This window comes from Cupressus sempervirens, chromosome 1, assembly GCF_028749045.1.
Source record: "Cupressus sempervirens isolate cs-2001-9-10 chromosome 1, ASM2874904v1, whole genome shotgun sequence".
In the NCBI taxonomy this organism is placed as follows: domain Eukaryota; kingdom Viridiplantae; phylum Streptophyta; class Pinopsida; order Cupressales; family Cupressaceae; genus Cupressus; species Cupressus sempervirens.
The window spans coordinates 887,568,302-887,640,390 of record NC_143118.1 but is presented as its reverse complement, the minus strand read 5'-3'; the positions used below and the strand labels follow the sequence as shown (position 1 = coordinate 887,640,390).

At 34.3% G+C, this 72,089-nt stretch overlaps 1 protein-coding gene across 4 annotated transcripts; it reads left to right on the top strand.

Moving 5' to 3' along the window:
* Window positions 1-24,462: 24,462 nt before the first annotated feature.
* Window positions 24,463-51,135, top strand: LOC149580683 (uncharacterized). 4 transcript variants are annotated; one of them, XM_089792832.1, is made up of 5 exons: window positions 24,463-24,880; window positions 46,699-46,796; window positions 47,216-47,515; window positions 50,266-50,296; window positions 50,407-51,135. In XM_089792832.1, the coding sequence occupies exons 1-5, from the start codon at window positions 24,585-24,587 to the stop codon at window positions 50,480-50,482; spliced, it is 801 nt and encodes a 266-aa protein (XP_089648958.1). In that variant the 5' UTR covers window positions 24,463-24,584; the 3' UTR covers window positions 50,483-51,135. The 4 variants fall into 4 exon arrangements, with proteins under 4 accessions (XP_089648958.1, XP_089648949.1, XP_089648942.1 ...); XM_089792823.1 differs by having other exon boundaries at window positions 50,404-51,135; XM_089792816.1 differs by having other exon boundaries at window positions 24,466-24,880; window positions 50,254-50,296.
* The last annotated feature ends 20,954 nt before the right edge of the window (window positions 51,136-72,089 follow it).

Below are 72,089 nucleotides of genomic sequence, written 5' to 3'. Positions count from 1 at the left end.
AAAATGAGATTACTGAAGTAGAGGCTACCTTTCAAAATGAGTTGAACTATGAGGTCTTGAATGTGAGAGCTATTTATGCAAAATACACCCTTATAAATTTTCAGCACCACTATATCTAGGGAGCCAGAACTAGAGAAAAACTCAACTAGTTCAATATAGGAGATAGGGGAACTAAGCACTTTTTTCAATATTATGAAGAAGAAAGAAGCTAGGACAATAATTGAGTATATTAGAGAAACTAATAAGGAACTAAAGGGTCAAGAGGATATCCTCTATGATTTCGCAAACTTTTTAAAAATTTGTTCACCTCATAAGACGCAGGGGACAACATGAAAAGTGGTAGGGCATGTATACCAAAACTCATTCCAAAAAAGCTAAAACATGAATATATATTAGACCTAGACAAAACCATCTCAAAGGTAGAAATTAATAAAGCTATTTAGAGCATCAATAATGATAAGGAACCTATCCCTAATTTCCTACCAATTGAGTTCTACAAACATAACATAAACTAGATGGGGAAGGACTGAAGGTGTACAATGAAGCATTTACAAAGAACTCTCTTGGGAAAAACATAAATGTTGTAGTCATAAAATTAATCCCTAAAGTGGGATATAAAATCATAAAATAAAAAATGGAGGCCATCTACCCTCCTTAATGTTCCTTTTAAAATATTGGCTAAGATCTTGGCAACTTGACAAAAAAATGTATTACCAAAAATGATCGATCAAACTAGTTTTGTAAAATGAAACTACATCCTAGAGAACCTAATAACTTGTTGGGAAGCATTAGAATGGGCTAAATAATACAAACAACATGCATGTATGGTTATATTAGGCTATGAAAAGGCTTACAACAGGATTTAATGGAGATTTATAACCATGATGATGAAACAATTGGGGTTTTTGGAATTCTATTGTTGCAGGGTGCAAACATTGTTCAAAGATGCTAATACTTATGTAGAGATTAACAGGTGTAGATATAAACCCTTCATGTTCACTAGATCTATTAGACAAGGCTACCCTCCAACACCTATCTTATTTGCAATAGTAACTAATGCTCTTGGATATATCCTCAAAGATAATAACATCTCACCTAGGGTGAAAGGTATTTGCTTTCCTAGTGGAGAAGAAGTCTCCAATATTCAATTTTCAGATGATACAACCATAAATATAATAATGGAAGAAAGGAATATTTAGAGCCTAATGATAAAATTGGACCTTTTCTATAGAGAATCTAGCAACAAAGTCTCTCTCCCCAAATCCATAATGTTGGGATGACAAGAATCTCCCCCTTCAATGTGTAAACAATTCAGTTTGGCCTGGGAGGATCCAATCACACTATCAAATATTTAGGAACCCCATTCTCTATATTATCTAACATAGGAGAGATGTGGAGTTGGGTGAAAAGTAAGCTCGATAAGAAATATAACAAATGGAACAAGAAGTTCCTTACATTAGTAGGAAGGGTTCAAATTTGTCAAAAGATTCTCTCCTCATACACTATATAGTATGCTTCAACCTATATGTTTAATCAAATATAGATCAAATATTTTTCAAAATATAGTTAGGGATATCCTATGGTTAGATGGAAAAGGTAATAAAAAGCCTCATGCGGTAAAATGATAGTAGTGTATGATGAGTGAATCCTTGGGAGAACTAAGACTCAAAGACATTATAATACAAAGTATATCCCTAACAGTGAAATAGATGGCAAGATCCACAAAGGGAAATGAGCCATGAATTTTTTTGATAAGGAATAACATCTTAAGGGTCCATATAGTTAAGGTCTATTACTGGAAAAGACTAAGTACTAGCAACCTTCTATTTGGAAAGTTTTCAATTAGAGTTAAAGGCTCCAATGTATTCAAGGCAATATGTAGATGTTTGGAAAATGTTAGAATTTATATCAATAATAATGGAGTATTTAACAATGATATGGAAATCTATTTAGAAATCTCGTGGAGTATTAGACATGGAGGGAAACCACTTGCACTCACCCAAGGGTGTTCTGCCAAAAAATGGGACTCTATGGGAATTAGTGCATTTAATGATATTTTGGAGGAAGGGTGCCTTACTAGTTGAGAATTCCTCAACTCTAAATTTAACTTGCCTCCCATTCAAAAGAGAACCTACAATCTTATTAAGAATCTACATGAGCCCTTGATTATTCCAAAACCTTTGTGATTAATACCAACATACCCTGAACTTATTCCTAGAATGATGATACCCTCTTCCTTGTACTAAGGCTAAACTTGTTTATAATATTCTCACTGCTAATGAGGACATTCTTTTCCATCTTAGCCTAAGTTGGAACCTATCATATAGTAACAAAAAGTGGGATTATATACTTGATAATCTTGACACAAACTTGTAGAACCTAAGAAGCTATCCTTCCTTTGGAACCTCCTTCTACATAAGTTGTCTATCTTCAAACCAGACAAAGACATTAACATTTGTTCATGTTGTAGCAATCCCAAAACCATCATTCATAATTTTTTTGAGTGTATATTTTCCAAAGAAGTATGGTTCATGTTTGGTTTTCATTTATATTAGAATTACAACCTAACCAATATAATAACTATAAAGATTCCAAATACCAAGAATAGTTATAATCTCTTTTGGTTTGTGATCGAAGTCAAAATCTTATGGGATTTGTGGAAAAAATAAATGATAACATCTTTGTTGGTATTGATAGGAATCTTACTGGGTCTCTTAGGAGACTCATATACTTTAACATCTCTATGCATGTTACTCTTGTTTTAAAGGTTTATGAAAGGAAATTCAAAGAATTATTGAGTGAGGGCACTGATACAATATTGAAAAGAGAAATTACATTTATATACATAACCAAGGAGAACCCAGATACCCCTCCTACCTTTGAACAAGCACTACAAAGAAATAAAGAACTAATGAAATAAAATAGGGGACCCCTAGCTATTGTATCTTCGATTGTTATTCTTCCACCAACCATGATCAATGTTACTAGTCTAGGCCCTTAAGGATGGCTAGTTGTAGTCTCTAGAGATGTTATTTAGATTAAATTCTAACTTTAGTACATATGTTAAACTTTAAGAGAAGTATATCAATTTTGTAAAATTTTGTATAATTGTTCCTGTATAGTAACTTAGATACTTTGACACCATTTGTCGTGGTGATCTTAAAACTATAAGGTTGCAAAAGTTGTAATTTTGTTGGTACTTTATACTAAATGGAAAAATAAATAAATTTGAAGAGTACATGTTAGTGAGATTAAACTAAGCAAAATCTAAGAAACTTTGATTTGACAAAAAATTGATCTATATATTTGGTTTTAGTCAAATGTGGATGAAGACAATATTGAAAGTAATGATAGTAAATAGGCACTAATAGATTTATGTGCAAACATTAGAGGTAAAAATGGTTGTCAAATCAACTTTAGGATTGAGATAAAGTGTAAGAAGTAATCAATATATTTTTAGTATTTATCCTATGGGAACCATTTATGACATTTATTCAATTATAGAAAATGATTACGAAGATAGTATGGGTATTTCATCGTTCTTGACAAAGCAATATAGTTTTAGATAAAAAAAATTGTTTAAATTTTTGGGAACATAGCCAATAACTCATTTTTTAAAAAAGAGGATTTTGAATGTAGATATAGTATATGAGAATATGTTGTTAATTTCTACAGATGCATAATGTTCTCATTTCAGAACTTAAATGTCATTTAATTGTAAGATAACCTAGTATTAGACATTAATATAAGACAAATTTTCTAGTAAAGATTTATATAATATGAATATAATCTATTTATAATGTAATCTAACTTTATCAAGTATAAAAAATGATCAAAATTTGATATAGAATTCTTAATATTTAATAGTATGGAATTATATCTAATAGTATTTAATAATAAATATAATTATTGATATTGTTGAGATCTATTTTCAGAATAGTATGGAATTATATTCTAAAAATGTTTATTCCTTAAATGAACTACTAAATATAATTATTATTATTTTTTTAAAGAGGGGTAAACGCTTTGACCTGGAGCTATGAACCAGTGAGGCCACAAACAGGGGACCTCATCCCCATGAGAATTGAACCTTGATGGCAAGGATAACAACACAACAACTTAACCATCACAACATGCCACTATTGGCAACTACTAAATATAATTATTATTATTAAAGGAAAAAAATGTTTTTCTATAGGGGCGGTCTAGGAAAATTAGGTAGTTTGGATTCAAATAATATAAATGTAGAGGTAGTTGTAAGAATTTTTAATAGTCATATTTTACCTTTTAAAAAGTTTACTCAATTAAATTTAAAAGGATAGTGAAGCTTGTTATCTTTGTACATAAAAACAAATGTGGTGAGAAAGGAAAACCAGAGGCCCTAGATTAGAAATGAAGGGAGGAGGAAAACACAAACATACTTCCTTAGAATTTGTTCTTAGCCATGTTCCTCATGGTGAATCAACTCACAAGGTGACTCTATCTTCTGAACACTCCTCTTTCGTATTCTTCCTTTCCTACCTTTGAATTCTACCATCCATTTTACTTATCTTTTAATCTTAACACCTTTGCATTTTCTTGTGGTGCAAACTACCATCTAATGACTTCTTATATGTTTATTGATAGTAATAAGCATGCACATTGAATGTCTCATCTCTCACTTTTTATGTTATTCATTGTGAATTATCTTAAGAATTACACGCTTAGTGGTTATTTTTTAAATCATAATCTATGATCTATATATTGACAAGTTAGAGACGAGAAAATGAATGAAATATATCATAGATTATAAAGTATAGTTAGAAACATTTGTAAAAAATGATAAACACAATTATCTAGTAACTTTCAAACACACACACACACACATTTTTTGGTTCGGATGGTAACTATTCATAGACTTTAAATGGAGGACAAATATGAGACAAAATTTAAAAATATTGATATGTACTCAATGAATATAAATAGGTTTATGTATCCAATTTTATGATTGTTAATATACTCAATAAATATATATTTATTTATGAATCCAGTATATTTCTAGGTCATACCTAACATCAGTGAAAGAGAGAGTAGGTGACCAACTGCCAAAGTTCTCTGCTCAAGAATCAAATTTGGTAAAAGGATCGTTGGATTTTATTTAAAATGGGGAAATTTATGACACCATTTTGTTAGGATGGAAAGAATTGTGTCTCAACTTGGCTCTTGAAACAAGTTCAATATTTTTTATATAACAAAATCTATTATTTTGGATTCAAATCGTTACTTATTTATATTGATAATATATTAATAATAATTAAAAGAAAATTAAATTAATTCATTTTATCGTGCAAAGTTTACAAAATTAGAATGCTAATTCTCAATTATGTTAAATCTAAATTTTGAACCCAAATGGAAACGATAGCTCAGTTAAGACAACACTAACAATGTTATTGAGGAAATCCCTATCATAAAATTAACTGCACATATCCTTTTCTCTAGTTCCCAGAAGTTAAACCCAACTTAAAAAATAGAGAAGTATTGCTTACCCATAACAACCAAACTTTCATTACAAAGAGAAATTAATCAACCAATTTAAATTCCTATGTAATACATACATTTGATGTTAGGATTAAACCACAAACAGAAATAACAATTACAAGCAAATATAAAGAATATCGGAAAATAATAGATGACATAGAAAAAGAACACAAGAGACCAAGATTTAATGTGGTTCACCCAATCTGTGGGCTACGTCCACCAAACAACAAGTTTGATATTATTACGATCTAGTGATTGCAACTTAATTACAATCTAATATCCCTTACAGCTCAATACCGCCACAAGAACCAATTTTCGCATCACAACACTGAAACAATCCCTAACCCTAAGCCCTTTTATACAAGTATTTTTACCGCTTTAGGGTTATAATTAATAATTACATGTCGGCCCAAAATCTTGATAAAATAGGGCCCAATTTTTTTTTCGGGGCCTCCACCCCCGAACCCCTAGCTATATTGGTGGGTTGCCACCCCCAAAGCCCCGCTTAGGGCCTAGCCCAACCCCAAACCCCACCGAGGAATTATGGAGTATGTACAGTACTTCCCTGATCAGTCACCACAATCTAATAATCTCCCACTTGGGGACTAATTAGGCTCCACACTAAACAACATTTGAATCACTGCACAAATTTATTATTAGTTCAAATTGATGATAAATATGACTTGTAATTGCAAAAGTAATAATACAACTATGAAATAAACTATATTAAACTACCTAGAGATCATAGAGAGTAGAAAATGAATGGAATAGATCATATATATTCTGATTTGGATGGTAATTATTCGTAGACTTTAAATGGATGACAAATATGAGACAAATGTTAAAAATATTGATATGTACTCAATGCATGTAAATAGGTTTATGTATCCAATCTTATAATTGATAATATACTCAATGAATATAGAGATTTAAAAAAAAAAAAAAAAATTCAATGAATATATACACATTTATGAACCCAATATATTTCTAGGTCATTAATGAGAGAGAGGGTCTGTGACCAACTTCCAAAGTTCTCTACTCAAGAATCGAGTATGGTAAAAGGATCATTGGATTTTAGTTATGATGGGGAAAATTTACAACATTGTTTTCTTAGGATGGTTGGAATTGTGTCAAAACTTGGCTCTTGAAACAAGTTCAATATTTTTAAAATAAAAAAACCATTATCTTGGGTTTAAATCCTTGCTAGTTTATATTGACAACATATTAATAATAATTAAAAGACAGCTAAATTAGTTGATTTTATTGTGCAAAGTTTACAAAATTGAAATGCTAATTCTAAAATATGTTAGTTCTAAAATTTTCAACCCAAATGAAAACAATAGGCAATTAACACAACACTAACAATGTTATTGAGGAAATTCATGCATTAAAATCAACTCCACATATCCTTTGCTCTAGTTCTTGGAAGTTAAACCCGACTTAAAAAATAATGAAGTATCACTTACTCATAACAACCAAGCTTTCATTACAAAGATAAATTAACCAACCAATTTAAATTCCTATGTAATATACATATTTGAATCACCGCACAAATTTATTGTAAGTTGAAACTAGCGATAAATATGTCTTGTAATTGTAAAATAATAATACAACTACAAAATAAACTATATGCAATTACCTAGATGTTCAGGGCTGAAAGAAAAATAAGATGTTCATTACCCTTATTACATGACTTAATACACACAATTCTAATGTTAATTCAAAACCCTGAACCATAAGCGAGAGGAATGTTTATGTAGTGCCAATAATATAATCTAAATGTATATGAGCAATGTTAGTATGCTAATAGAAACCAAATTTAAATAAAGCTTCTACAAACTAAACAAAATTCATAAACTTCAAGATAGACTAAGATGAGCTCTCAATTGAGAATATGAGCCATTAATGGACTCTCTCAATAAGAAGCTCTCTTGTTGAGTGGCTTTGTCTAAATGGATAGGATGTATGCTCAATATGCTTCCAAAGGCTTCAATGGATGATTATGGATTTTTGGTGTGGATAGATGGCTTTAGTATGGATTTGGCTCTCAAAATAGCATTATAACTTTACTTCATGGATTGTGTTATTTTGCAAAGGGGAAGGATCCAATTTATAGGCAAGAGGCTTGAGGGTTTGAGGGCTAAGATGCAAAGATGGGAAAAAGCTTATGGAGGGCTCAGATTGCATGAGAGGAGAGCACATGGATTGTGCTTCCTTATAGCCAATCAAAGAGTGACACATGTCACATGGTGAGAGGATGGAGGAAAGGGGAAGGATGAGTCAACAAAGGAGGCTCAAGGGATAAAATCTTCATAAAGACCCTCATAATGACTTGTAAGAGCAATAAAAGGGCTTGTAAGAGTCATTTATGACCTAGTGGACTTCATAAAGTTTTATGGTTGAGATATTTTGAGGGTGATGAGAGCAATTTCAACTTGGACTTGATTAGGAAGGTTTTAAGCTTGTTTAGGCTTGTGCAAATGATTAGAGGATGGATTAGGATGGTTTAGGATTAGCTTAGGGATAGGCAAGTGGATGGCATTTAATGAGGGTGGGTGAAGGAGGAGATATTTGTTAACTTTGGCTTGGGTTAGTAAGTTTTAACCCATGTTTAGGGAATGTGACAAGGTTAGGAGGGGATTAGGATTAGGTTTAAAGACATCTTCTAGAAGAGTCTAGATTTTGGATGAGGATAAAGACTTTCTAGAATAGTCTAGAATTTCCTAGGATGAGGATGAAGACTTTCTAGAAGAGTCTAGAACTTCTTAGGATGAGGATAAATTAGATTTTTAGGAAATAAATAAAGTTTTATTTATTTCAAGGGTTTGGGTTGAGGAGATATTTATTAAAACTTTTTTAATAAACATGAGGATTAATATTTAATTTTAATTAAATATTTTGAGTTGGGGTTAGGGGTAGGAAATGATGAGATTAGCCTTTAATCGAAATTAAAGAAGGATTAGAAGATTTTGGAAGAGGTTATTGGTCATAAGGAAATTGGCCAAGTTTTGGGCAAAAAATAAATTTTTTATTTATTTTAGGATTTTTGGTCAATTTATTAATTAAATAATTAATAAATAAGGAAATAATGTTTAAATAAGATTTAAACATTTTTGGGAGGGATTCCTTAATTAAATATTTTAAATTAAGATAAAGGGATTTAATGGCATAAAAATTAATTAATTAATTAATTAATTAATGATGATGTCATCAGGAATTTTTCATAAAATAAAAATACTTTATTTTTTAAAGGATTTTTAGGTGTCTACATTTTGCCCCTCTTTGATGTGATGCCGCAAGTGGCATGGCATCAAAGATAAGAAAATAAGATGCCCAAGGCTAGAGCAGAAGAGGAGAGAATGGACTGCAAGATGCCCCCTCAAGAAGGCGGCGGGGAGAGAAAGCAAGGCTCGACGACTTCTTGAAAAGTACAAGAATTCAAGATGAGCAAGAAGACTCAGATTGGCTTAAGAGAAGAGGCTGAATTAGCTCAAACTCTCACTATGGGAGAATGATAAAGGAGAATCAGATGCAGAAGAGGAAGCAAGCTTAAGACCTCAGGGATTGCAGAGGATGAAGGAGCAGAGCGCTATAAAAAGGAATCCAGGATAGGGAGATGGATGAGGGGATTATAAAGCTGATGCAACAGGATATCAAAGAGTCAGATTAGTGGAAGATGGGTTTCGGAGATCCCTAAGACTAGGATTGTGGATCTCAAAAGATGAGGCTTGGTGGATTGATTTGGATTGGTGGATCCCTAAGACTAGGATTGTGGATCCCTAAAGCTAAGAGTGATGAGTGATTCAAAGAGATACTGATGCATAAGCTGGGGTAGGAGAGATGGATGCTGGATATGGATGGGGGATAATGGAGATGAAGGAAAACCATTGAAGCTTTTTGAGCGGGGGGATACTTCAAAGAGAAGTACCGCCGTGTAGTTGAGCACTAGATTTGCTATAGGACTGTTGGTTAATTGCCAAGGTTACCAAGAACATCAAGGCCTTTTCACCAATCGTCCAAAGGATTGACAAACTAACTCAAAACAAACACGCAAGGATTGCCCCAACATCACACATGAATCCTAGAGGAAGCAGCGTGGAAATGACATTGGAGAACCCACAAGCAGAAAATAAAAACAAACGAAAGACCCGATCAAGACCTTATGCTCGAATTGCCCCATTCGCAGCATACCATGATATGGAAGATCGTGGCAACTTTGAGGAGGGAACAAGGAGATTGTTTGGAAAAGATACTTCAAGACCCAAAAGGGAAGATCCCAAATCAAAAGAAAGTGAAAATCCAAAAGAGAATCGTTTGCCAACGAGATGGGTAGGACGAGGTACTAACGGACCAAGATCAGACACGAGGAAAGCTATATCTTGCAAGGACCTATCGGAGAGCACCTAAGCTGGTGGATTTGGATGAGTGATGCGTCTGGCAAGCTGAACTAAGAAAGATAACACTTTGGTGATAGGAAATCTAGCTAAAGGATGTATTGGAATATCTAACCAAAGTGTGCGATGTGTGCAAGATGCTGATCAAGGAGGAACTGACACAAAAGCTGGATAGATACAATGGTACTAAGCTAAAGAGGATGTACAAGCTGACGGACCAAGATATTTACAAGCTAAAGCTGACCAAGATATGGTACAAGCTAATGGACCAAGATAGTTACAAGCAGGCAAAAGCTCAGGATGATAGGATAGCGGGATGGTTCGATGTTGTGCAAGATGCGAAAGCTAAGGGTAGGGTGATAGTGAAAGATATGGATTTGGCAGGATGCATCCAATGATGATGAGAGATTTTGTGACCAAGGATAGCCAAAGGAGCAGGATGAGATGGTTGGATAGGATGGTAGATAGCTAGGATTATGATGGATATAAAGAGATGACATTGGGTTTGCATGAGGATAGCCTAGAGCTAGATACCAATGACAAGGGAGGATGGACAAGACAAGATCTCCAAGGAATATAGTGCCCCCAATCAGAAGATAACATGCGAAAGGAGGTCTTATGATGGATGTGATAGGATTGAAGCTAGGATGGAAAAAGCTGAAGGGGCTAGGGAGATGGATGATAGCTGAGATGATTGGCTGAAGTTGCATAAGATTAGTGGATGGTGTGAGATGGAAGCTGGAGGATGGAGGATAGGTGGATAGATTGGAAGATGGAGTTGGATTTCAAGAGATGACCAAAAGCATGAGGGTGATAGGCTAAGCTGGGGATGGCAGGATTACGCATGATGCTTGTTTGCCAAGTTTTCATCATGGTACTTGTCCAAGGTGCTTGAATTGCCAAGTTTTCACCAGTGGACGCTTTATTTTTCTTTTCTTTTTTGACTTTTTGACTTTGGACTTAGCTAGAATGATTTTGGCTTTCTTCAGCTATTTTGGCTTTTTTGGGATTTTCACTGGCTGTTGGAATGTTCAATTTTGTTGCTAGCTGTTGGTACACCGGATGTGTGATTTATGCAATAGATCGGATTAGATGGGATTGATGGTAGGAGATGGAGGGATGAAAATGTTGGAAAGGAGCATGAGATGGGGATGCTTGCAAGAGCAACATTGGCACGTGTTGGAACGGGTGTGAAAAGAGCATATGGGGGATAGATGGTAGATGCGGGCGTGATGGAGGATTTGTGGAAGCGTGCTTGGGGATATAGGCACCCAAGATGGAGTTAGGAGATGGGGGACATGAGTCACTAGATGGGGGATTAGCAATGGTGGATGCCATTATGCATTGGGTTTCAACTTTTTTCTTGGGGATCCACATGGTTTTGGATTTTCTTTTCATAGGCTTTTGCATTGTTTTGCATTCTTTGATTGGATTTTGCCTTTTTGGAGTATGTCTTTTAGAATAGACATATGATTGCCTGGGATGTGGATTTTTAGCTTTATGCATTTTGAAGTTGGCATTTACATTGTTGTGATAAGCTTTGGGAAGATGGTTAGGAGAAGCTTTGTGAGATGGAGAGGATATGAAAGAGCATGTAAGGGGATGATGATGGATGATGTGCCCTGATATGTGCCTTTTTTGATCTTGCATAGAAATGGATGGAATAGGATTTTTATGATGGCTGATAGGAGGATGGAGGATGGTAGATTTTGGGACATAGGGACCCAAAATGGATTTAGCAGATGAAGGGGGGATATGGTAGGTTGTTTTGGGTTGCAAAGATGGTGGAGGGGGGATGACATAAGATTTCTTGAAGGAGTGATGGGAGGCTGGCATGGTGGGCTTGGAGATAGGCTTGGTTTGGGGGTGTGGTGTACCAACACCTTTAGATGGTGAGCCTTTGGATACATATCCAAGACCATGAAATCCTAGATTTTTTTGTGCAATAATAGGCTCTCTGATTCCTTGCTCTTGTGGTCCTAAAACTTGACCTTGATAATGCCATCGATTGAGCATTTGAACAAGCTGAGGAAACTTTTTGCTTGCAGAAAATGGTAGAAGTGATTTATTAGGTGTATTGCAATGGGGAGATACTGTTCTTAATTCTTCTGCTAAGAGAGGGCCACCGTGGATGAATGTAAGTGAACCAAGAGGGTAGATTATAGATCGTGGAATAGCTTGGATAGGTGGTAAGATGGAAGCATGGAGCGGGGGAGATGGAAGGATAGGATCTTGATGTAGCTGGTGGGATGACAAGATATCTTGTAGTGGAGGAGATATGGCTTGAGGTTTTGGAGATGGAGGAGATGGTGACTGCACTATGGATGGAAGACATGGTACGATGATATCTTCATTTATGCTTTGGGGGATGTCAACATGCTTTTGGGCAGGATCTTGATAGGATTGGTTTGGAGTGGATGGTGCGATAGGAGGTGAACGGATGGATTCTTCAAAGGTAGTGGATGGATAGATGGGAGATTCAGTAGTGGAGATGGGTGAGTAGAAGATGGATGCATAAGGGTCATTATGAGAGATTTGGGAAATTCTTGGAGGCGATGTGGATAGGATTTGGAGGGATTTGACAGGTGGTGGGATTTTGATGCTTGCGGGAAGTGGAAGGATTTTAAGCAATTTGATGGATGGTATGGGGATGATAGCTATGGGAGATGGAGGTGATATTATAGATGGGGAAGCTTCATCACTGACTACTTCACATGGTTGGATTAGATGACATGGCTTATCGACTATTGGAGGCAACTTTTCTTGTATTTCCTCTAGGAGATTCCTTGGAGACTCATGTGTCGAAGGTGGAGGTGGATTGACAGGAATAGCTAGTGTGATGGGGGTGGAAGATTGGAAGCTTGGTTGATGGGGTGATGGAGGGGAAGCTGGAATATCAGATGGCATGACTAGATAGTTTGGAATAACTCTTGGATTTTGGGGGATGCTTGGGGGAATGTTTCTGAGGCTTTCAATATACCCGTCATAGTCAACAAGATTTTCATCATCATTGGAATAGGAGGTGGCGGGAGCAAGGACAATGCGACCAAACACATCATGATAGGATTGGTACTTCATGCTTTGATGATGAGTTTGATGGGGATGGGGTCTTGTGTATGGATGAACACGGAAGCTCATGGTTGGATTTGGGTTAAGTACAGATTTTAGATTGGCTGATGAAAGATTTCCTAGGGAGAGTCAAAGCTGTATGACAGACCTAAGGAGGATTGGCTGGAGATTTTTGGCTTTCTTGTAGGTGGAAGACTTCAAGGGTATGCTATCAAAAAGTGAGAGTTTTTCTTTCCTATGTGCAGGATTCGTGGTGATTATGTCAACTTAAGGATAGACTAGTGATCCTATGGCATGACACGAAATTGACCACTTGTGGATCCCAACCTTTAGCTCAAGGTGATGAGGGATACAAGTGACAAAGCTAGATTACCCCAAACAATGCTCTGTCAAAGGGATAACCTTGGTGAGATTGGTTGATTGGTAGGATTGATTGGATAGCAAAATCTAGCAAAGTGACAACAACTCTTTAAAGGCTTGGGTGATTTTGGATTGGGTTGCTAGCTGGTTGGGGAGATGATTTGGATGGACTTTGGATTTGGGATTGTTCTAAGGCAAAGAACTAGATAGATTCGGTTGCATCGGGGGAGCTTGGATGATTTTCTGATAAGGCAGTGACTACATTAAGTATGCCTTGAGTTGGGAGATTTCTACTTTTCTGGGATTTCGACCAAAATTGGCAAACATTCATTCAAAAGCTATGAACAAACAAGAAGACATAAGTTTTGAGTAAGCACGTCAAACACACCAACATCTTAGGAAGCTTTCTACAAGGATGAAATTTGGTTTAGCTAGGGAGTCCTCGATATACACAAGGTACGTGAGGCCCAAATCTGTAGATGAAACCAAAAAGATGTCACACAGCTGAGAGGAGTGGTAACCCACTTCTCCTCTTTCACTTCTCAAGGGTATAAAGTTCCTTGAGGCTTAGCCCGAGTGACAAAATTTTGATCCCAAGAGAGGTGTCTTTGGATTCACCTCCCGATCTTTATACTCCGTCGGAATGCTGGAGTTGAGGTCGTCCCAAGGGGTGATGAAATCCCCAAGCAGGCCTCCTAAAAAGTGTAAAACAAGACCACATACATGATCTTGGGCTTTAAAAGACACGCATTTATTCCAATTGATGATTTAGATTTTGTAAGCTATGATTGAAAACACTTGTGATTATGGCATACAATGTTCATTCCAATTTGACAGCATCGTCAGCATAATGAAAGTCAAGAGATCATCAACATAAGAAATGCGAGCGTTATTGAAAATGCGTCCAAACCATGCAATGTTCATTGATTGTTAAGCATTCAAGATTGAGTGTGAGCTTGTTTTAATCATGCATTCATAAAAAAAAAAAAACTTGATTTTAATCCATGGCACTCAAGAGTGATTTTAGCAACATGCATTCAAAGACAAGTGATTAAATATTCAAGTTTTTTCTTTGAGCATTCAAGATTGAGATTTTGTGTGTTGTTTTAAGAACTTTGAAGTCCTTTGTTTTAACCTTAGATCATTCAAGATTGTTTTGGACTCAAAAGTGAAAATGACTCTTTGGACTTTGCTTTTCATTCAAGATTTTGTGTTCTAGTTTGCATGTTTTAAGCCCAAAAATGATATTCCTAGATTGTTTTGATGCATGAAAAACCTAAGAAACATTCAAGATTTTGCAACAAGACATTTGTTTGGAACAAATAACAAAGCTTTTTAGGACAAATTTGGCAACCATTTAGGACTCTTAGTTTTCATGAGATTTTTAAAAGAACTTTAACATATTTGCAAATGAGGTTCATTTTATCCTTGATAGATGCTTTGAGTTTGATTTAGATTTTAGTGTGCACTTAGTGTTGATTTTGAACCTTTTGAAATGGAAACTTGAAGTTCTTTTTAAATTCCCAAAAATGAAGTGTTCCTAATTTTGCATGAATGCATCTAAAACCTTGATGTTGCAAGGATGCAAATGATTAGATTGGTTTAGTTTCACTTGTTAAAAGATTTTTTCTTTTTTGCAAATTTTTAATTTTTCAATGGATTTAAGTATGATTTGGGGGTTCATTTTAAGCACTAAAAAGAAGTGTATATGATTTTGCTTCCTTAAAAAAAAAGGCCAAGATCTCCCACAAGAAGAAGAAGAAGAAGTAGATGGAATAAGAAGAATATAGACAAGAAGAGGAAAAAGAATTTCAAGTTCTTTGTCCACCTATAAGCTTGAAAAATCTGCAAACACTATGAGATAGATTATGAGTTCCTTTGTCTTCTTCATGCTCATGTGGACCTACAAAACCAATTTATACAATCCTACCAATCACAAAAACAAGAAAAATTAGCCAAAATCAACAAATAACATACAAAACTTGACTAAAAAAGCTAATGAAGATGACCCATGCGGGGTCCCACCGGGCGTGCCAAAATGTATATGAGCAATGCTAGTATGCTAATAGAAACCAAATTTAAATAAAGCTTCTACAAACTAAACAAAATTCATAAACTTCAAGATAGACTAAGATGAGCTCTCAATTGAGAATATGAGCCATTAATGGACTCTCTCAATAAGAAGCTCTCTTGTTGAGTGGCTTTGTCTAAATGGATAGGATGTATGCTCAATATGCTTCCAAAGGCTTCAATGGATGATTGTGGATTTTTGGTGTGGATAGATGGCTTTAGTATGGATTTGGCTCTCAAAATAGCATTATAACTTTACTTCATGGATTGTGTTATTTTGCAAAGGCGAAGGATCCAATTTATAGGCAAGAGGCTTGAGGGTTTGAGGGCTAAGATGCAAGGATGGGAAAAAGCTTATGGAGGGCTCAGATTGCATGAGAGGAGAGCACATGGATTGTGCTTCCTTATAGCCAATCAAAGAGTGACACATGTCACATGGTGAGAGGATGGAGGAAAGGGGAAGGATGAGTCAACAAAGGAGGCTCAAGGGATAAAATCTTCATAAAGACCCTCATAATAACTTGTAAGAGCAATAAAAGGGCTTGTAAGAATCATTTATGACCTAGTGGACTTCATAAAGTTTTATGGTTGAGATATTTTGAGGGTGATGAGAGCAATTTCGACTTGGACTTGATTAGGAAGGTTTTAAGCTTGTTTAGGCTTGTGCAAATGATTAGAGGATGGATTAGGATGGTTTAGGATTAGCTTAGGGATAGGCAAGTGGATGGCATTTAATGAGGGTGGGTGAAGGAGGAGATATTTGTTAACTTTGGCTTGGGTTAGTAAGTTTTAACCCATGTTTAGGGAATGTGACAAGGTTAGGAGGGGATTAGGATTAGGTTTAAAGACATCTTCTAGAAGAGTCTAGATTTTGGATGAGGATAAAGACTTTCTAGAATAGTCTAGAATTTCCTAGGATGAGGATGAAGACTTTCTAGAAGAGTCTAGAACTTCTTAGGATGAGGATAAATTAGATTTTTAGGAAATAAATAAAGTTTTATTTATTTCAAGGGTTTGGGTTGAGGAGATATTTATTAAAACTTTTTTAATAAACATGAGGATTAATATTTAATTTTAATTAAATATTTTGAGTTGGGGTTAGGGGTAGGAAATGATGAGATTAGCCTTTAATCGAAATTAAAGAAGGATTAGAAGATTTTGGAAGAGGTTATTGGTCATAAGGAAATTGGCCAAGTTTTGGGCAAAAAATAAATTTTTTATTTATTTTAGGATTTTTGGTCAATTTATTAATTAAATAATTAATAAATAAGGAAATAATGTTTAAATAAGATTTAAACATTTTTGGGAGGGATTCCTTAATTAAATATTTTTAATTAAGATAAAGGGATTTAATGGCATAAAAATTAATTAATTAATTAATTAATTAATAAATGATGATGTCATCAGGAATTTTTCATAAAATAAAAATACTTTATTTTTTAAAGGATTTTTAGGTGTCTACACTAAACATCTAGGATCTTGCTGCATGCATAGAACACGTGCTAGAGGAGAATTCCATCTACCTTGTACTATTATTTTCCAACGAGAGATCTTGTAGAGAAGACACAACTAGAGGCCCATCATATTTTTCCTAATATTTTCATGGAAAAAGGAAAAAGACTACCAAGAAAAAAGTCAACAACCAATAGAGAAAAATAATTTATATTTTAATGTCACATTAATTTGAGAATTTTAACAACACAATAGTTTTTAACGTGATTTATATACATTGGATGGTTCCCAAAGAGTGAGATAATATTAGAAAAGTTATCCAAAAACATTAGTCTAATGTCTTAATGACATGAATTAACAAGATACTTCTATTCAAAAGATGCCTCTATTCATAAAGGCTAAGATGATATTAAAGGAGGAAATATCATTAACAAGGGGAACATATTAAAAACATAAAATACCAAATAATGTGGAATGCAAGTTATTAAGTTTGTGATTTATATGCATATTACCAACCAAACTATATTAAGGGAGGAAATTTGCAATTAGCAAGATAGAATTTTGTGAAGATGAAATACATGTGATCGAATAACTAATTAAAAGAGCAATGATGTCATTTTTAGTTCCACCAACAATAATATCTTAGATATACAAAGTTTGAAATTGTCAAGGCCCAATACTACATGAAGCACAATATGTTAGTTTTACTAATTTACATCATTATGGATGTAATGAAGTGACATATTGTCTCTCTTTTCTCTCACATGGGAAGGAGGGGCTTTCTTGTATATTTATAAAATTTCTCATTAGGAGGAAATAATTTCTAAATTACATCATTATAGATGTAATGAAGTGACACATAGTCTCTCTTCTCTCTCACATGGGGAGGAGGGACTTTCTTGTATATTTATAAAATTTCTCTTTAGGAGGAAATAATTTTCCTATTAGTTTTTTATTTATTTCTTCATATTAAGAGAGAATGCATTATACATGGGTACCTAACATAGTTAGTAGTTGAGACCCATTTTTTCCCTTATTGTTTACATCACTTCATAAGTTGTACTCAAAAGGTTTGTTGACATGATCAGAGTCAATAGCTAATTAATTTTCATCACTATCTAGATTGACCTATTTATCCACGAGCTTAATTCTATTTACCTATCAGTTCATGTGGTTGGAACATGAGTTCTCACTTATTGTGACACCTATTGGATGAAGATTTTCCACTTGCTCATACACTTGTCAAGTCTACTCACAAGTGTTTAACTTTTGGAGAATTAATTAGTTGTTCTTACCTACCTTTGTACTCCAACTTGCTTTCCTATATGTCCAAGGTTACTTTGTATACTACACACATTTTTAATCAATCAAATTCAACTTTTATATTGCATTTTTTTTATAGTCCTGCAGATGAAGTGTGCACTTGCTTGATTTGTGTGACTTGTCAATAATAGAATAAAAAGAATGACCTTGGCTATAATAACACCTACCACATTTAATTATTTTATAAATTAAATATTATACATGTAAAAATATAATATATATTTCACTAAAAAACCATTGAGTTTTTTTAGCATAGAGTTAGGGAAGGGCTTGCAAGTTAAGACTGTAAGATCAGCAACATTATTCGATTTAATTTGTTTAACATATTCATCAATAATTTATTTATATTATACACCTAATTTTATATTATTGAATAATGTAGAAAAAATATTATGATCGTCATATTTTAAATTATTTTAAAATTCTACCTTTATAATTGTGAATAACACATCCAAAATTGGTTTTGACCAAGACTAAATTATAATACATTTTCCCATTAATGATAGTATAGACCTTCTCATTGAATGCTAGATTTTATTATGTAATTTAAAATAGTTGTTTTTAACTAATGAATGCAATTAAAGAATTAATAGAAAGTAAAATCACACTTTTTAATAAATTAGTGAGGGTCTTATTGATTGGTGATACACATACAAACCTTAAATGTTAAGAAGGGATCAACATCTGTCTCAAATATTTAAGATATTTGTTGGTGTAAATATGTATTTACTATTTACACTTTACTTAAGTTTACCTAGGTTAATGCATTATTTTATTATTATTTGGTGAGACACTTAGGAGTTTGTGTACTTTTTATTTGTTGTCATGTTGACAACACAGAAGTAAGCAACTCTAATTCAGCACATGGTGTCTACAACACTAGAGTTTGCATAATTAATTGAGTTGTCATGTAGACAACACAGTTGTTCACACTCCTAATTTAGCTCATTGTCTACAACATTATTTTGCATGCTACACCTCTGTAGGCTTATCCTCTCATCATCGCACTCACTCTTATGCTTAATGGAGGATAACCCACATCTGGTGGACATGCGCCTAGTTGTATGACTTATCATGTTGTTGGTTCCTAGGCATTCTAGATGCATCTTAGAGGCCTTTATATAGAGGAACTCCTAGTGTACTTTCACATTAATGTGACATTGAATCAGATACATATCGATATTCTGATCATACTCTTTTGGGTCTACTATTGTGCTTGTGCTTGAGTTATTTGATCTTGGGTGAATTTTGCCCCAAGGCAAATTCTTACAATATTGAATACCAACGCCTTGAAATGGGACTCAACTAGACTAGTTATTCTGCAAAAAACTAGTTATAAACCTTAATAAATGAAGACTAAATAACTTAGAAGACTCTAAACAATTGGAATCTAACATTAAAAATAGTCCAATGACCTACACAATGACATGATCAAATACTAGAGTAAAAACCACTCCACCAAGGCGTGGACATCTTAAGAAACAACAATTGATCTCTTGCCCTTGAGAATTAGAAGATCCTCTACTGTGTTGGGATCTTACATTGTTCATTTTCATTGATCCCTTCTATAACCTTGTCACTTTAGTTCTTTGAACCCTTCAAACTTCTTAGATTTTTCCATTAGGAATAATGTTTTCTATCCTTCTCAAGCATTCCCAAATTTGGGAAGATTGAGAAAGATCTTGAAGTAATAAAACCTCACCATCTAAAATATGTGTTCCATCTTCACTGGTAAGCTTAAATGTGTGACCTCTAAGACATCCTCTCTCATAAATCTCAAGGCCTTACAAACCAACCAAACTCCACTTTGAGATTTGAAAGAATCATTGGGAACTATATAACCTCCCAAACCATGCTCAAATTCAACTTGTGAAGGGATTTTCAAGACCCCCTTCTAATTTACCATAAAAATTTGAGGTATTTTCAACCATTATCTTTAGCTAGCTTTTTCCTTCTAACTTTTAGGACTTATTTTTGTAGTTGATCATCATAAATAGTCTGAGAAACATACGAGGATGAAATTTTAATGTTATGTAGAACTTTATTGAGTGGTTACTAAAACATCTAAAAAATTATTCTTCAAAATTTAAAGACTAAAGCCACAACCATTGCATCAATAAAATACTAATGAAACAGAAAACATGTTTAGACTTATTGATTAAATCTCAAACTGTTACAAAATTGTTTTGAAGTCCATCATACTTCATATATATTTAACTTAAATCGTCAATATTATTGACCTATAATATAATTTGAATTTCTCATAACCAATGGATGCAAAAATGAATCTAAAGGTGAACCTTAAAGAAATAGTTTCAACCTCAAGGTCAATAAAGGGCTCTGAAGGACACATGCAAACATCAATCCTTACATGAAATCAAGGGCAATTACTCTAAACAAATGTATGGTCACCATTTGACTAAACTTAGATTTTAAACAAGCCTTTTAACAACAAAGTCTACAAAGAAGATTACTTGATGTTGCTCTCACTAATCCACATTCATAGAATAACAGTTATAACATATTAACATCCAACCAAAATTAAGCACATAAGGGATTTATTTCACAAACCCTTCTAAATCAAGTCTACACAATCCTTAGGGATGGTTAGATCAATAACATCAAACTCATGGTCACCATGTGACTAAACTTTAACTTTAAATAAGTTTCTTAACAACAAAGACAAAGAAGAGCACTTGATATTGTTCACACTAATCCTCATTCATAAAATAATACTTATATTGTGTTACCATCCAACCAAAACTATGCCCATAAGAGATATACTTCACAAACCCTTCTAAATTATGTATGCACAATCCTTAGGCATGCTTGGATCAATAACATCAAATTCATGGTCACCATGTGACTAAACTTTATTTTTAAATAAGCTTCTTAACAACAAAGATAAAAAATAATAGTTGATGTTGCTCCCACTAATCCCCATTCATAGAATAATACTTATATTGTATTATTGTACTCCAACCAAAACTATACGCATAAGAGATTTACTTCATAAACTCTTCTAAATTAAGCTTACACACCTTAGGGTTGCTTAGATCAATAACATTTTTAACCACTTTGATGGAGGTATCCCCTAAATGAAAGAGACATTGATTCTAACAATTTATTTTTTATTTTTTATTTTTTTTATGGCAAGAAGGATTACATGTTACACCTTAAGTTCTATTCTGATACTCTAACTTATTACTACTACCAAGACTAGAAAGCTAGTGTAAGTTCCATCTTGTAAATGACACACCTAAACTATTGTGAGAGATTCAATATAATTATCTTTTAAGTTCTAATTCTTGGAGAAATCCCTGCAACAATGAAAGGGATAAGATAAAACAATGGCTCGTCAAATGATTAATAATCGATTAATTAAGATATAAGTATATGTTACAAGCTTGAAGATCATGAATCACATTTTACTTATTTAAGTGTATAAAATTTACTTATTAAGTATTCAATAATGTCTCATTAGTATACTTTTCTTTGAGGAAAAATACCAGAAACATCCATGCACATGAGTCTTGAAGCACTTATCCCTCTTAAATCACAATCCAATAAATATAAACATTTAAAATGAAATACACACATGAGCACATACACAAACATAAATTTTAATTAGATATACATTCTTGCTTTTTTATTGCATTTTCATCTTGTGCAATGATCATTTTTGTTTCACAATTTTTATTTTGTAACACACATATGAAAGATATAAAGACTTGTTATCAATTAGTTCTCTAAGTAAATGTGGATCAATGTGTCAATGAGTCCTTTATCCATAGGTTAAGTCGAAAGGGTTCTAATTGAGCCTAACAAGGATCAAGTCTTGCTTAGGTTTTAACATAAAAAAAAATGGATGAGTTTGGGATCCTGCCTCAAACAAATTTGATGAAATGAATACCCATTAGTCCTTAGCTCTTATTCAAAGAGGTGCAATCCAAGGCTCATGCTCCTTTGTGGATGTAAAATCTCTATTAAAAAATGGAATTAAGTGCTAGGAAAAAAAAATAGTATTCCAAGGAGCTCAATTGTCCACGTGATCATTAACAAAAAGTTTAGTTGGAAGCTAGTATTATCTAAAAATCAAACTTCTTATTACTTGATTAGGAACAAATTCTTTACCAACATTGACATGAAAGAGAGTTGTGACAAAGTCTTAATAAAACATGAGAACACAAGGTGTATTATTTGCATTTAGGTAGTGAAATCATAATAACAATTTATTAGTTCCTACCAAGGCAGGAATACTTATGCATTCATGTCAATGCAAATATGACATTAACACTAACCAAACAAATCAAAGAATTTAAAAGATTATATGAGATTTCAAATGTTTATTTATTTATTTTTTCTAATTTTTCATTATTTTATAAATTACATTTTTTATCCATTCTATTGGTCAATACTATTTTTGGTGGGGGAGAAAATTAATTTTCTTCAACAAAAAATACAAATATTTTCTAACAACTTCATCTTGCATTAATGAATGTATTAATTAAACTTTATCCTTTCCACATTTGTAACAAGTTGATAAGATTTTATTTTTTCAATCATTTTATCTTCCACCTCACACAACATGTCTAATCAATATTAATTATCACAATCTATTAAATATTTTTAATTTCTTATTTTAAATATATTTATTATTAGTTTTACATTGATGTTTATTTTTTACTATTTATATAACTTGTTCCTAAAACTTCATGTAATCCATAAGTTCAAATTATATATATATATATCTTTTTTAATATAATTTCAATATGTTATATCTTTGTATTTGATTTTTTTTTTTAAAAATTAAAATTTAATTTTTTTAATAAAAGCAGTTAAATTATTACTATTATTTTACTTTTATTAAAAAATTAAACAATATTATTTTTTAACTATATTTTATAATAGTGTTTGTAATATGTATAATTGATAAGTGTGACAATTTATAAATTATATCATTTATTATTATTAATATTTTTTATTTAAACAGTTTATCATTTAGTTTAAATACATTTAAAACTTACATATATTTTTTAATATTAAATTAATAATTATATTTTATATTAAAAAAATACTAAAAAAAAATCAAAAAAGAAATAATTCAATTCTAAAAGATATGTAAATTATTATTATGTTTTTATAAATTATGTATTAAAATTAAATAGTTATATTTTATTTCTTATTTATCACTCTACCTTACTATTTTATCTCTCTTCCTCTTCCTCCTCTATATTATCTATCCTTCTTTTTTCCTCTGCATATATGTTTATGTTGTTATTGTTGCATACTGCTATTTATCTCTATCTATATCTCTATCCTAGTTTTTGTCTAGTGCTAATGATTAAAAATAGTGTGAGTTTCATTTGATAATCAAGATGAGAATAATGCATAGTTGGGGGAGTTATTCCAACTACTTATGGTTCTCTAGTAGCATGCATGGTATGCTTAAACATGTAAGTTGATACTCCAAATGCTTTATCACTTCTTCAAGTTCTATAATTCAAATATTGGTATGGATATCTTTCCTCATTGCACATAATTTTAGTTGTCAATGTAGAGGGTGCAAATTTGTCTAAAGCATATGTATTGATCGTAGTATGATATTAAGTACTTAGTGCTATATTGGGGACTTTGGCCTCTTATTCTTGGGCTTAAATGCTCAAAGATATAATAATATAGCATGAGAACTTAACAACAAAATATGAGCCATCCTATCAAATCACAAGCACATTTCTAGCACGAGAATTTAACAACAAAATATGAGCAATCCTATCAAATCACAAGTGCATTTCTAGGCAAAAATTAATGCATTCACAATGTTAATTTAGATTCTCACTCATCTACACTTCTACAACCATTATGCAGTAGGTAGGAACTATGACGCATTGCGTCTCTTGTTATAAATTGTGATATCTTGACACAAACATGTCAATTTCTTGATATTTAATTCTTATACATAATTCATTTATATTTATTGCAAGTTTGTTAAAAATATCAAAAATTTCACTTTAGCTAAAATATTTCCTTCTATAAAACTATTTTTTTTAATATTATATATATATATATAGAAACAACAGCGGAGGTTGTCCCATAGACTATTTTTAGGTTATCAATAATAATAATAATATTATTATAATATTTTCATTTAAGAAGAATCACATAGACGTACATAAAAAAATTAAAATTTATACGAGATCAAGCGGTACCAATAATAATAATAATATTATTATAATATTTTCATTTAAGAAGAATCACATAGACGTACATAAAAAATTTAAAATTTATACGAGATCAAGCGGTAGTCTATGAAACACACGTCTTGGAGGATCAGAGAATAGGCATATATGGCCGCAGGAAATCATACATAACATACAGTGATCGTAGGAAAGCATAACAATGAGAGAGCTTGAGGAGCAGCAAAACGATAACATCACAGTGATGTCAGAAACTGCTAGGGAGGCAAAAAGCCCCCAAAATCCTGAAGCAAAAGAGGGTTTTGGTCTTCTCGGAGAAGTCCATTACGAAGATATAGGTAATGGGAGACTCAAATGCCTGGAAACTGGCCATGAATTGCTGCTCAAAGATGCAGATTCTTACGGGAAAAGTAAGAAGTGTCGCCTGGCTCTCATTGACCGCGCATTGCAGAATAAAAGGGCACCGTTGAATTCCTTTGAACAGAGTCCGCTTGACAGGTAAATTGGATTTCTTTGTCTTCATTTGTTTATATGCATCAACTACAGGGATTGCTTTTTCTGCTTTTGATTTGAATCGCTTTCTAAATAATTTAAGCGATTGATAATGGAGGTGGTCGCTTTTTCTTGTCTGCCAGGGTTTTAGATAAATCCAGTGAAGTTTTTATTTGGCCGTCAATGGTATTTTCAGCGTGCATTACATATTTGTTCTCGTTCTTTTTTCTTTTGGCTTAATCTGGGTGGGAAAGCAGGATGACAGTCACGACTTTGTTAACTAGCATTTCTCAAGAGCTGTTCAATATTTGGGGTGTAGGATTTCACTATTTTATGTTTGGATTTGTCGGTTGAGGGTTTATGTTTTTGCCAGTTCTGACATACCAATTTTCCCTGCATTTTCTGAAAACTTCAGCTGCTTTCGGGTTAGTCATGGTATCGGGTGTTTGCCAGCATACTATTTATAGATAATTTCATCGGAAAATAAAGCCTAAATGTCCTCTTTTCGTCTTTGGGAGAACGCCATATATATTTATGGCAACACGTCGTTCAAAACAAATATACTATGTTCCTTATGTGATGTCCTCTTTAAGTTGAAAACAAACACCCTATCATTCATTTCGCTTGGCATTCGGCAATTTAGAAGTAAAAGAATGGGAGCATAGTAATAGCTCAAGAAGATCACGATGCAATATCTTAAAAGGGGATACTAATTTTGTTATAAAAATTAATTAAAATAAAGAAGGGTTAAAGTAAAGTGAATTGTAAAGTAAGGTTGTCTCTTATAGTTAAATAATCTTTCTCAGAGGGTACACTAGTTTATAATAAAATTTAATTAGAATATAGAGGGCTTAAGATAAAGTGAATTGTAAAATAAAATTCTCTCTTATAACTAAATAAGCTCTCTCAGCTATTAATGATAGGAAGTGCAGGAAATTTGAAGAATAATCAGTGTAACACGGGCACCGTAAGGTGAAAGGCAGTGGGTGTGAGGGTGCTGTAGTATATCATACATTTGGTACTTGAAATGCTAGTTATGAAATGGTGTATACTAGTATAAGAACTAATAAATTATGGTACCAAATTCTGAATAATATCTTTGGGAGGAAAACTCATCTTTAGAGGTCCGGCAAGGAGGAGGAGAGATATTGATTGAAACATTCTATTTTCTGTTTTTCTCTACTTGTTGGAGCTTTGGAATTTAGTTCAATTAATCTGAGTATGAAAACCGCCTAGGTTTGAAATTGCAAGACAAAGAACTCAGAGTTCCTTGGAGTGTTTTCATACAAGATTTAAAATTTATGCTGAAGGGGCATTGTTACTATTGGAGTAATTCTGCATTCTTTTTGTGCAGAAATATATGGGGTTTGTAGCTGCAATCCGAAGAAGTGAGGAGCGCACTAATATTTGGATACCATCTGCTTCACAAGTCACTTCTGTTAGAGCATGATAATGGTTTCTTTGTAACAGTTAGCTGCCGTTGATACTTTACATCATAGATGCAGCAGTGAAAAAGATTTCAGGCAACCAGCTACTAAGTTTTACATCTGTAAATTACAATATTATATCCAGGATTGCACTGCAAGTTGGGGCAGATGTATGGTGGATTCACATGGTATATTGAACACTCATAATACTGTTTTAACAACAACCAGAGTCTGGATTATGGTGCATCCTCTTCAGATTACTGTCACAACTAGGAAATTGATCATTGTGTCAACTTCATTATTGGTCTAGGCTTCAACGATTGCAAAATCTATTCTATTGAGGTTTCTGGACTGGCGGAATGTACTTGGGCAATATTAAAATGCCGAAAATGGCATGAAATTAAAAAAGCCATGATTTTCTTTGAATTGGGTATATCACATGTTGGGTATGCATGCAGGCTTTTTTTGACTTATCCCCAAAATGGTGATGTGGACAACCAGGGACATAAATGATGTTCCTTGTCCTTACTCTTGCATAACACTCTTTTGGAAAAAGGCTAAAAAATGTGTGTATTGTGGATCCCCAAACCACTCTTAGTCCTGAATGAGACATCTTGCATGCAAAACAACACATCAGGCTCCTTTGTGGTGTATGACAGTTGTATGTTGTTAGGGCTGACTTTGCAAAATTTGAAAGTTGTTTTTAAAATACCAACATTTTCCTGTTAAGATCAAACACAACTATACCTAGGATTTCAAGCTCCATTTGTACCTCTCAAGGTAATGAGTTTAGTCCCAAGATGGTGGTGTTCAGTCATTTAAAACAACAACTTTTAGTTGTTTTAGTTGTTTTTTAGTCCCAAGATGTGTGTGTGTGTGTGTGTGTGTATTTTGGATCCCCAAATCACTCTTAGTCCTGAATGAGAGACCTAGCATCCAAAACAACACATCACGCTCCTTTGTGGTGTTGACAGTTGTATGTTGTTAGGGTCGACTTTGCAAAATTTGAAAGTTGTTTTTAAAATACCAAGGTTTTCCAGTTAAGATCAAACATAACTATACCTAGGATTTCGAGCTCCATTTGTACCTCTCAAGGTCATGAGTTTAGTCCCAAGATGGTTGTGTTCGGTCATTTAAAACAATAAATTTTAGTTGTTTTTGCATTCACAAGACCACGTTTTTTTATGACATAACGATAGCGATTTCAGTCTTATTTTGGAAACCTCATTTCCAGTCTCAATACAAAGTAGGTAGTTTGTGCCAACAGCTATGATCCCAAGACAAGGAAGGTAGGCTTATTGATTGGACACTTCTTTGCAAGCCTAGGTTTAGCAACATGTATTTTATCATTTATGTTCTTGTCATTTTATAGTTGAACTTGCAGCATTTGGCATTTTATCGTAAATGTTTGCCATCCTCTATAGTCCTCTAAAATGGTCTCCAATTTTCTCCCCCAAAACAAGTGCACCTGCCCCCTGCCATCCTTTCTCAAAAATTGGTTCAATATAGAAAATAGTGAGTCTCTATTTTTTTGAAGAGAAAGCCATATATTAGAACAAATAAGTTAAAGCATATGTGGTTCAATCAAATCCTTGAAAAAGTTGGGTAGAATGTGAGTGTACTTTAAATACAAATCACCAACAAAGCAAGCAAACATGTGGTCGCAAAATGAGGACTTGGTTCAATTCAAAACAATCTTATGGACCCTAGAGGGAAACAACTTTTTAGTGTCTCTGAATGAGATTAAGGTTTAAACTTTAAATGTTAGGGTTAGTTTGGATTTCAATGAATCAAGTGAATATTCTGAAAATTAAATTTGAATGTAAATTAAAACCCGAGATTTCACTTCTTTAGTCTTGCTCTCTTCCTGATCATGGATCATGTAGTTTTGATGCAAATGATCCCCATATCCTACAAATTAGTTAACATATCCTTTGTATAATGGAGGAACAATAACACAGAGGTAAGTACAAATTAAAAGCTTATATTCCAGAAAATGTCCTTGTTGTGTTCATTATTCAGCAAAAGAAAACTATATCTTCAAAATCTGAACTCTAGGATTTCAGCTATTCCCTTTATCATCAACAACTCCTAAATTAAACCCTAAACCCTAAATTAACTCCTACAAAGACTACTAAGAAACACTAGTCCAAAACAGAAAGTCAACTCCTAAATTTACTCTATGGAGACTGGTAGGTGTTGAAGATTGTAACTACGATAGAGATCTTTATCTCTGATTTTATGAAATAGAATTATGATCGTTATGATTGGTATGGTCATCTTCAGTTGAAGAAGGCATGTGTAATAATATTTAGAAACATGTGTCATGCGAAGAGGCATGCATATGGAAATATGAAAAGCTGTATATGCGTATGGAAATATGAAGAGTTGTATATTTGGAAATTGAAGAGACCTTCAGTTGTGTAATGAAGAGTCTCTCTATTCTTTATATATATTGTATCGAGCAAAAAACATTATACACTCCAACATTTTATTATCAATAAAAGTGATTATTTTTGGTGTGGCTGGGTTTTTTCCCTTAAAAAGGAAGGATTTTCTTAGGATAATCTTGTGTCTTTTGCATCTATTTTTCTTACTGTTGTTTATCTTTGTTTTTAGGCAAAACTTAACATGGTATCAAAGTGAGGTTGCATCGACTAGGCTCTACGCATATGCATGTGATTCATGGATGTTGTAGAGCCAATGAGAATTTGTTACAAAGGTCTTTGAATGTCTCGTTAGATCTCTTGTAGAGTTATACAACTTCCACATTCGAAGAAAGCGTCACAGGTCCCAAGTCATCCTTAGTCATACCTTTTGTAATCTCTTGTGGCATGAGGGATTCCTTCTCCTTGGTGTATGTTTATGTTTTCTGTCAAGGTCTTTCTTGGAGCCGTTCATCTTTGCGAGACATGGAGAATTGTAAAGCGGTGTCAGTGTATTCTTCATCATGCAGAGAAGAGTTGATTTTGCATTATCTTTTTGTTTTGTTCCTTTCTTGGAGTTGCTCATGGTTTCATTGTGCTTATTAGATGTAGATGTGTACTGACAATTTCTTGTGCTCGATTATCTTAAATGGCTCAGTAATGGCTGCTAACTCATTATGGATGTGTCACGATGATTATGATTCATGTTACGTTACTCTACAACAGGAAGTGTTCTCCTAAGCGTCAGTCTCTACTATGGAATTTGAAGCGTTAGTCACCGCTATGTAATGAAGGTTTTCTTGTAGAGTCATTTTTGGTGTATAGTATATTTTCTGACAACAATGAATATTAAAAAGGCTTTTTTCTAGTATTTCTATGTTTTTCTTTGTGATTATTCAGACCTGTTATATGTCACTTTCTCAGTGTATATATTGATCGCATCTACAGCTAGAAGGCTCTAGATTTCGATGTTCTTCCAGGAAGAGATAGTGAGTAGGGAGTATAGTTTTGGAAAGGAGAAATTGTAGTGAATTTGCATACAGAGGACAATGACAACAACTACTGTGTAGTGAGCTTGGTGTGCAAATTAGCATTGGACGTAGAGGATGGCCCACCCTTCAAGTTAATACTCTCGATGTTGATAAGGTTTGGTCTTGGGACTTCATTAAGTTGAACCAAAACCATCGCAAGCCAATTGACTAGAAAGGGTTATTTTAGGGTTGACGTTGATAAGGTTTGGTCTTGGGAGCTCATCAAGTTGAACCAGAACCATTGCAAGCCAATTGACTAGAAAGGGTTATTTCAGAGTTGAGAACATAAGTCAAGACATTTGAACTGCAAAGACGTGAATGTTTGGCATGGCTAGCGTAGAAATAACAAACATGTATTATGTTAGTCATTGTGGAACCTTATCATTTTCCCTTGGGCTTCTTGCTCGACAAGCCCAACTCATCTGATTTTGGCTATCCTTTGCCGCTCGCTGGTGGTCACGTTATGGTTATATGAGAGGAAAGACATTACTCCTGTTGTTGTGTCATTCATTAACTCATGATGAAGTATTCTTCTGTTACGACTTTCTATATTTTGAAGCTAGCGTTGAGGCCCATGGGTGACTAGATTTTATAGAAAACGTGTTTGGTTATTTTGATGTGTAATTGTTAGGCACTGGTTCGAGCACTGGGTATGGTCTGTTGATATTTCTGCCAATCATTTTTTTGAAGAATATTCTTTGGACTGTGATTCTCGTTATGAGAACAGTGAGCTTTGGTTACTCTGGTTTTTTTGGATGTAATTCTTCAGAGTTATCAATGTGAGTTTTTCATATTTTTTGTTGTCTGGAAGATTCCATTTATATGTCATGCTTTGTAGGCTAATTTGTTCGATATCAGTGGTAATCTTCAAGTCATATGCATACAGGACTATTGGTAATTTGAAGAGTTTCATAAAGGTAATGTCTTATTTTCTTGTAGCAACAAAGGTATGTGAACTCTTTTTCCGTATGCAACTGTTATTAATATGTGTGTCTTGATAATCTTAATTTCATCATGCTTGACTGTAGTCTGAATTTGAAAAGATTTTGTTGAAGTGTATAGCTTTGGTGAGACAATCTCTGTAACTAATAAATCTCTCTCTCTCTCTCTCTCTCTCTCTCTATATATATATATATATATATATTTTACATACTGATATATATGTATATATATACATATATAATAATGGAGTAATTCAATATTATTCTGTTATTGATTGCTGAATCTAACTGATGCAGATATATGTTTCATTTGTGAGAAGTTTGAATCAAATTCCATGTGAGTATCGACCTTACTGCAGAAGCCCATTCATATATGGCTAATAAATATTATTGATCATGCAAGTATTATGTGTGGGTAATACACATTAGTGAATCGGTGCATATACAAACTGATTGCCACTAGCATTTGTTAAGTGCTAATTATCTATGAGAAGATACGGTGATGAATGGTCGTCTCAAACTAGAGACATGCCCTTTCATCCCGTATCTTTTCATATATATGCACACACACACACACAAATGAATTCATTCTCTCTAGTGTTGAAATCAATAAATACGAAGCAAGATTTGGAGAATAATAAACAATTTAGTCATTTGAACATTACTCATCTTTGGCACAGCAATACATATTTAAAGTTCTGGAGCAAATTAGATCCATATATATATATAGATATATATATTGAAGTTTGAATCTGCAATGTGTTAATCATCAAAACAGTAAGATTCTGAAATTGAAAAGTTATATATACTCTAATCTGAAATAAACTTTATCCTCAATTACATGGTATCAGAGCCAAGTTAAGGAAGATCCGAATAAGTTTGATATATCAGATTAATACCTTTGGACATTGCAGTCACATACCATTCTTCAAAATGTCAGACATAATCAGATTTAAGGATTGCCTTGAGGGTGCAAACAACTTCTTCTCATGGAAGTTAAGGATAATGATGATATTAAAAGAAAATAAACTAGACCAATTTGTGAAAAATAAGAACGCAGAACCTAAGAATAAACCAGAAAAATCTCAATGGATTGAGAATATTGAAAGGCCATGAAACTAATAGTAGATGCAGTTAGGGATCACATAGTATCTATATTGGCAAAATAAGAGACTCCTTATCTTATGTTCAAATCCCGGAAGAGCACATTTGAATATATAACACTGGCAGAACTCTTGCACTAAAAAGACAAATGAATCACATAAGCATGATTAAAGGAGAATCAGTCAATGCATTCTTCATGATAATAATTGAACTGAGGGATCAACTGTTAGTTGTTGGGTACAAAATTGATAACAAAGAGCTATCCCTAACAGCCTTAGGTGGTCCACCAAATTCATGGGAGTCATTTGTACAAGGCATAAGTGCAAGACCTAAACTTCCAAAATTGGATCGGTTAAGATCTGATTGCCTTCAAGAATAAGCTAGACAAATGTCAAAAGGATATAAACAAAAACCTATGGATGAGGATATTCAGGTCCTAAACACGAATTCACATAAGGAAAGAAAAAGAGCTTCAAAAGGAAAAAAATATATTTGTGGAAATGGTTCATCCAAGCAGAGAAGAGATGCCTCTCAAATTCAATGCTTTAGATGTGATTAATATGGACACTGCTGCAAATTTCCCTGAGAGGACAAAGAAACAAGCATCTTATGCTAAAGTTGGAAAAACAAATATGCAAGATGACTCTAAGAAGTTCTTATTCGACTCAGCACTATCAAATCATGCATTAAACAAATTAAACACTTGGGTTATTGATAGTGAGCCATCAAGATATCACTGGATTTCGAGAACATCTAGATACTATGGTGGAAGAAACTAACGAAGAGGTAACCGTTGGGGATGATTCTGCAGACCCTGTAAAAGGGGTGTGAACTTGTACCATCACATTAGAATTAGGTATCAATATCCAATTAAAATATGTACTATTTGTTTTTGAAATTAAAAGAAACCTAGAATCAATATCTGTCGTAGAAGATAATGGATATAGGGTCACCTTCATGGATGGGAAAGTTCTGGCATGGCCAAAGATCTCTACATATAAGAAAGCTAAAACTATAGGTAGAAGACAAGGATACCTATACAAATTCTGCAGTGTATCCAAACAAGCACCTATTTATGAAACTTCTTACTCCAATGAACTCTGGGATCGAAGATTACGGCATATTCACTTTTGCACCCTAACCTCCATGGAAAAATTGGTGACAAGACTACCCAAATTAAATCCAAACCATTGTGGGACATGCAAAGTGTTGAAGTTGATGAAAGATCAACCCCGCAGCTCCCAAGAATCACCTGAATGCAAACACCTATCATAGAAAGAGAGAAGCCAAAGCTATGGAGGCCGAAATTCCTAGATCCGCAGATGAGACATTCTTGATGAGCAAAAAGAGAAATTGCTATAATCAAAAGTGAATGAGTTTACAAAGAGAGAGCAATCCTAATAAAAGATCAAAACCCTAATAGGTAAAACCTAGGTTGCATGATAATAATTAATAAAAGAATTAATTATTATATGCCTAAAGTTTAGTTTAAGTAAACTAGATCTAATAAGTGACTTAATAATTAAATCAATATGATTTAATTAATAAGAAAATATTTTATTACTCTAACACAAAGAATGTGCCTTAGGGAAAAACACTAAGGAATCTTTTCAAAATAGTTTGAGTAGAACTAAAAATATATTGGAATTATTCCATTTTGACCAATGTGGACCCATGGTTAGCCCTTCCACGGGAGGTGCCTTATATTATGTAATTTTTGTAGATGACCTCCAGAAAAACTTGGATCTACTTTCTTAAGTTTAAAGAGTCAAAAGAGATCCTTAAAAGGCTTAAGGAGTTCAAATCCCTCATAGAAAACTCCTTTGGAAAGAAAATTAAAACACTACCAGTTGACAATGGGAAAGAGTACACTTAAAAAATCATTAAAGAATTTAGTGTTAATGCCGCGATTAAGAGGGAGTTTATTGTACCCTATAAATATCAACAAAGTGGGGTGGTGAGAGGAAAGACAAAACTATTGTGGAGGCTGCAAAATCAATGATGTATGACCAAAACTTAGATACCTCATTTTGGGCAGAAGCATCTAGAACAACAGTTTACATCCAAAACAGATGTCCCCATTCACACCTTGATAACAAAACTCCTGAAGAACCTTTTATTGGTCTAAAACTTGACATAAGCCATTGAAGTATATTTGGTTTCCATGTGTATATTCATGTGCCTAAAGAGAAGATGTTGAAACTAGAATCATCAAGAAGGAAATGAATTTTTGTGGGCTACAATGAAACCTCAAAAGCATACAGGATCTGCATACCTGGACAAAGACAAATAGAACTTAGTAGAGATGTCATATTTGAGGAAGATATTGCCTTCAAAAGGACAAAGAGTTCAAATGCGTTAGAAGTTCAGGAATCACCAAACAACATGGAGGAAGCCTCTACTCCTGAGATTCAGAGGGAGTACCCTGTTGAAGCCTCAAATAAAAACCAAATTGATTTTGAGAATCAGAGGAACATCAAGAGGAAAATCAAATAATTAACATTAAGACAAAGATCATTTTGGGCTAGAAAAATTGTTGCGGCAAAGAAACTTTTAGAGAAAGTAAGAAGCCTAACAAATTATCAAGCTATGTGGCCTTAACGAGCGAAATCATAAACTCAAAACTTACTAGTGTATCATAAGCTCTCAAACATCAAGCATGAGAAGATGCCATGACATAAGAGTATCAATCCATTTTGAAAAATGATGTTTGGGATATAGTACCTAGGCCTAAAGAGAAATTTGTCGTCTCCTCCAAATGTCTTTTCAAAATTATACATGTTGCAAACGACAATGTAGAGAAACATAAAGCACGTTTTGTTTCCAGAGGGTTCTCGTAAAAGGAATGTATTGATTATGAAGAAACATTTGTACTTGTTGCCAAATACACTTCTATTAGAGCAATCATAGCTATTGTAGCAATGAAATGCTGGAAGATACATCAAATGGGTGTGAAAATTGCATTCTTGAACGAGGCTATTAAAGAAGTCTATTTAGAATAACCTTAAGGGTTTGTGATTCATAATGCAACATCTCATGTATGCAAATTGAAGAAAGCCCTATATGGACCTAAGTAGGCTCCCTCGGCTTGGTACAAAAGGATCAACAACTATCTCATGGGTCTAGGGTTCACAAAGAATGTTCTAGATCCAAATCTTTATTTAAAAATTATCAAAGGTGATATGCTAATACTAATCCTATATGTTGGCCTACTAATTACAGGAGAGGATCATCTTAGTGTTCAGCGTAAAAGGGACCTAGCATCATAATTTAACATGGAGGACTTGGGCAGATTACACTACTTACTAGGTTTGGATGTCTGGTAGAAACTTGATGGTATTCTTTTGAATCAAGGAAAATACACTATTGATAATTAGAAAGATTTGGGATGATAAATTGTAGACCGATGTCCACAGCTATGGAAACTAACTTACATAAGTTAACAGAGGCAACACCAGAGTCAAGATTTGCAAATTCTACTCTTTATAGACGAATTATCGGATCACTAATGCACTTGGTTAACACTCGACCTTACATCTACTATGCAATGAATGCATTGAGTCAATTTATGTGTGAACCACGAAAGATATACTGCAAAACATATATTGAGGTACCTATAGTGTATAAGTGTTGTAGCTTTAGTTGGGTTGAGTTGACCTAGAGATAATCCTTCTATGGTTATTGGTTAATCATCAATTAGACAAACCCTCATATATATATTTATGTTATATATTAAAATAGAGACATGTCTCTTCTACGAAATTTATATAATATTCAAATTTGTATTTGGAACACATAGAAATAATAGTAGTGCTATTACATTTTCAAAAAATGATCCTACAAAATCAACATGGTATTAGAGCTAGGTTGCAAATACAAGAAAAGTAAAAAAAAGGGATTAAATATAAATAATCACCATCTACGTGGGAATTTCATATTCTACAAAGCAACTGGATAATGGGTTCAACAATCAAATCATATGATCCAAAATTACATATGGAGATGGGGAATTAATAGGGAGGAAGAATGATGGGAAGATCTAACTGCTTCACAAGAGCTCTCCTAGCTCTTCTTAAGACCTATCCTTTGGCCTTGGTAGGGTACTTTCTTTACCCCACTTTGAGATCACTACTAAGATCCCTATCCCTTTTAGAATTCTCCACCAATTTCAAACTTCAAACTACACCTCAATTCCCTCCTAGAGAACTCATGGATACAACTAGCCATTCTTCTTCCCCAGACTGTTCTTGGGACTAGGACTAGGTTTGCTCTCTATTCATTGTTAGGTTTCAATCCTCCTTGATCCATCCTGATGGTTTCTCACTTCGGTTTCTTATCGATTTCTTGCTTGTTCAGTTTTAGGCCTTGTAGCCTTTTTGCCCCAATTAGGCCTCCTAGAAACTAGGTTTCTTGGTTTTTCACACAAACTTCCTTAACAACCCCCTGAATCAACTATGGATTTTTTCTACCATTAGCCAAGACTCAAAGATTTCTTGGGTCTTGAGTCTTGACACTGTCCATACACTGGATTTCTACCAATCCCCTATTTTCAAGGGTTTTTAGGGCATGTAAACCAGTTTGACTTCTTTGCTTTCAACAAGTGCACCAAAGGTCTTCCCTGCACCCATCCTTGTTTGTACATGTCCAAGACACATGTCCCTTCACTTCCACACTCCTGGATTGGCATGTCTAATCCATTCAACAAGCCCTCTTGCTGCTGTTCTGAACAAGCACCTAGCCAAAATGCCCCTGCACTCGTCTAGGGCTTGTTAGTAAAAATAGCTCATTTGCAACCCATGACTCCAAAACTTATATTTACACTATGTACAAAGTCTCCTACTTAATTCCAAGAGGCCGTAGAAGTTCAACCATGAGAACTCAAGTAGGAGCCATTTTTGCACAACTGGCTTTGAACCAAGCAGTGAATTAGAAAGACACAAGAATTTAGCAAAATGATAACTAACCTAACAAATCAACAAAGCCAGTGCTACAAAAAGTAAGAACACAACAATTACTAAAATTTCAGTGCATTAACTTAGTTCTTTCAATCCATTAATCATTGGATTAAGGATTTGTCATGCAATTTCAGACTTTTCTTGCTCTTTCCAATTCCACAATCCGTACAATCCATTCACTCACTATTAGGTTAGGTTTAGAGTGGTCTTATATATCTTACCCTCGCATGTCTAGACCCTTAGGTCGGGGTTTGGGCACCATTAAAGCCCTTTCCCAATTTTTAGGAAAAGTTTTCATGACAACTTTGCAAAATTGTCATGAGCAACTTTTACATCTTTTACAATTTTGTCAAACCATTCACCTCATTGTTTCAACTTGACTCCAAACCATTACATAAGACCATAAAACAACTAAAAGCATCAAAATCTCAAAAATCATTCCACTTTGGGGTCTTGGTCAAAGTTTGACCCTTTGGTTGACTCTGTAGGACATGAACACCTAGATCCAAAAAGACCACTCAAATCCCTTGACTCCACTCATCCCTAAACTATCCACACACACAAGTCAACTTTGGACTTAATAACTTAGTCCTTATTAATTGGTGGTTGGTTAAGCCAACCTACAACTACAAGCCAAAATGTATTGAAGACCTTGAGGTGCTCCTGCACCATTCTCCCCCTGCAACAAACAAGTTAGGGAATCTGTGGTGTTAAAAACTCCTCACTGATTCCATGCTTCTTGAAATCACTCTCAACTATCCAAGTAACCTCTGACTCTGGTTGGTGTCTCCACTTAACCAGGTGTTCCATGTATATCTTGTGCCTAGCTTTCTTCTTCACCCTAGAATCCAAAATCTTCTTAGGTTGTGGCTTGATTTGACCAAGTATCTTGAGTTCCCCCACATCCCTATTCACTTTAGTACTATATTGTTCATCCTCCATCTCTGGCCCTTTGTATTTGATTAAATCCTTCCCATTAAATATGGGAGAAATGAACATCTCCTTGGGTAGTTCCACCTTGTAGGCATTGGGTCCATATTTGACCAACACCTTTCATGGTCCAATCCTTCTCATTTGTAGCTTGCTTGGTATGCTCTTCTGTAATCTAGCTTTGTTCAAGAATACCATCACTAAATCACTTACCTCAAACTGTAGATTTCTTCTCCCTTCATCTCTCTTAGCTTTCAATTTTGGATTTGCCTCTATTAGAGTCTTCATTACTTGCTCATGTACCTCTCTCATTGATTGAGCAAAGTCATCAGCATGACCATTGATTCCTTCATAACCCTTCAAGTCTCTAAGCTCAAGTACACCTCTTGGATGTAACCCATATACCACTTCATCAATTCTAGTTATAGTTCATCTACCTCAACTATGTTGAGGGGGCGAGGGATCCATCGGGATGGCCCTACCCCTGCATGTAGGCAAATGGACTTCTACCAGTAGTCCTGTTTGTACTGTCATTGTAAGCAAATTCTACCTACGGAATAGACTTGCTCCCATCCTTGTCCATACTCCTTAGTCAAACACCTCAACAAGTTACCAAGTACCTTGTTGACTACCTTTGTCTGACCAACTGTTTGGGGATGGTAGGCAAAGCTATGAGACAAGTTGGTTCCTAACCTTAAAGTGTCTTCCAGAAATGGTCCATGAACTTCACATCTCTATCTGCCACTATGCTCATGGGTAAGCCATGTATCCTAACTATTTCCTTGAAGAAAAGGTGGGTAATGTAACTGGCATCATGTGTTGTTTTGCATGGAATAAAATGACCCATCTTGTTAAACCTGTCCACCAACACAAACACACTGTCCAAACCAGAAGATGTTCTAGGTAGTCCTACTATGAAGTCCATGCTGATGCACTCCCAAGGCCTATTTGGGATGGGTAATGGTTGATAGAGACCTGCATTTGATGATGTTCCCTTTGCTTTTTGACACACTCCACACTTATCCACATATCTCCTTACATCTTTTTGCATTTGAGGCCAATGGTAGAACTTTTCTACTAAGTCTAGGGTCTTGTTCAACCCAAAGTGTCCACTTAAACTCCCATTATGTTTCTCTTGAATAAGATTCTCCCTCATAGAGCCTCTTGGGACACACAACTGTTTGCCCTTGAATGGTAACCCATTCTGCATTGTGTAATCAACATATTCACTATGAAAATGATTATCATATTCAGTACATACCTTGTAGATCTCTGAGAAGTCTGTGTCTCCTTTGTAGAGGTCCTTGAATTCCTCAACTCCAATGCTTTGCAATTGGATCTCTTGAACAGTGAGCAACCTCCCGCTACATGCATCTGCAACCTTATTATCAACTCCCTTCTTCTGCTTGATGGTAAAGGTATACGACTGCACTAGTTCCATCCACTTGATATGCCTCAAACTTAACTAGTCTTGGGTGTTGATGTAACTTAGGGCCTGGATATCAGCGTAAACCACAAAGTCCTTAGGCAACAAGTAATGCCTCCACTTTTTAAGGGCTTGTACTAAATCATATAGTTCTAAATCGTAGGATGAATACCTAGACTTTGCCTCATTTAACCTTTCACTAAAAAATGCCACTAGCCTGCCTTCCTGGCTTAGGACTGCACCCACTACAATGTTACTTGCATCACATTCAACTATGAATGGCTTATCAAAACTAGGCAATACCAATATAGGTTGGGTAGCCACTTCCTTCTTTAATCTCTCAAAGCCTGCATTGGCTTCCTTGGTCTGCACAAACTTTGTCTTGAGTCCTCCTTTTATGGTGTCAAGGACTGGTGCACAAATTTCACTGAATCTTCCTTATAAACTTCCTATAAAACCGAGCCAACCCATGAAAACTTCTCACTTCAGTCTTGTCTTAGGAGTAGGACAACTTAAAATGGCTTCAACTTTGCTCTTGTCCATTTTCAAGTTGCCTTGTGATACTACAAATCCTAGGTAGACTAGTTCTTGCTTTATGAACTCACTCTTTTCAAGGTTTATGGTGAGCTTTTCCTCATGGAGTTTCCTTAACAAAAGTTCTAGGTGTTTCATGTGTTCTTCTTTGGTTTTACTGAAAATGAGAATATCATCTAAGTAGACTACCATAAAGACTCCTATGTAATCCTTTAGAACCTCGCTTATTACCCTCATAAAGGTACTAGGTGCATTTGTAAGCCCAAATGGCATTACTAGCCACTCATATAACCCCTCTCTAGTCTTAAATGCTGACTTCCACTCAGCTCCCTCTTTCATTCTAATTTGATAGTATCTACTTTTTAAATCAATCTTAGAGAAGTATTTAGCACTCCCTAAGCAATCTATTAAATCTTTTATTCTAGGAATGGGAAACCTATATCTAATAGTTATTTATTGCCCTAGAATCAATACACATTCTCCACTTACCTCCCTTTTTAGGAGTCAACACCACTGGAACAACACATGGGCTTATACTCTTCCTGATTAGACCCTGATCCAAAAGCTCTTGCACTTGCCGTGCTATCTCCTTATTTTGTTCTGGTGTCATTTTGTATGCTGCCTTGTTAGTCAATGATGCACCTAGCACAAAATCAATTTGATGGCTGATTGCTCTTTTTGGTGGCAATGTAGCTGGTGTACCTTCACAAATAATATCCTTGAACTGATCTAGTAGTTGCTTCACCTCCTCTGGCATAGGTGATTGTTTAGGCATCTCCTCCTCCCTTGGTTTCACTAGTATGGCATAGCCAACTCCTTCCTTCTTTATATCCTTTAGGAATTCTTTCCCACTCATCAATAGTCCATTGGATTCTGCCTTCTCCACTATGTCTTCCTCTATCAAAGACTGGATCTTATAAGTTACTCCATTCTTCTTGAATGAGTACTTATTCTCCTTACTGTGGTGTACTGCTTCCCTGTTATACTCCCATGGTCTGCCAAGCAACATTGGTAGCACATCACAAAGTATCCTATATTGATTCTTCCCTATGGTGAACTCAACCCACACTTGTTCGTTAACCAATATGTTCTGCCACTTATTCAACTAGGTGACTTTGTATGGAAATTCATGGGGTATCTTAGTAAGTTTCAACTTCTGAACTGCCTTCTTTGAAATGACATTATCAATAGATCCTGAATCAATTATGACCCTGCATACCTTGCCTAGTATCTTGCACTTGACCCTAAAAAGAGCCCTTCTTTGCTTATGCTCATCTTTGGTATGTTCTTTAATCAATATCCTTCTCAACATGAGATTCTCTCCTTTCTCTGAATCTAGACTCACCTCTGATTGTTTTGGACAATCCTCTTCTTGGACATAGGCAATCTTCTTCTCACTTTGTGAAATGAGAGTTTGCCAAGACACTTGTAAGCTGGGTGACCCAACTGCCCACAGTTATAGCATTTCATGGAAGAAAAATGAGAACTCCTTCCAAAACCCCCTGTCTGCCCCTACCACTTTTGTAAGAACTTCGGCCTCTGCCATATCCACCTCTGTTATTTGGTTCATGTCCTTGCTCTATAAGCTTGGAGTCACCTTGGCTCCTACTGTCATTGTCTCTTCCACTTGAACCACCTTTGTGTCCACCTCTAGTGTCTTTGCCTCTTCCTCTACCCCTAGTATTGGAGTCTTTTTTCGTCTTGAGTTTTTCCTCCACTTTAATAGCCATCTGATAATAACTATGAAGGGTAGTCAGTGTAAAGAGACTCGACTCTTCTTGAATGTTCCATCTAAGACCATTTAGGTACCTTGCCACTTTAATGCTTTCAAGTTCTTGGACTGTAAACCTTAGGCTTAGTTTTTGGAACTCTTATGTGTAAGCAGCTACATCTAGGTCTCTGTGTGTGAGATTTTGCCTCTTCTTGTGTAATTGGATGTCATAATCCTTAGGTAGGTAATTCTCCTTCACTTTGGCCACCATGGTTTTCCAGTTTGTTAGTGGTTTCTTGCCTTCCTTCTGTCTTCCTTCCACACTCCTGGATTGGCATGTCCAATCCATTTAGCAAGCCCTTTTGCTGCTGTTCTGAACAAGCACCTAGCCAAAATGCCCTTGCACTCACTTAGTGCTTGTTAGTAAAAATAACTCCTCTGCAACTGATGACTCCAAAACTTATATTTACACTATTTACAAAGTCTCCTACTTGATTCCAAGAGGCCATGGAAGTTCAACCACGGGAACTCAAGTAGGAGTCATTTTTGCACAATTGGCTTTGAACCAGGCAGTGAATCAGCAAGACACAAGAATTTAGCAAAATGATAACTAACCTAACAAATCAACAACACCAGCGCTATAAAAAGTAAGAACTCAACAATTACTGAAATCTCAATGCATTAACTTAGTTCTTTCAGTCCATTAATCACTGGATTAAGGCTGTGTCACGCAATTTCAGACTTTTCTTGCTCTTTCCAATTCCACAATCCGTACAATCCATTCACTCACCATCAAATTAGGTTTAGAGTGGTCTTATATATCTTACCCCCACATATCATGAGAGTTACTATTTTGCATATGTGGATAAATGTCATGAAAGGTGACGATCTTTCATTGATGTTTCTTTGTGAGGTTGCTTTTGTAAGGTGACGATCTTGACAATGGCTTGACCTGTTATCATGGACTACATTAAGTTGCTGTCCCCGAGATCATGATAACGAACGTGTCATGATGTAGTACATTAAGTTGCTGTCCTGGAATGAGCTGGAGATCATGATTGTTATGTGATCAACTACATTCAGTTGCTGTCCCAGAATGAGCCAGAGATTAGATAACACATATCCTTCTAGGATATAACATATTCTATTGGGAGGCATCATGAACTTGATGCTAGTGCACATACCAAGAGAATATAAGTATGATGAATATCATATGATTGATATTTCTTGTTGAATCATACTTCGGATGATATCAAAAGATAACATCTAATTTGATGGATATACATTGACATCCTTAAATATGCCATTTGAAGAATATCATATTGAGATGATATCTCTTGATATGCTTGAGAGCATAATGTGTTTTATAACAATCCTCCCTAGCTAAGAGAGTGTTAATGTTGTAGCTTCAGTCGGATTGAATTGTCCTAGAGGCAATCCTTCTATGGTTATTGGTTAATCATCAATTAGACAAACCCTTATATATTATACATTATTGATAATATTGTCTAATAGATATGCTATATATTAATATTAATAATGTCTTATTGATGATTAATTTATAAAGTACCATAGAGACATGTCTCTTCTACACATATTTATACAACATTGAAATCTGTATTTGGAAGACACATAAATAATGGTAGTGTTATTACATTTGCAGAAAATGATCCTAAAAAATTAACATAGTATACTATTGGATGTGGTCTTAAATATAAGAAAGTTGACCTAGATTTACATGGAGACTTTGATTCAGATTGGGTTGGAAGCGTAACTGGTTGAAACAACATGTTAGGATGTTGCTTCAGTTTGGGATCAGCCATGATTTCTTGGATGAGCATGAAATAGTCTTCAATAGCACAAAGTTCTACATAAGCCGAATACATTGCAGCCTCTATGGGAGCTAGAGAAATAGTTGGCTTTGGATGTTGATTGTGGGACTATTTGGTGAGTTTCTGAAACCTACTACTATCCACTGCGACAATCACAGTTGTATTAAGCTCTCAATGAATCTAGTGTTCCATGATTGATCTAAGCATACAAAGATTCCTTACTTCTATGTGAGAGATATGGTAGAAAGGAATTTGATTTTGGTGGAATATATTAGTACAAGTGATCAAACAGTAGACATTCCCACCAAGCCTCTCTCTAGGATTAAAATTGAACACTTTAGAAAGAAACTTGGTATGGTTGAAATGTAAGTTATTGAGACTAAGTTTCAATTGTTTTTTGGTACTAATACACACACACATATAAAGATGTTTAATGTGTAAACTCGTTTTGTCATATGTGTGACTCTATTACTTTATGGGCCTTCCTGTATACATTACTGAAAGGTGACGATCTTTCTAATAATATGCACTTGTATTTAAACATTGTAAGGTGATGATTTTACAATGTTCACTATTATGGTGAATATCACGCGACTTAATATTCGTATACATATCACGATAGTTTGCATCTCTTGAACATTTTGATAACTATCATGCGACGTGAATGATCCTTATGAGATGACCATGGTTGATATAATGTGTCGCAACTTTTGTGGACATGCCATGATATGTTATGGTAGACATCACGAGACGTGATGTTAGTGCACATAACATAACTTGAATATAAGCAGAATGTCATGTGACTTGATGTTCTTAAGCATATTATATCCTTAGATATCATGAGTTTGGTGATATCGCTCTTCCAAACAAGGCGAGTTTATATATATGTATATATCAATGAAGTAATTCAATATGGATCGCTGATTCTAACCAATGCAGATATATTTATCATTTGTTAGAATTTCGAATCACATTCCATGTGATCATTGGCCTTATTGCAGAAGCCGATCCATATTTGGCTAATAAACATTATTGATCATGCAAATATTATGTTCTGGTATTGCACATTAGTGAATTGGTGCTTATACCAGCCGATTGCCATTAGCATTTGTTAAGTGCTAATTATCTTTGAGAAGATATGGTGATGAATGGTCATGTCTCAAATTAGAGACATGCTCAATCACCCTCGTACCTTTTCATATGATATCTATATCTATATCTATATCTATGTATATATAAATTCAAATGAATTCATTCTTGCTAGTATCGAAATCATTAAATACTTAGCAAGATTTGGAGAATAATAAGCAATTCAGTCATTTGAACATTACTCATCTTTGACACAGCAGCACATATATAAAGTTCTGGAGCAAATCAATATATATATTGAAGTTTGAATCTGCAATATATCAATCATCAAAACAGTAAGATTCTGAAATTGAAAAGTTACATATTGTCTAATCTGAAATAAACTTAATCCACAATTACAGATTTTTGGCTTGGAAGTTGCATTTAGGGTGGTAGAATTCTAGGCAAGTGAAAGAAATTAACATGGTCACATCAAGCTATTCAACGAGACCATGGTCAGCAGTTGTAAGCATTGTGTCAAGGCTTCAGTATGATAACATGCAATTATTATTGAAACGTGAGAATTTTAAGTTGTTACAAATAGTAGAAAAGTTGCACTGTTTCAAACATCTTACTTCCGTGCCCTCTCTCCAATTGTGAGATTTCACTGGAGCATATGTAAGCTTAAGCTCTCATAAGCTTTTGCTTCTGCAGAGGTCAAATTGTGAGTTATTGTCTGTTATGGAACATTAAAGTGCAGTTTTGCTACCTAACAATGAAGTAAGACATAACCATTGATACTGCAAACTGAGCATCAGCGAGGCAGATTAGAGGTTGTTGCTTCAAGTAGAATGATTCTTTGCCAAGAGCATGAGTACTCTGTATCAGTGCAGTTCTCCCTTAAGATCCAGCAATTGCCTATTCAAATGAAGCAACTAAGATTATTAGTCTTTACTTGGACATCATGTTCAATGTTGATCATAACTATGCATGTAAAGTTGTAAACAGTAACTGTCATTCTCAGCAAAATGCAGTTACAGTACAGCAAAATGCAGTTATAGTACTGGGGAATAAGTTTGCCATTTCTGCTGCTGCAAAACTGAAATGGTCAAAAACAAAGAAAATATCTATTGACAAGCTAGATGACGGAGCAGGTGGAAAGAAAAACAATGGTATAGGATCCTTTAAGAAATTTTCAGCTACTTAACCAGAGAAGCTGCAGAACATTACGAGGTTTTAAGCACAATAGCTTTCAATGTGGTTAAATTGTTCTTTGAAACCACTAAGTCATGTCACTTCGCAGTGAAGAGTAGATCCAGGAAAAGCATCAGACAAGAGAAGAATTCAGCATGCTGTATTGGAAGGGCAGCTGGACTGATTTACCTTATAAGTTACAAAAACCAGTGCAAGGATAAAGTTAACTTGGGAACTGTATCAGGTTTTGTGAACTATCTGGCCATTTTAATTTTGTTATTTGAGCATCTCTGGATACACTATCAAAGTGTCACAGTTTAAATATGTAGTTAGCTTAAGTAGGTTGAAAGTTGCCGTACTATAAAAGATTATCAATTTTATGCAGGACTTGCCCACTATATTATCTAAGTGGACTGCTGTAAAAAGATGAAATAAATAACTCTAAAATTTAAATATCTCGAGAAAGGGCAATGCTTCATTTCTTGGAAGTTTGGTCAATGACAGTATATCTTAGTACCATAAGCAAGTAAAACATGAGGATTTTAAATTTTCTGTGGGCAAACAAACCTGTAAACAATGACAAGTAGTTCCTTACTGTTTTAAAATACAAGAAAGACCTCGAGAAATCCCAATTGCTACAAGATATCTTGGTGCTTATATAGATTCTAGTTTGTAAATTTAACCAACTTTCCAGATAGAAATCAAATTTGTAGATATTTTACCTTAGTTCTGCATGAAGATGAAGGATCTGGCTTTTATAATGAATACTGATGTGCAGCTGTTCATATTGAATATGCCTAGGCCAGATTTATTCTGGGATTTTGCACTTGTCACAGTCGTCCCATGTTTGCAGTGTGTTACATGGATTTAACATGTGGGTATTTGGTGCAAGCTAACTGGAGCTAAATTTTAGTTTTTTTCTAATTCTAGTATTTACAAAAGCATATTTATAAGCGACCAATGAAATTTGACTTTTAAGTTGAGAGTAGTTTGAAACATTTGACTATATGCTTTTCTAGCTTTTACTTCTTTCAATGATAATGAAATCTGACTTTTAATTTGAGAGTTATTTAAAACTCTGGATGCACAAATCCAAAAAGTAAAAAAAATGTTGTTTATACGTTTATTTCAAAAGACAAACTATCAGGGATATGATCTTGAATTTAATATGATTATCCTTTTCTTAACATGAAATTTGTCTAGAATTTGTTATTTGGGGATTCATGGCTATTTATTTTTCTGCAGATGTAAGCTGATTTGTGAACTGACTGGTGACACTATCAACAAATCAGAAGAACACATCTGGAAACATCTAACTGGAAGAAAATTTCAGAATAAACTAGGTGTGCCGTTGTCATGAATTCTCTATGTACACTCCCATGGAATACATTTAAAAGAACTTTTCTTTTGGTGAACATATTGTAAAGCTCGGAAATAAGTTTGATCCTATCAATTTTCAGATTGAAAAACTATTTTATCTTTGTTTTTGAAATTTTGTTACCGTGTTATTTGCGTAAGGTTAACTTTATAATGAACTATCTATATATTATTTACTGTGTTGTTTGCATAAAATTGATTATGAATTATGAACTATCTATATATTATTATAAGGTGAACTTTTTTCCAGAAAGTACAAATTTTTATGATTCATTCAGATCAATGGGTATCATATGTTTGATGATTCTATAATGATGCAGTTCAGTTGAATTGATAAGGCTTGCAATTAATTTTGGTTGACGATCATTTTTTAATATTTATACAGCTCAGAAAGAGTCAGAGAAGTTGAGCAAAGGAGAGAAGTCAGAAAATGGACCTGAACCAAAAAAAACTAGAACTAAAGTCAAGAAGAAGAAAAAGGTAGAAATAGGCAACATTAATTCAGATCTGAATGCAGATGTTGACTCAAAGAATGAGTCCGAAGAACCAGATTTTTGGATTCCCCCTGTCGGCAGTCGGTGGGATTATGATGATGGCAGAGATCGATGGGAAGATCACAGACGGTCAAAAGCAAGCCATAAAAAAGGGGAGAAAAGTGGTTCGAAGAACGATATCATCGAAGAAGGTAGAAAATTTACATCCCTGTTTGCATTTATTTCAAATAGCGTTTTAAAATTTTTAACACTTCCATCCCATATTTTATAATGCCATGCATTGTATCTTGTTGGTTATAATCCCATGGTCTTGGGATTCAAGTTAGAACCTTGAATGTGGTTATGCAGCTTGTTTTCTTGTACAAAGGATGTTTTTTTGTAGTTTTGTATATTTTATTTCTTTCAGATGGACAAATGCATGTTTTATTTCAGGCCAGTTTAGAGAGAAGAAACTATAGAGTTTTAACTACAATGGCAGCAAGGGGTAGATCGCCATGGTTTTTATTTAGAGAACTCATAAACATAACTTTGATCACAATTTGGACGTCAATCTAACAAACCTTTCTTTGATATATGTGTGTGTGGTCACTGTGTGTGTATAAATTAATACTGTTAAAAATAAATGTTTATTACATATCTTTTACACTTTTTTTCTCAAATATTTATATAATTGAGATTTTTAAATATTTTAATACTTTAATATTAAATACATATGAAGTCGAGGTTCAAAATAGGATACCCTCAAAAATATATAATTTAAATATTTCAATATCTTACATATACATATATCAATGATTTAAAAATAAAATAATATCAATATAATTATAATTATTTAGATGAATAGAATAATTTATAATCATATAAATAAAAATACTGATTAATAATTATGTCGAGAGGTGTAACCTACAGTGGCAGCAGGGGTAGAATGTAGAAGTGTCTCATGTTGTGTCTGAAAGAATAGTTGAAAGAAACATGATCTAGAGCTAATATATTTATATATATTTATATATTAGTTCTCGAAACTTTAAAGTAGGAACACAGAAAACTTGGTAAGGATGAAGAAACTGTTTGCAATGATTTGTCTGTTTCAATCTCCATTTATGGCAGCTTACACCACCTGCCCTTTCTCATACATTTTTGCTTGCAAATTTGTTCTCCATTTTATGAGGATATTTGAACGAGTCTGTCAAATCACAATTTTTAGGAAAAATGAAGGTCAACCTATCTTGTGTATTCGACAATGATGGATGTGCGAACTTGGGATGACCTTTTGACCTGAGAAAGTGTTAAAGTTTTGGCAGCCACAGATTTCGCTTTACAGAAGATGCTCTGGTATTGTCCTTCAGGTATAAAGTGGCCAAGAAGGAAATTTGACAACAAAACATTGTTTTGATGTATGAATTTCATAATTTTTGATCTAGTCTAGTTGAACTTCAGGAGTGGTTGTCTCAACATTGGAAACCCTTGGTAAAATATGGTTTTGCTATTTGTCGTTGTATAAAGGATGGTTTTTGGTACCATTTAAAACTTTCTTGAATATGGGTGCTTTACTCAAGGGAGGTCCCTTGTTTTGGGACAAGGCATATTGGGGTATAACAACATGGCTCCTAGATTTGAATTATTTGTCTGTTTCCCTTTTCATTTCTCTGATTTGGATTAGGCTCCCAAACTGACACCTATAATTTTGGTCTTAGGATTGTCTTTCATCTATTGGAAATACCATGGGTGAGCTTGTCTGAGATATTGAGCAGATGTTTACACATTTTGCCTCTGTTCAATGTTCCACACAGACCATAACTGACACCTATAATTTTGGTCTTAGGATTGTCTTTCATCTATTGGAAATACCATGGGTGAGCTTGTCTGAGATATTGAGCAGATGTTTACACATTTTGCCTCTGTTCAATGTTCCACACAGACCATAAAAGAAAATGATAGCTTCTGCCGTTAAATGTTATAAGGATATTCCATAATTTGTTTGTCAGTTGTAGATTGTTAATGACTGCAAAATTTAGCAATTGGATGAGAAACAAGGGACAGAGATTTCAAGTGCTATAAATATGACATTAACATACCTTAGATACAGTCTAAATGTGAGTTTACACTCAGTGCTAAGAAATGACTGCAGAGATTAATTCCAGAGGCCCTTGGGCCTTCTACAGTGCAACAATTAGTCACCACAAGAACCAATCAAGGCTCTCCAATGAACTTTTTGCCATTACAACTTCTATGACAGTAGTGAACTTGATTCTTTTAAATTACATTGCTAAATCACTAAAGCAGCTGTCAACAAGAGAATTTGGACTGTACCATAGGGAGTTGAACCTTCAAGAGGTTATGAATAGTCTCTGGCCATAAGGACATTCAAATTTCAAATGATCATCCAAAAGGAAGAGGAAGAAGAAAAATTCAGAATCTGGAACATTACTGGATGCCATCACCGTGCAAAATGATTAATGAAGTCATTGCTTCCAACAAAGAGGTGAGTGTGTGTTCACCACCGGTGAAAGCAATTTCTTGAACATTGGCAGATTACTCTGTTTTTGAAGATTTTTCCACTCACCAAAACCTACATGTGTATGTCCCATACCAGCAACAGCAATCTCCTCTAGAGTGGTGGAATTTATGTTTTGCTGTGGAAATCCATGAAAATTCATACTTTTTTGGGATCATGCCTTGGAATTTCTTGGATGAATCTTCCAAGTACATTGAGTTTTTTTTGTATAATTTTATTTATTTTGACATTCTAAATCATGCATGCCCATTTCAAACCCTTTGAAAGTGAGACGAGTTTTCCTTTCTTCAGTTGTTTACAAATTTGCTAAAGATGAACCCGAGTTTAAGAGCTTGTAGCTTTATTTTTTCGGAGATGTTATATAAATAGAGCATTCCACTTTCTTGATTATCTATTGATTGTGTGTTTTGAAAGTGTTTTATTCAGGAGCTGGTGTTGCTGAAGATATAACTATCAGGTAGCTATTTAATCTTGTTTTACTAGATATTTATAATAGGTGTGATGATTGTGTTGTTTTGTCATCTAGTATGCCAGCAGCTTTAATAATTTTTTTTCCTCATTCAGCAGAACTAAGCGCATGTCCATATCAGTTGGTCCAAGTAACTTTGCATCGCAGAAGAAAAAACACAAGGCAACCAATTAGTTGGTCCAGGAAAATCCTGTAGAAGACCAAGTTTTGTGATCTGGAAGTCATTTACCTTGTTGACTTCTAATTATAGGAATTTAATTAACTGGAGAAGTGCGCGGTTAAGGAAAAAGAGTTATCTGCATTTTTTTTGTTATTTAATACCAGTGGCAATGGGAATTGAAGTGGTTGGAATCAGCAACAGCAAATGTAAACACGCTGCAGTACTTTATTTGGTCCTTAAATGTAATTTTGGTTGGGGACACAAGTGAGATGTGCAGGCATGATGAAGCAGTTGAATATGTGGAGTATAAATCATAGATTGATTTTTAACTTTTTTCAATTGAGAATTCAAATGTGTACGCCAACTTGGTGCAGATTTTTAGGTGAGGTGTTTCAGACCAATACTGGGCTCAATGGCAAGTTGTGTGATCCAAGTTTGGTTTTCTCCCATGTTAGTCATGGAGTCTTGAGCAGACCTTTTGTTGTAGACTGCATTTATTTATTGGTTGTGAAGATTCAAGAATAGTTTAGCTAACTGCATATTTCTCTCCTTGAGCAGTAAACTAGCATTTGCACCAAAAGGAGGTGCAATGGTTAGCTGATTGTAAGATATACATGTCACATATTATGTTGGAAGAATTAGAAGTAGAACTTTAATTCTGATTGCATTTGAATTGTCATATAATCCATTTAAACTTAAATTGTACTTTTTTTTTTTTTTGGATTGGTAAGAGGCTGATGCCCTGTATATATATATATATTATTTTAACAAATTTATAATTTTTCCCCATTCAAAGTGCAGCAGTTACTGGGAAAAAAAAAAAAGAATGGGGAAGAAAATCCCCTGTATAGCCTGGTACCAAAGTTGTGTTCTAGCTTGTACAAATGCCCCGAATCGGTCATGGGGTCTTTAGAAGGCATACCTCCTTTATACAGAAGCATAAATTTATATACATTGAAATTTACCCTTAGAAAGGGTTTTAAAAGATTTTACATAGACATTTATACAATCATTTTGTTACATTTATCTTTCAAAACCATGATACTGACGTCAGCGTATCTTCATGTTCTTTCCTTCCATCGATCTGCCCTTCTCTTTATATTTTGTCTTTTTGTCTCCAATGTGTAATCCAAGTTTCCTGTCTTGAAAGCCCCTGTATTTCCAACAATAGGTATATTTCAAAGTTACAGGTTAGTATAAAATACGTTTGTCGAAAATTCCCTTTTAATACCATCTTTTAGATTTTAGATATCATAATCACAGTTGTTGTAAATAACTAATAAATTTTCACAGTTGTTGTAAATAACTAATAAATTTTCACAGTTGTTGTAAATAACTAATAAATTTTCATGTAGTGGGAGGAACATCTCCCAATTATTATTTTCTTTTTTATTTGTATATATCTAGGTTAGCTGTTTGGAGATCTGCCTTTTGCCTTCAAATTTTTTAATATTTCCATTTCATTGCCGGAGAATAATTGATATGTCCAACATATACTTATTCATGATACTTAGTTTAGTTCGGTGATTCCTACTTTTGTTCTGAACTTTGTTGTTCGCATGTCCTCGTCCACGTGTTTGCCTCAATATTATCCCAGATTGTATCATATTGACGTACTCCCTTTACAATCTAAATTTCTAAGATATAATCCCTTTCTAGATTTAATTGTTACCATCTAAATTTCTAAGATATAATCCCTTTCTAGATTTAATTGTTTTATGATTCCGAGTAATTGTTCAAACCATTTGACCACCTATATTGTTAAGGTTTTAGAATTAAAGCCTTCTTCAAAAGTAGCCATCATAGAGTCTTAAGTCCGTTTCGAAACAGAGGGATTTAACAAAGTGTGATAAGTAACAGAGATGATTTACATTTTACCTTCGAGCAGGATAAATACTTGCCCAATTTTTAGTCCCTGCCTTTTAAAAGGCAGGGAACTAATGTTTTTTTTTAACCCCCTATTAATTAATTTATGTCAGAGAAACTATTAATTAATTTATGTCAGAGAAACTTATGATATTTTTCAAAGTTCCGTAAAGGTTGATGTAAAGTTTGATTTAAAATTTAATTATTAAATACTTATTCTCATTTTGTGATTGGTTATGTGGCAATTTGTTGGAGTTTATTCTGAACTTTGTAAGCCAAAAATGAGAAAATTTACAGGATACTTTCTAGGTTTCACCAAGCGTTTGCAGCACGGCAGGAAGAGAAATTTGGATTAAATATAGATGTCTTTTTAATGAGGTTGCAAAACGTGCTCCAAGAAATGGAGAAGTAATCAATTTGTTCGTACACTAGAAATGAGGCAGGGTCACCAAACTATTACAACTATTCATCATGTGATTTTGCGCGCTGTAAAAAATTTAATCGTTCCTTCTCTCTGAAATGCAAAATAAGGGCAAGCGTTTTTTCATGGCTTGTTACAGAGAGGCTCGTCATCGCGGAAAATTTCGGCGTTGATTTTTTCGAAAAATACATTCAAGTCAAATAATTAGCTGGCGTGGAATAATGGGGAGGTGTCATGCCCAAATTACGAGAGCAAAACCACACCAATTTTTATTTATTTAAAAAAGATAATAATTAAACTTACTAGGTTCACTAGGGTACAAGAGTTTGATATGCAAGTTAAAATAATCAACTCACTCAAAACATAATTTTCATCTAATTAGAAACATACGAAGATTAGCCATTTAAAACATTATTGAGCAAAATATTAATGAATGATATATAGTAATTATTCTAATATTGATCCGATGGAGTATAAGTCCAATTGTTTCATAGCATAGGAATCAAGAACTAATTTCTACTATATCATGTGATATAATAATCCAAACTATAATTAAACTTTATTCTAAAACTAAATACATTTAAAATTTAAGAGTTATTCTAAAATAATAATAACATTAATAATATAACTAAAATTGAATAAATTGAAATCTAAACGAAATCATACTAAGATAATTTATATTTAAAACGTTTATATTAACCAAACTTATACTAACATTACTTATGAATCTAATATTTATTACAACTAACATTTATGAATATATATATATTTAAAAATTATTACTAACTACACTTTAGCTAAAAATAAATATTAAAAAAAAACACTAACTAAATTAGAAACTCACTACAAATCTAAATGATACTACAAACAAATTCTAATATCTAACCAATACTAACACTACATTTATAATACTAACAACTTAATTGTTATTACTAACTTAACACTATACAACTAAACTTTACTTAAAAACAAATAACTTTAAACAAAAACACTAAACCATTCCTAAATTAACTTAAACTTACACTAAACTAAAACTAACTTAAACTTACACTAAACTAAAACTAATCCTAACATTAATACTGACCTAACCTTAACACTAACCCCCCCTCGACCCACCTCGCCCCTTAACTCCCACCACACCCAACTTGCAATTAAAACCAAGGACTGGGGTGCGTTGCCCAAGCACTGACTGGGTGTACTATGGGCAGGCATACCCCACTTAATGATGCGCATGAAACTTTCAAAGGTGGCGACCAAAGGACAAAGGGGAAAATTTGCATTCAACCAATGCAGTCTCCAAGACACAAGGAAAACACTAGCGCTTCCAGCCATGATTTTTCTACTGCAAAAAGATAAGGGAAAGTACAGGGGTGATGTCACCCAATGAATGTGTTTTTTGACTTTGTTTTAAACTTTCTCATGCCCTTCCTAAGAGCTGGCGCCATGTGGAAACAAGGTAGTTAATGCTTAAAGTTAATTTGGTAGGAATAGATATTAGTTTAGCAGGATATTTGTGGTGATATAACTTATTTAAATTTTGTAAATTTAGTTGTTGAATTTTGTTTTATAACAAATGATTTTTTTTAAAAAGGCATCTTTGAAGAATATTCTCTATTGCACCAAGGGATTTAAAGTCTTTCTCCATATAAAATCCAAAGAGTATTTTGCTCCTGGGGGGAATTTTTTTTTCCAAGTCCTTATTTTTCTAAGTATAGATTTTCAAGTTAATTTAGTAGCCAAGGGGATTATAAATTTCTTTTTTAAAGTTAGATTAATCATAGAGTTTAATGGTTTGCTATCATAATAAAGCAAGAGCAAATTTTTCTCCTAATAAGCACGAAGCCAAATCAAGTTCTCAACATAACAAATTTTTTGTCTTAACATTTTTATATGAAAATTGAAATTTAAATAATTGCACATCACCATTTTAACTTTTTTTTTTTTTGATACACATACATATAAATGTAAGTATGAAAACCTCAAAAGCAATGATATTACTCAATTCATCAATTTATTAACCACCTGATTCAAGGCTCTGTCAGGAAAGAATTAGGAAGAAAATTTGGCATCGTTGCCACTACAACAAAGGTTTAAATTACATTTCTACACAGGATTTTAATCTCGAACATAATTGAATTTCAACAAGAAATTTAAATTTCCTTCATGACCCTTATCAAGGGATCCATTTCATTTTCTGTAACAAATTGTTGAGGTCGTGGAGGGAACGAAAACTAACCAAGTGACAAACAAACATAACAAGGAGACAAAATCAGACATTCATATCCATACTAGGTTTTCACAACAGGATTCAACATTGAATCAAAACTAGGGAAAGGTGGATTTTTCCAACAGGAGATGTCAGACACAACACCAAAATAGGTGCCCAATCGGGGCTAAAACTCAAGAAATTCTGTTCTTCCATTCTTACATGCCAAAACTCATACGTGATTTGTGCTGACAGGTAGGGGCCCATAACACCCTACCCTCTCTCCCTCTTCTCATACTGAGAAGAGACTCTACACTGTTGGAGTCCAATTGAATACCTTTCTCGAAATTGGCCACTTTTGCCCTATCCAAGGGTAAGTAATGCCAAAACACCCATACAAGAAAACTTCGAATTTCAAGCAAAACATGAAAGAAAAGCATTCAAGAAAACATGGTTTTAATCCTTCCCAAGCATACCCAACATACATACAAGCATACCAGTAAACAACACAATAACATAAGCATGAACCAAGCATGAAACATCACGAGCAACATGAACAACATGAACAAGGAGATGAAGAACTCCTACCTTCACAAAGAGGTTATGGTAAAATGAACAAATTGAGAAGAGCTTTTCCTTCCTTGCCTTCAATCTTCTAAGACTTCTCTCTAAAAGTAGAGATTGGGTAACAACCAAAACTACTCAAAAAGGGCCTCTAAATAAGATCCAAACTCAACCACCAAAAAGGGCAATAACTTCTCCCACTCACCTAAAAATTTAGAGGTTTCTAACTCAACCAAATGTAAGGTTAACCTCTAAGTGGAGTTGAGGTTATTCAACTCATGGTAACAACTTTCAATTTTCGCACTAAGGCAAAAATAGGCTTTTTAAGTGACTTCAAAAGTCAACAATAGGGGCTAGGGGGGTGGAAAATGCCCCCAACCCATACCCATACTCCTTGGGTATAAAGATTTCATGTTTTAAGGCTTGAGGAATTGATTTGGGACCAAACAAATGCTAGGAATATTTAGGACCATCTAACAACTCCAAAATGCAGATTAAGCACTAATTTAGATTAGGGGTAAGTAAACTTGATTGAAAACAAATTAGCGAAAATGACACTAACTTAGTCTGACTTAGGTTCAAAGGTTACACAGCTAACCTAACTAGCATGCTGGAATGCATATACAATTCACGAGTGTCAAGTGACACTATAAGAACACAGTTACGAAACATTAACATTTACTGATCACGGAAAGATACATCTCACAATACAATTAAGTTACGAACAACAAAGTTTCCACGAATGGCACATAGGGGTCAGTTCTGTTCCTTCGTTGGGTTTCTCGGCTAAAATATCCTACACACTCATTGCACACATAAGTAGCCCCATAAAATCACATGCACACATGTATATACATATAAGAAAATCACGTAAATTAAAACATACATCTTTCACTCAATCAAGGTTTCTCTCGTCCTACTCATATTCTTAATCATTACAATTTCATAATCAAAGTGTTAATCTTGCATTTACTTACTTCATCAACATACATGTTCATAAAGCATTAAATGACGAACTCAAATATTTGAAAGTAAACATCACACAACATGAAATAATATAATATGTTCAAGTATTCGATAATGTCTCGACATCTCGAGTCGTGAGTATCAAAATAATAATAATGTATCACTATGCTACGATGGGTTGGGGCGAGGCCTCACAGGAGGAGCGAGGACATAAAATACATTGTCATTAATTTTGGCGAAGCAGTTAGGGACAAACCGTTACGAAACAATAATATAATCAATTTCTTCATGCAACTTGGAACCTCATCAATGAACTTATTTATTTAATTCAATGCTTTTGTTGGAATCGTCTTAATGGGCATGTCACGCTTAACGAATTTATATATTCAGTTTTTAATAAATATTGTTGATTTCAGATATAGTAAGGCTATCTTTTTGTTTTGCTTTTCATTATTTGGCCTATGAGATCATAGAAATCAAAGTTATGAACTCTTTCAAAGGTTAAAATTATATTTAAAAAGAGAAATTTTATAAAAGTAAAGTAAAAGAAGTAAATATTAATGTTTAATTCTCCACTTGGTCGTAATGATGATAATTCAAAGGATAAGATAAATATATTATTCCAATGGAAAAATATATTAAATAAACTTATTTTTTTATTAGTTTTTTGAAAATTTAAATGTTATAGTAGAAGATTTTTTTTTCCAAATCAAATGTTCTAATACTAACAAATTTAATATTTAACATGTTAATGTTAAATTTATATATTTGGCAAAAAATTAGTGTTTCTAATGAGTATTCGATATTTGATATTTTTAACGACTATTTTTGAAGACTGTTTTATAGTAAAGAGTCAATCAAAATAATATCTAATCAAAATTATTTATGTTTTATATTTAAGTAGAATGAAGATATGTCAAAAAATGGTAAAATATCGTTTCACTTTTTATTCTACTAAACTCACATCTCTATCTTTTGGATAACCAAAACGTCACACTATTAAGATAAGATAAGATAAAAATATAAATGTCCAACAAAAGACCAGAAAGAGGTCTATGGGACTGAAAGATTACAGCAAAGTAGGACAGAAACCAGCAGGAGCATGCAAAGGTGTCCGAAGAGAAGCAACAAAACGCAACAAAACGCACTATGATGCTTTCATGGGTAAAAAAAAATCAGGCACAGCATGAAACATGTGCCGATGCATAGAAATATTATACTGTCTCGGACCATTCCAAGAAAAATGTCGCTGGTGCATATAAGCAGAACGGGATCTGACATGTCTAGAAGGCTCATCAAGCCGAATAGAGCTAGAGGGCCTTTTCACACCACGCAAGGGGGATAAAGGTGTAAAAAAGGTAGTAATGAGCTGAGTAGATGAGGGTGGGTGTAGAAGCAGAGTTCGAATCATACTATCCTGGAGCATAGTAGCCTCACGAAGATATAGTGCAAGGCATCTTTGATCATAGTAGTTGAAGAAATCATAGAGAGAGAAACACTCTCTGAACAAACAAAAGAATCTCCCTCTGATCTCATAGTAAATAGGGCATCGGAAAAGAAAGTGAGCTTCATTTTCCACCTCCCCTGAAGTACAGAACACACAAGTCCGCTCCTCTCTGGCAATCTGATGATCCGATTGAGCCCAAAGATGGTGAGAACCAACTCTGAAAGAACCTAAAGAAATCCGCAGGGCATGAGACCAACGCCGTGAGAGATAGCTGGGCCGGGTAATAATCCCATCTGAGATCTCCAAAAAGTGTGTCGCATAAAACGACATCCGTGGGCGTAACCCCCCAGGATAAAGTACTTAAAATTATAAAGTACTTAAAATTAAAAGATATATGCACTCTAAAACCATTTTTAAAATAATGAGTGAGACCTAACCCCCACAATGACCCAAAAGACAGGGCTTCCAGCTCTCAAAGAACTCTTGTTTATTACAGATTTTATTGTTTATCTTGTAAAAATGACTCCCTTCTTCATTCAGTTATCCATGCTTGACATTTAGTTGGTAGAATTATTTTGTTTCTTTTAGTTTATAGTATGCCAATTGTGCTGGTGATCCATTTACGATCAAACTTATTTACTCCATAAATCTTAGCCTTCTTCCGATCCAACTGACGTATACCTTAGATAAGAAGTAAAGCTTTGCCAATCTATTTAGCTAGTATTATTTGTCTGAGGAACATTCTTTATATTCACAACCAAATTTTAGATACCTCAAACTCGGAAAGTTCAATTTATGATCCAAGCTAACTGTTGAAACCATCTAATTCTTATTTTGTTGCCTGTAAATACTGATAGTGATGCTATGAGCCTGAAATTTGATCGTCCATTGGAGCTATCTCTCTAGGTCGATTGGCCTCATGATTGATCTTCTGTTTTACGAATAGCCATTCTTAATAGCCGATCAGAGGTCAATATTCATTAATAGAGTGAATTTAACCATTTCCTTCGCAATTTCCAGAGGTATTCGGAATGAATAATATCTATCCAATACTTTATATAATCGAATTTCGCTTATTTAATTTATATTGTTACTCCAGTTCAATGAACTTTCATACTGAACATAAGGTATTTAAATCACCGTTATAAAACCCCATTACTGGACATAAGATGATTTAACACATACATTTAAAAGCCTTTTCAAGAATAGACAAATGATAAGCCATATCTTCCATAGCTATCTAATAATATGTGGTCTTTAATATTCATAAGTTCGCTTTGTACATCGTTTTACTTAACTACAACCAACCCAAAGCATACAGTTTAAGATCTCTAGTATTGCGGACTCCGCATGAGAATTACTAAGCATCAGAGGCTTCGTATCACTTATATTTTGCAGCTATCTTTTATGCTTGTTTCTATATAGTACTTAACGAGGGTCGACTTGACTATATAAGAGCATTCCCAATACACCTGCCAGAACATATACTAGTTTTAGAGAGTACTTATTAGATAAAGAGTCGGAGCCAAAATATGACCCATTTGTTGGTGAGGTAGGCTTCCAGCTGTCGGTTTACTCTTCACTGCCCTTACCTACTCCAACTATTTCATTTATTGCTTCTTCTCATCGAGAGTTCTAGATCTCTCATTTTAAACTATGCTTCTAGATTGTTAGGTTTAGGTTTAAAGTTTTTTCAAAGAGTCGATTGTAATATTTTTTCAGAAGTTTGTAGATGTTTCGTCTTCTCGGCTAATAATAGATTTCTCTAGAATATTGTATGCTTTCTTATAAAAGGTTGTATGTACTCATTTGAAATTACGATGGAATGAAATATAACATAGTTTATTGTGCGGTAGCACATCGTATTGTTCTGTGCGTTTATTTTTGTCCTCTGCCTATCCATCAGATTGGTATCAGAGCCGTAGAAATTTTGGGCATTGTTTTTATGGGCAGATTTCATTGTGTGTGAAGGGAAAATGAGTGCAAAAAGATCTAAGGAGGAGATCATAGTTTCTATGTGAGGAAGGAAGAGAAAGGGTTTGTAGTGGTTACAAGTCAGAAAGTTTTACTGTTAAATCATGGCGGGAACCAGTGGAAGTATTTCACAGCCACAAATTCCTACTTTTAATGGCAAAAATTATGATTATTGGAGCATCAAAATGAAAACACTTTTTCGTTCTCAGGATGTTTGGGATTTAGTTGAAAGTGGGTTCCCTGAACCAACAGACCAACAGGCATATCAAGCTCTTTCACAAGCTGAAAAGGACTTATTAAAGGAAAATAGGAAAAATGATGCTAAGGCATTGTTCTTTATTCAGCAGGCAGTGGAGGAAGCAATATTTCCAAAGGTAGCTGCTGCCACAAGCTCAAAGCAAGCATGGGACAACTTGCAATCAACATACCAGGGCACAAGAAAGGTAAAAACTTCAAAGTTACAAAATCTTAGAAGATATTTTGAAAATTTGCAAATGAAAGATTCAGATTTAATAGACTCATTTTTCACTCAAACAATGGGGATAGTAAATCAGATTAGATCATATGGAGAAACCCTTGGGGATCAACAAGTTGTAGAGAAAATACTTAGAAGTCTACCAAATAAGTTTGATTCAAGAGTCGCAGCCATTGAAGAATCTAAGGATCTCTCCTTGCTATCAATAGATGAGTTAATGGGTTCTCTCTTATCACATGAACAAAGGTTGAATCGTTCGAGAACTTCATCATTGGAGAATGCTTTCAAGACTCAACTTTCATTTGGAAGAACAAGAGGAAGATCAGATCATAGTAGAGGCAAAGGACATTATACACCAAGAGGAGGAAGAGAAAATCGATAGTTTGAGAGTAGAAGGCCAGCATCAAGCTCACAAACCAATTTCACATCAACAAGAGGAAGGGGGAGCAACCATCATCAAGGATAAAGGTATGACAAATCTAACATCCAATGTCATTATTGTAATAAATTTGGACATTTTGCATCTGAGTGTAGAAAAAGACAATATGACATGAATAGGCAAAAGGCACATTTTATAAATGAAAGTCAGCCTCGCACTAGTGAGTAAAACACCATCTTGATAACATGCAATGTTGCACAAGAGAGTTCTAAAGAAGTATGGTTCTTAGATAGTGGTTGTAATAACCATATGAGTGGGTCTAAGGAGATATTCTCAACAATAGATGAATCAGTAAAATCAGAGGTTAAGTTGGGGAATGATCATCAAATCTCAGTCATGGAAAAAGCGTCAATTGGCATAAGAACTAAGAAAGGTGAAGAAAAGGAAATTCCTGATGTATATTATGTTCCTGGATTGCAACACAATCTCATAAGCATTGGACAACTAGTACAAAAGGGATATAGAATACATTTTGAAAATGGTGAATGTGTGATTCTAGATAAAAGACCAAGCAATAGGCTGATTGCAAAAGTTGAAATAACTCAAAATAGAATGTTCCCACTTAAAATCCAAAGTGAATTATTCTCAGAGCCAAATGAAGTGCAAAAAGTAGCTGAATCTGCATTCAAAGCTTTCCACAAAAATGAATCTTGGCTATGGCATTTAAGGTTTGGTCATTTAAACTTTAAAGGGTTACAATGCTTATATAAGAAACAAATGGTCTATGGGTTGCCATCAATAGAGCCACTTAAGACAACATGTCAGAGTTGTATTTTGGCAAAGCAACATAGAGAAAAATTTTCAGTTGGAAAGTCTTATAGAGCAAAACATCCACTTGAGATAGTCCATTCAGATCTTTGTGGGCCAATGCAAACACCATCCTTAAGTGGAAAACTTTATTTCTTGACATTTATTGATGATTTCAGCAAAAAAATTTGGGTTTATTTTGTGAAGTATAAATCAGATGTATTTGCTGTCTTTAAAGACTTCAAGGCAAAAGTTGAGAAAGAAAGTGGATACTCTATTAAAATATTAAGAACTGATCAAGGTGGAGAATACATATCAAATGATTTTCTGAATTTTTGCAAAGAAAATGGCATATGGAAACAATTTACAACAAGGTACACTCTACAACAAAATGGAGTAGCAGAAAGAAAAAATAGAACAATTATGGAGATGACAAGGAGTATGTTAAAGGAAAAACACTTGCCAAATGAGTATTGGGCTGAAGCAGTTGCATGTTTAGCATACATACTAAATAGATGTCCAACAAAAGCAGTAATAAATAAAACACCTGAAAAAGCTTGGAGCAGAAGGAAGCACAATATAGCACATTTGAGAGTGTTTGATTGTGTGGCATACTCATTGGTACCTCAAGAAGTGAGACAAAAATTAGATGATAGAGGAGAGAAGTGCATATTTGTGGGATATAGTGAACAATCCAAGGCATATAGGCTATACAATCCTATCACAAAGAAGTTAATAATAAGTCGTGATGTTGAGTTTGTAGAAGAAGCATGGGATGGTAGCTTGGATAAGTCAACTATAGTTGCAGCTAGTGTTCCACAAGAAAATGAAACTCAAGATGTGCATTCTACAACACAAACAAATGTTCCTAAAATACCTACAAGGGCACCTACCACTCAAAACACTACTACTCCAACAAGCACTAATAGCAGTGAATCATCTAATCCAACACTTGCTTCATTAAGATCAAGAACTATAAATACTTCAAGGAAGACACGAAGTCTTAGAGATATATATGATGAATTACAAGAGGCTAAAAATGATGACTTATGCATTAATTTTGCACTTTTAGCACATGCTGATCCAATTTATTTTGAAGAAGCTATTAAAGATGACAAATAGATTTCAGCCATGGATGAAGAAATTCAGTCAATAAAAAAGAATGATACTTGGGACTTAGTAGATCTTCCTAAAGGCAAGGATGTGATTGGAGTTAAGTGGGTATATAAAACAAAATATAATGCTGATGGAAAAGTAGAGAAACACAAGGCAAGGCTAGTAGCCAAAGGCTTCACACAACAACCAGGTATATACTACAATGAGACATTTGCACCTGTGGCAAGATTAGATACTATTAGAATGATTTTATCCATTGCAACTCAAAATAATTGGAAGGTTTATCAAATGGATGTGAAATCAGCATTCTTGAATGACATTTTAGAAGAAGAAGTGTATATAAAACAACCACCGGGATATGAAATTTTGGGAGAAGAACATAAGGTATACAAGCTAAAGAAGGCTCTATATGGCTTGAAGCAAGCTCTTAGAGCTTGGTATAGCAGAATAGACTCTTATTTTGTGAATAATGGTTTTAGTAAGTGTGGCTATGAACCAACTTTGTATGTCAAAGTGAACAATGAAGGAGAAATATTAATAGTTTGCTTATATGTAGATGATTTGATATTCACAGGTAATATGTCAATTAACAATTTCAAGGCAGCCATGAAAAATGAATTTGATATGACTGATTTGTTGAAAAGATTTAAAATGACAAATGTGAATTCAGCCCCTACACCAGTTGCGTTGGGTATAAAACTTAGCAAGAATGATGAAAGTCCTAATGTAGACTCAACTTTATTCAAAAGATTAGTTGGCAGCCTTTTATATTTGATAGCTACAAGACTAGATATAATGCATGAAGTTAGTCTCATTTCAAGATTCATGGATAAACTAAAAGAAACTCATTGGAATGCTGGAAAGAGGATTCTGAGGTATATAGCTGGAACAAAGAACTTTGGGATCTTATATGCACATTCAGATCATTACAAGCTGATTGGCTATACAGACAGTGACTGGGCAGATAGCTTTGATGATAAAAGAAGCACTTCAGGACATATCTTTCACCTAGGGTCAGGAGCTATTTCTTGGGTATCAAAGAAGCAACCAATTGTGACATTATCATCAGCTGAAGCAGAATATGTTGCAGCAACACCAGCAGCCTGTCAAGCAATATGGATGAGAAGAGTACTTTCAGACTTGAAGCATCCACAAGAAGAACCTACAAGAATATATTGTGATAATAATTCTACAATTGCTTTATCAAAAAATCATGTCTTTCATCAACGTAGTAAACATATAGATATAAGATATCATTATATTCGTGAATTAGTGAACAATGGTGACATATGTCTTAAGTTTTGCAGGTCCAAAGAACAATTGGCAGACATTTTCACAAAGCCTCTTGCAAAGAATGTCTTTGAACATCTTCGAGAAAGTATTGTATTACAGATATACATGGTAGTGAAGATTAAGGGGGATTGTTTGTCATGTGCCCTTTTCAAATAATTAAAAAAATAATAAACTTTGCTAAGGCAGGCAGGCTCCAAAAAGGTGAAGTTTCAGCAAAAGGGGCTAATATTTGGAAACCAATGGAATAATAAATAAAAATTATTATTAAATTATATTTTATTAACCCCTCTTGGACGTGAGTTAGGGTTATGCCCTCTTTTAAGGGGGTTTGGAGGCATTTTGGGCTCATTCCAGAACTTGATTTTTGCTCATTTTCTTTGTTGTTCTTCAGAGGCTGCCAAACCTGTGGAGAAGGAGACCCAAGAACGGGAGTTTGCAGGTTTCCAAGAAGGATAAGAAGGTGAGTTTGAAGCTATTCCATGTGCATGCTCATACAGAGTTTGCCTTTGTGCTAAACAGTGCAGATTTGTGGGTTTTTGGGGTGTGTTTTTTGTATGAGTTTGGTGTTTTCAGTTGAGTATTTCATATTAGTTTGGGTTGCTGCTGTATATCAGACTTTTAAATGTTAAAATAGAGCTGAATATATGTATTGGGACGTGATTAAACTTCTGAGATAGATTATTAGTGTTTTTGTGGTGTTTTCGGGCATATTTTGTGCTATTTCGGGAGCCTGATGAGCATAGTTTTTGTCCTACATTTTTGAGCTGTTGTGTAAAGGCTATACGGATCTGGAAATGTCAATTTGTAGGCTATTATGCTACTAAAATTTCTGTAAAAATTTCCATTTTCAGATTTATTAATAATTTGTGAAGTTGTGAAGCTTTTAGCACTATTTTCAGCATACCCGATTTGGGGTTTCTTGAGGAATTTGGTGGATCTTTGGGATATTAGTTATTTGATTTTAAAGATATGATTTGAGGCTTGAAATATCATGAAAAATTAGAAAAGGGACATTTCAGTGGTATCAGAGCCATGATCTTGCCAGCCTGAGGGTTTGTAGAAGTTTGCATGTCAGTTTTAACAACTACCCAGATCTTGCATGTCAATTTTGACAACTACCCAGATCTTGCATGTCAGTTTTTGACAACTACCCAAGTCTTGCATGTCATATTCTATGGTTGCATGTTGCTTCTAATCAGTTGCATGTCAAAATTTATGGTCACATGCAACTAAGTGAAAGAGAAAAAAGATATTTGCAGCGAGAAAAGAATAAAGAAATTTTGATCAAACCTCCAGTTGGAAGTAAAAGTACAAAATTCAAGGAAGGGAAAAGTATGGCTGATCCATATGAGATGGCAAAGAAATTTTTCCAAGAGATCCAAAATACTCAGAAACAAATAGCGGATAGTTTGGCAGAAACTAGAGAGGCCTTGCGAATATTGACAGAAAAACTACAAGGAGTTGCATCTATTAATGAGAAAGGGAGCACTTCAGAGGAGCCAAGAAATTTGAAATCCACACTATCTAAATCAACTAAAACTATTTTCTTGCCTACAGATGAGCCACCAGTACCAAATCCAGCCATTAATCCCGTGGAAGAGGTTACAGGTAACTTGATTACATTAAGAGCTACTTATAATGGCTTAGATGATGACTTTCGTAGTTCGGTTCCTTTTAGAGAATATGTGGATATGATGAACACTTTGATGCCCAAGAAAGAGAATAGGAGGGAGCATGACATAAGTGGAAGAGAGCTCAAAAATAAAATAAGCAAGTTTACAGCACCTACTTTTGATGGAACAAACAAAATTTCAGCTAGAGCATGGCTACAAAAATTACAGACTTTCTTCACACTTAACCCCACGAAGGAGAGTGGTGCTGTTCAATTTGCAAGACTACACTTGGAAGATGCAGCTTATGATTGGTGGTATCATGGAATGACTACTCAAGGTCATGATCAGGTAACTACATTTGATGATTTCAGTCAAAGAGTGATAGACATATTTGACCTCAAGGATGATGAAGAGTACTTTAAAGAATTGTCAAAGTTGAAGCAAACCAAATCAGTTAATGAGTATATAGAAGAGTTTCAAAAAGTGTCTGTTATGGTACCTGATATGAGTGAAAAGAGGATTGTTTATCTTTTTCTTGATGGTTTAGAAGATTCTGTTAAGGGTTTGGTTAAGGCTTTCTCACCCTCAACCTTACAGGAAGCTATCAAAAGAAGCTTGCAACTTGAAACTTGCGTGCCTATGAAATCAATCACTAATCAAAAACCCCCAAATCTTTGGCAACATAAGGGAAATTTTCAGAAAAAGACTTTCCCAACACTACCACCAAAAGATGTGATAAATGTGGCAAAAAATAAGGTAGATGAAGAGACTAGGAGTGAATTACGAAGGAAAAAGCTTTGTTTTACTTGTAGAGAACCATGGGCTCCATGACACAGATGTTTGGGGAAAGGTCAAGTGCACTATATTGAAGTTGCTTCAGAATCTGATTCAAATGAGCATGAGGAATTCCATGATACTAAGGAGGAGGTAGAAGAAGAGAAAGAAAAAGAAACCAACAAGGGTGGCACTTTAGCAGCATTATCGGGAGTCCCAAGATACCATCCCTTTTGAATTCGAGGGGTACTAGCAGGGCAAAGGTTGACAGTTCTTCTTGATAGTGGGGCAACTCACAATTTTATTGATGAGGGATTTGTCATGAAAAGAGGGCTTAAAGCAGAAGATTTTGAGGGATTCAATGTTACGGTAGCTGATGGATTCACTATGCCTTGCACACGGGTGGTGAAACAACTCAAGATGACCTTAGGAGATTATGAGTTATGTGATGACTTCTATGTGGTTGGTATTGGGGAGACAGATCTTATATTGGGTGTTCAATGGTTGCACTCTATCGGAGGCTATTACATGAACCACCAAACTATGGAGTTTAAATTTCATTCCAATGGGAAAGAAGTCATATTGAGAGGTTTATCGAATGGAGCACCTAAGGCGGTCTCTGCAAAGAGGATGGAGAGGACTTTTCAAAGAGGACAAGTAACATGGGCAGCAGAAGTCATAATCCAACCAACAAGCTCTCCAAAGAATCAAGGTAATTTCCATTTTGAAATTCAAAATATTCTTGATAAGCATAGTATAGTTTTCAATGATTTGCCTCCAGGATTACCACCAGATAGAGGTTTTGAGCATGTTATAGAGTTAGAAAAGGGTGCCAAACTAGTTATAACAACCCCATACAGCCATCCAAGAGGTTATAAAGAAGAAATTGAAAAAACTATTAAAGAACTCCTGGACATGGGATTCATAAGGCCTAGCTCTAGTCCATTTGCATCATCTGTGGTACTTGTCAAGAAAAAGGATGGTACAATGAGAATGTGTAAAATTGGAAGTCTAGTATGCTAATTCTATTTTGCCAATTTTGAAACAGATGCAAAAAATTTCAAACCTAGATTTTGAAAAAGCAAATTCCCATCATCTTTTAGGAACTTAACGGACCCTAAACTCCTTAGATCAACTTAGAGAGATCTACTATACGAGGCTTGGGAATCCGAAATATAGCTAGAAACTTGAAGTTAGGATCATAAGACTGACCTTAGAACCTAAGAAAGGACTACTTAATGACTAATTTAAGGACTTAACAAAGGTGCTGAAATTACAAAGTATTAATTTGTTTACTATGGAATCAGATACTAGAATAAGTCTAACTTACTTGTTTGTCGCTGAAAGGGAACTAAAAGTACACAATTTTAATTTGTTTATTGTGGAATTAGATATTAGAATATGTTTGAATTGTTTGTCTTGTTTCTCGATTGAGGATAACAACTCCATCTACTCCGTTATTAGCTAACGTATATGCTTCTTTATTGCCTTCATGATAGAGATGAGTTACATCTTCAAACTCAACTAATATCATTAATGTGTATTCTAGTTTAGCATTTAATTACCAGTTGGGAGTAATCTCTTCTTTAGGGCATTCAAGATTATTTGTGAATTTCCTTCTATTAGTAACTTTCTAATATCCGTATCACAGTCGAGACTTAATCCTTTAGTGAGAGCCTCTAATTTTGCTAGATTATTTGACATCACTCCTAATGGTTTAGCTCATTTTGCTATGTATATGCATTTGTTAGAAAGGATGATGCAACCTAATTCAGCTAGGCGTGGATTACCTCTAGAAGCCCCATCAAAATTTATCTTTGCCCATCCCTTTGCATGAGGTGTCCATTTACATTCAATCCGTGCATTTTTACTTGATTTCGAGTAAATCTTAGGTGGGTTAATTAAGCTATACCAGTTCTTTTGCATATATGCGTCCTATTATGAAAATGAACTTATTCCCTTATGAATTTCTAAGGTTATTATTGTCCACCTCTTGTGATACATACGTCTAGTTTGTTTAGGAAAGTTGATATTTCCATGTGTACATTATTGAATATTATTTTGTTCCTTTCCTTTCATAGTTCCCATGTAAGGATAAAGGGGGATATTCTCCATAAGTTACTATATATCTTGGACCTATCATAGTTTGGCCAAATTTTGAGAAAATCTATTAGATTATTGTGGAAATCAATTGACCAATTGAGTTTTTGACATATCCATTGCCAAGAATTCCTAGCATATAAGCATTTGAAAAATAAGCTTTCAACAGTTTCTGAAGCCTTTTCACATAGAGGGCATCTGAATGGACCCTCATTACTCATCTTAGTAAACTAATCTTATGTTAGGATTCTCTTTTGGAGGGCCACCTAAAGGAAGATAGCAACCTTTGGCAGGTAGGTCGAGTCCCAACACAGATTTAGGGGGATATCAAGATTTTCCCATTATTGAGAATTAATTAATCTCTCATATCATTTTTTAAAAAGTTATACTTCCCATCCTTTGATGCTCCCCAGATAGGCCTATGCTTCCTTTCCTTATGGTTGATGATTCTTGAATTTAATAGTCGTTTAAAGAGTTATTTTTCTTGAATAGACAATGGGGTTTCTTCCAAAGATTTCCAATGCCAACCTCTATCTTGGTTGTTTATCTTGATTTTATAATCACTTGCTATCCACAAAGACTAGATAGGTTATTTTGAATTTTAACAAGCAAGTTAAAGCTATCTAGTGGGGGAAGCCCATCCCATGCATCTTTCCAAAAAAGAGCATCCTCTCCTAAGTCAATGTCCATTGTTAAGGTTGCTTGCTATTAAAGGACGACAACTCATTATGAAGTTCTAGACACTGGATCCTTTTGGTGGATTCTTGGTCCATAAAAGGGATATAGGGTTTGCACTATTTAAGTACTTGTGAAATAAGGTTTTGGCCAATTTGCTTTCATTTTCGTGATACATTCTCAAATTAATTTTTCTCCCAATGCCTTCTTTTGCCAATTCCAAATTTTAATGCCCAATCCTCCATATTTTTCGGGTTTGCATATATTGTCCCACTTAATCAAGGCTTGCTTCTTTTTTTCCACCACACTTTGCTAGAAAAAGTTTTTAAATTTGTGATCTAATGTTCTTTTAACTCCTTTCAAAAGAGGTAGGCAAGACACTTGATATGTCGGAATAGCAGTTAGAATTTCTTTTATCATAGTAGATCAACCTATTTTGGATAACCATTCGCCTTTCCATCTCTCCATTTTTCAATCTAATTTGTCAATGATAAGATTTCAAGATTCACCATCTCTAACACCTTTTTCTAGTTGAAGGTCAAGATATTTATAAGGGAATGTTCCTTTCCTATAGCCTATTAGATTACATATGTTTATTTATGTTTCAAGGCTAGTATTAAGAAAAAAATTCTCTAACTTGGATGAATTTACTATTTGTCCTGATGCTTCTATATAAGTATTTATTATTTGTTTAAATTTATGGGCTTCTTCTATTGTACTTTCACTCGAAAAAAGTGTGCCATCGACACATAGTTGATGTGTTATCTTGGGTGCTCCCTTAGTTACTTGGATACCTTTAATTTTTCCTGCTAACTGGGCCAATTTGATTTCTCTTCTAAAGACTTCCGCTATGATAATGAAGAGGAAGGATGATTTAGGATCCCCTTGCCTAATACCTCTAGACACATTGAAAAAGACTTCTGGAGTTCCATTGATAAGAGGGTAAATTTTGGGTGTTGATATGCAATTTAATTTTAAATTAATCCATTGGTGAGAGAAGCCAAAGGCTTTAAGGGTTTTGCGAAGAAATCTCCAATCAACTTTATCATATACCTTTTAGATATCAAGTTTCATTATCATACATGCCTTATTTATTTGATCTGAATGCACGAGTTCTTGGATTATAATAATTTCATCAAAAACTGATCTCTTTCGGACAAAACTTGTATACTCTTCTGATATGAGTTTGGTAAGAACTTTCTTTAGCTTGTTTTCCAATGCTTTGGAAAGAATTTTATAGATTGTATTACATAAGTCTATGGGCCTGAAATCTCCAGCATCCTCATGGTCCACTTTCTCAGGGATTAATTCTATAAAGGTGTTGTGCATTTCAGTTAACAAAGATCTTGAATTTCTAGTGGATTCAATAGCCTCCCATAAATCGAGACCTAATATTTTTTAGCATATTTGAAAGAAGAAGGCTTGAATGTCATCAAGTTGGAAAAGAGTTTCTTTAACCTCTTCTTTGGAAACTTTCTTGTTTAAATTTTTGTTATCTTCCAGTGTAAGTATTCTAGAAATATATCCTAACATCTTCTTCTGGGCAGTTAGATTTGAGTGTTCAAATTTATTCAAGATTTCTGTAAAGTAATTTACAAAGATTTCCATGATTTTACTTGGGTTGTCAGTTACATTCCCTTCATAATCCTTAGTTTTAGAGGTTCTATTATGTGTTCAATTGTGAATTTTGTGTGTTCCCATCTCCTTCGGTTAGCCATGTCTCACGTGATTTTTGTTTCCAAAATATTTTCTCTTTGGCTAAAATGCTTTCCTAATTTGCTAGTAATTCTCTCTCTATAATATTTATCATTATCTATCCTTATTCTAATGATCCCTTCATTAAGGTTTCCCAATTCTTCTTCATTATTTGATTTTTCTTTAAATATGTTATTGAAGTGGTCTTTATTCCTTTTAAGAATTTTCCCTTTCAATGATTTCAAATTTTTCATGAAACAAAACATTTTCAAGCCTTCAAATTTTTCTTCGTTCCACCATTGTTTTATCTTATTTAGAAAATTATCATGCAAGAACCATAGTTTTTCACATTTGAAGGGATTCCTAGATGGGTTTTGTTGATCTCTTATCTCTAGCCTAATCGGGAAATGATTAGATCCAACACTTAGGGAGGATGGACCTATTAAAAGAGTAATTAAATGCAGATAAATTACCTCTAAAAATAAATCCATCTAGCCTTTCTTCTATATTACAAAATCCCAATTTTCTATTGTTCCATGTATACACCCCATTAGAGGCTGGGACATCTAAGAGATGATTATTATCAAACCAAAATTTGAAGTCTGTCATAACCTACACAATTGTTTTAGAACCTCCCGTCTTCTCCTCTAGAGTCAAAAGTGCATTAAAGTCACCCCCAAGAAGAGGGTCTTCCCAGGATTTGATTCCATAAAAATGTTGATGTCATTCCAAACCGTTCTCTTCTCTACTGTTGGAATCGGTCCATAGATGTTAATAAGTGTAAAGCTTATATCACTTCTAAAATTGCTAGCTTTCCATCAATCCAATTGTTGCTAGATGTTTGTAATGTAAAGGACACCTTTCTTGGATCCCATATGATCCCAATCCCTCCTGAAGCTCCTATTGATTCTACTAGTTCTATTTTCCACCTTCTTAACTTCTTGTTGAATTTCTCTCCCTCTTTCTTGTTTAGTTTAGTATCCTATAATAATGTTATATCAATTAAAAAAAGAACAAATTGTGCTTGAGTAAGAGCTTTTTGTTAGGGGAGTTCAAGCCCCTAATATTCCATGTAAGTAGACTTCATGGCTTAGTGGGAAGGACCTTTCCCTTCCCCACATGAAATGAGGTAATTCATTGATCTTTTTTTGATGGTCAACCATGCCTATAGCTTCTCTAAGTTCAACTAAGGACTTCCTTCCTTGCTCTTTATTATGTTTTCCACATGTTGTATGCTCCAAATCTTCCAT

Coding starts and splice junctions, on each gene's coding strand:
- LOC149580683 (XM_089792808.1), top strand. CDS start 24,585: ATGAGAGAGCTTGAGGAGCAGCAAAACGATAACATCACAGTGATGTCA. Junction 24,881..46,698: donor GAACAGAGTCCGCTTGACAG/GTAAATTGGATT, acceptor ATTTTTCTGCAG/ATGTAAGCTGATTTGTGAAC. Junction 46,797..47,215: donor AAAATTTCAGAATAAACTAG/GTGTGCCGTTGT, acceptor ATATTTATACAG/CTCAGAAAGAGTCAGAGAAG.